This window comes from Cavia porcellus, unplaced genomic scaffold (genome assembly GCF_034190915.1).
Source record: "Cavia porcellus strain 051 isolate PalLab524CR breed Dunkin Hartley unplaced genomic scaffold, mCavPor4.1 scaffold_29, whole genome shotgun sequence".
In the NCBI taxonomy this organism is placed as follows: Eukaryota; Metazoa; Chordata; class Mammalia; order Rodentia; family Caviidae; genus Cavia; species Cavia porcellus.
Genome location: NW_026947512.1, coordinates 22,193,988 through 22,260,969, shown reverse-complemented (window position 1 = coordinate 22,260,969; position 66,982 = coordinate 22,193,988). Strand labels below are relative to the sequence as shown.

Here is a 66,982-nt window from a genome sequence, read left to right as displayed (position 1 = left end):
AGAAAAGAAAGTACTAATACGGTAATTTTAAAATTCTAAGGTATGTGAAAAAGTAAGTACAAGAATGATGATTTTTTAAAAATAGCTTAGTTGTACTGCAGTCAAGATTTGTACGATGTAGGCCGGGGATATAGCTCAGCAGCACAAGCACCTGCCTGGCCAGCACAAGGTCTTGAGTTTGATTCTTAGTACAAAGAAAAATTCTCTTTTGAGTAATAAAAACAATGTTTGCAACTGAAAAAAAAAAGATTTTTGTATTATGAATATGTAAAGTAAAATGAGACTTTGGTTATCAACATTTGCTTTTGGGAAAATATCTTAATATCTTTAGGCCTCAGATTTTTCATCTGCAGAGCAAGGAGTGTAGAGATATGAAAGGTATTTGAGGGATTCTGTCTTCTGTATTTTCCTCAAATCTGTGCACTGTACATTGTACGAATCCTACTGAAGGTAATCTGGAAATTTATATTATTGATGATAAAGAGGAGGACTTTAATTCTACCTTAAATCATTTAATATGATATGAAATAATCTGAAACTTTTGCTACATGAAGCTGGAATTGTACTGCTAGAGGTAGGTTCAACTTCATTGAAATGTGTTTTTTTTTTTACTTTGTTAAAATAGTGAGTTTATTTCAGAAATATGTATATATATATATATATATATATATATATATATATTTTTTTTTTTTTTTTTTTTTTTTTTTTTTGGTACCAGAGATCAAACTACCACCGTCCTGCCGCTCCGGTGTTACAGTTTTAATACAGTTATTGGATCTCAAGATCTGTTTGGGTTAAACAGTAGTGTCTGATGAAAAAATTCCAGTTGATTTGTCTAATAAAATGAAGATAACAGTGAAAGGGTTTTGGCCCATCCAGGACACTGTAGCCAGAAAAGCCTCAACCGGAAGCAGGAAGCCCCTATCTCCTCTGCCCCTAGGAAGTTACCTGTGACGCCATCTTCCCACCCCTGGAAATTTACATATGGCGCCAAACCTAGGACCAGTGGGCTACCTGTGCATCTCTAATGCCCGCCTTAGGTTCCACCCCAAATGGAGGGTATTTACATACCTCCAACCGACACGTGTCCTCCGGAGAGATTGAAGGTGGCCAGTGGTGGGGAGTGCGGGTCATCTCTCTCTGTGTTCTCAGAATAAAGGCTGCTTTTTATTTTATACTTATCATCTTTTGGAAATAATCCTAGCAAACAGAATTTTAGAATTTACCCTCGGAGAGTTGTTCTTCTTTCTTTCTTTCTTTCTTTCTTTTTTTTTTTTTTTGGTACGGGGATCAAACTCAAGACCTCGAGCTTGCAAGGCAGGCGCTTATGCCGCTGAGCTAAATCCTCGGCTCTTCTTTTTTTAACTTAATAAAGTCTGACAATACATTTTTGTTTTAAGCCATTCAGCTTTTTTACAACAGTCCTAGGAAGCTAATGCAAGGGCCTACCAAACCTGGCTCTGGCCCCTGCTCTAACGCATGCTTTCTGGTTGTAGAACTCCCGTGTCCCATGTTCTCTGAGCCAGGAGAGTTGCTCTTTTCAAATATTATTTCAGTTATTCTTCGTGACGTCTATCGCCTTCCAAAAAGTCTTTAGTCCGCTGGTAAACAAGCGCAGGCCAACAGCAGGAGTCTGTCGGCCAGCACTCACAGACAAGCCAAAGACCAGCGTGGACCGCGGCACTGTAGCGCTCCACGCTCATGAAGACATATAAAATAAAATAAAATAAAATAAAATATGTCATATGCACACCATCATAAGGCTGCTGAATGTTGTGTGTTCACAGTGGTAAATACTTGTTTTTCTCTTTGCATTAACTCCTGTTTTCTAGCTTTATCTGAAGTTTTATCGTAAGGAAACTTTTAACTTTCTTTGTGTTGAAAATTACCTGGTGAGTCAAAGTTTTAATGATTCACGTCTTTGGACTTCACTAAATTATAACTACCAGGTCTGAATAAAGATAGGATTCTGAATTATATCAAATCTAATCAAGGCTGGGGATTTAGCTCAGCTGCATAAGTGCCTGCCTTGCAAGCATGCAGTCATGAGTTTGATCCCTGGTACTGATAAAAAAAAAATCTAATCAAGGGATATGTAATTAAGTAGGTGTCCTTTAAGCACAATTTTAGTGAGCTACACAACTATCTCAATAATACAACAGCAAAAAGAATTTATGCTTCCCTTTAGGGGCAGTGTCACACTCTTTCAGTGTGTTCAATGATAGTAGACGTGCTTTTGAGAGTAAGATTTTTTTTGAGACAGGATCTTTTTTTTTTTTTTTTTTAATCGGTACTAGGAATCGATCTCAGGACTGCAAATGCAAGGCAGGCGCTTATGCCGCTGAGCTAAACCCCCAGTCCCTTGAGACAGGATCTTGCTATGCAGTTCAGGCTGGCCTTAAACTCACTTTGTAGCCCAGGCTGGTCTTGAACTCGCTATGATCCTCCTGCCTCAGCCTCCTGAGTCGCAGGCCTGTGACACGAAAGTGAGTATAATTTTTCAAACAAATGCTCTACAAATCAAAGTTGAATATTAATGTTACTAATTAGGTTAGAGTATATACTATTTGGTGATCAAACATTAGATACAACTAAAATTTGTAAGATCCTTTAGATTTTCTTTCATTCACCTCCCATATATGAGTCATAAAATTATTCTAGTGATGGTTTTATCACTAGAATAAATTTAAATCCTCCTAACATAACAACTCTAAGGGGTGGTTTTATTTGAATAGATTCATCCTAGTACATTTGCTAAAATTAGTAAATGATAAAGTAAGTTGCTTAGTTTGTTCATGGTTACTTTATGTTCTAGTTATTTTCATAGCTAAGACTTCATGAATTCTTTAAATTAAAAATTACACTTGAAGACCTAAAAAGCCTTCAACATCCTGTTATGGTTAGATTAGTTCCATAATGTTCAGTATGTATTCAATATATGTGGAGATGGGGACAACTATTTGGAAGAAAACTAGAGACAATATGATAGACAGTGAAGATCTCCAGTGGACTTGCTTTGAAATCCGTGTTTCTTAAAATTATTTCCTTATGATCTGTTCTGTTCTGTTTTGTTATGTTTAATTTTACCCTTTTTAAAATAAAAAAATTAAAAATTATAATGTGCTAAGTAAATTAGCAGCCATTTAGATAGTTCCTATAACTTCCTCCAAAAAAGACTCTAATTTTTAATGATTTTCTTTGGATTAATGAATTCATTTTCTACTAGTATTGCTAATACCAGAAATTATTATGGACCAACTGAAGATCTATGTTAGGCATTGTGGTAGATGCACATTTTGCTTATGAAGTGATTGGTCCAACTGGTAAATAATTATTAACAGTTGCCCAATGAATATTAGGTACATAATAAATGAAATGAATAAGAAGAGATGAAAATAGTTTATACACATGGAGTTTTATTCCAGACTGCAGCAAAATTGCCCACCCAAATTTACTGACTTAAGTCACTTATGCTGTTCATGGATCAGTAATTCCAGCAGGATTCAATGGGAAACGCTCATCTGTGCCCCACACGGTGTCATCAGGGCTGACTTGAAATCCAGGGGAAACTGGAAAGCCAGAGTCTGGAGTCACCTGATGTAGGTGGGAGTGGCAGCTGATTGGTGTTAGATTTTTTTCTAAAGCCTTTATTTGCAGATGCGAGAGAGCTGCAAAAGACTGCAAGATCCTTCTGAGGCAGGCAAAGAAGCCCGGAGCTTTTAAGTTTGACAGTGGGTCTAGTTTGAAGGGGCGGGCAGAATGACGTATTGACAGCTGATTGGGGGAATGTTGGCGCGCGCGAAAAGCAGTAAATTCAATTTCGGTTTGCAAGAAAAACATGGAAGTCAGCATTGGAAGATCACGCTGTCGCTCCAGGGTCCAGCGTTGGGCAGGCACCACACATGGCACATGGGTGGAACCCATTAGTTGGGTCCTGGAGCATAACCTGGAAACTGCTCTGACTGCTTAGAGCAAGGTATTTGCATTCAAGCAGGCAGAGCCAAATCTGTGGCCGTTTTAGGACTGGTTCCTGCTGTGTTCTGTAGGTGGGAGCAGTCTCAAAACCTTTCAAAGGGAGGAATTTAGAAGCCAGAGATGAAAGGAAATCTGAGTAATGTGAAGGACATGTGGGGTTGAATATACTCGAGTGGCCAGTCTGAGAAGGCGCAAAGTCTCATAATTTCCTGTATATTAATAAAGATTTTTATTTATAAACTGCACTTTATTCACTAACTTTAGAAAACAGTTTTCAAATAAAATTCTTTCTACTAAGAGATTCTGTTTAATCCAGTAACCATTTATTTTTTTTTTTTTATTTTATTTTTTTTGCCTTTTTCGTTTTTATCGGTACCGGGGATCAAACTCACGACTGCCTGCTTGCAAGGCAGGTGCTTATGCCGCTGAGCTAAATCCCCAGCCCCCAGTAACCATTTATTATTCAGTTTCTGAAAAATAGTTTAATATGAAGTAAATTAAGAAAGTAACTGTGTAGTTTGTTTGTCTTACATGGAATAATTTGGAAATCAATATTTCACCAGGGATTTAGCTCAGCGGCATAAGCACCTGTCTGGCAAGCCCAAGGCTGTGAGTTCGATTCCCAATACAAAAACATTATTTTAATTAAATAAGCATTTATTTATTTATTTTTTGAGTTAGGATCTCACTATGCAGTTCAGGCTGGTCTTGAACTCACATTCTAGCCCAGGCTGGCCTCCTGAGTGCTGGGATTACAGTCATGCACCACCACACCTGGCTTAGAAATAAGCTTTTAAAATAGGGAGAAAAATGTCTTCTGTGTACTCAACCTTAATTCCAACTTAGATGAAAATCTAAATTGTATTTGTCATTTTTTTATCTATCCCTATCTTTAAAAATTGAGTTAATCAAATAAATATATGAAAATATGTTCAACATCACTGGTCACTCAAAAGATGCAAATTAAAACAATGCTGAGATTCATCTCATTTCAGAAAGAATGACTATTATCAAGAAATCTACTTATAACAAATACTGGAGGAGTTGTGGGGGAAAATGAACCCTTCTCCACTGTTGGTGGGAGTGTAGACTGGTGCAACCACTGTGGAAATAAATATGGAGATTCTTCAAAAACATTCGGACTAGAGGTTCCATTTGAGTTGGCTATACCTCTTTTTGGTATACTCCCAAAAGAATGAGAAACGAATATCACAACAATATATGCACACCCACATTTATAGCAGTACAGTTTGTAATAGCTAAATCTTGGAAACAGCCCAAATTTCTATCACCCAATGAATGGATAAAGAATATATGGGTTTTAAAAAAATATAATAGACTACTACTCAGCCATAAAGAGGGATAAGTCTGAGACATTTCTAAGTAAATGGATGCACTTTGAGACCATACTCTTTGAGTGAAAAAAAATCAAACACCCAATGTATAAATGTATAAATATCACATTGTATCTCTGGTGCGAGAAACCAAAAGTTTAAGTAAGGACAAGAATGTACACTAGACATCAAATCAGAAGAAAATGCTCAACTGGGAAGGGGAACTCTCAAAGGGGAAGGAGGGATAGAAAAGAAGGGAAAAAGAAAAAACTGATGAGAAAAGAAGGAAAAAATGGAAACAAAGCTTTTGTAAGTAAGGAGGGGAAGAGGACTTGAAGGGAAGGTAGGGGAATAGAGAAAAAACAGGAATTAAGATATGTCATATACAGGCAAAGTCCCTATGATAAATGTGTTAATTGTCTATACTTTAAATATGCCAGTAAATTTAATTAATAAAAATACTGAGGGCTCAGGGTTTAGCTCAGCAGTATAAGTGCCTGTCTGTCAAGCTTGAGGTCATGAGTTCAATCCCTGGTACAAAAAAAAAAAAATGAGTTGTTCTATGAAAAATAGTGAAATTTATTGTAATTTTATTAGACCTATTCACCTTAAAATAATGTATTGAGCTCAACATCAAAACAAATAGATACATAATACATACAGATGCACATATTACCTTTGTGTATATGGTAGTATCCTATTTTTATGGGATGGGGGTACCAGGGATTGAACTCACAACCTCATGCTTGCCAGGCATATGTTGTGCCATTGAGCTATGTCCCTGGCCCCAGGAGTATCATTTTTTTTTTTTTTCCTTTTTGGGACATAGATCTCTCTATGCAGTTTGGACAGGCCTTGAGCTCACTTTGTAACTTAGGCTGGTCTGAAACTCGCAATGATCCTCCTGCGTCAGCCGCCCGAGTGTTGGAATTACAAGCGTGAGCCACCACGCCCTGCTCAGTAGTATCATTTTAGAAAAGAAAAAACAATAAGAATAATGTTAGAGATAGTTTTATTTAGGTAGCACAAATTCTTAAAGAGATCTAGCCATATTCTCTCTTTCAATCCTAGAAGCTGGAGGGAGCTGGCCACATCACCTCGGAGTCCGAGGTGACATGCATGGGTTTGTTATACACATTTATGAATGTTGCTGGATCTAAGAATTCTTCACATTTACAGAGATACTTTACGGTTTGTTCTTGGGGGAGCAGGTCAGGTACAACTTGGAGCAAGTTATCACCCTGTCCTTTAATGCCCACTTTAACGGTACTAAAAAAGTAGAGCGCCAGTTTGTGAGTCTGAATGAAAAAATCTGTGATGACCTCTTCCAAGGTCTGGGACTGTGTCACATCATCCAGATACAAAACTGGCACTTTCACTACTGAAACATACCACTGCGTGAAGAGTCTTGTTGGGATGTTATGAGAAATGACTATAATTTTCATTTTGCGAACCCAAAATTCTGATTCGTTCTTTTCCTGGTTAAAATAATCTAAAAGGATTTGGTGAAGCGTCCCGTCGGAAGATTCGAGGATATGCAGCATGGAAGTGGGGTAAATGAGAAGTAACCCTGTCACCACTTCTGCTGGGTGATGCTTCAAGATTGACTGAAACATTTGGTCGTAGTACTCAGCGATTTCTTTTTTCTCCATGTTTGCTTGTATGTTGGCCACCAGAAACATCCTGTGAAGGAGGAATTTCTTGAGCTGCAGTCTTTGTTTCTCTTCCAGAACGTGCAGGTAATTGCCACGGGGCACCTGTGGCACGCGAAAGGTTTCCACGGGCAAAGGCCTCTTGTTGCTCCTCCGGCCATGGGCCATGAAGGAAAAACCGTCTCCTTTATTCTCTAGGTGATTCTACTTTTTAGCAATCACAACAATTACATTCTATCAGGATAGTTCCTGAGTGATGAATTCTCATCTTTATTCCTCCTGCCAAAAAAGAGTAGATAACAGTCAGGTGTTACTGAATAGCAAAACCCTTGCCCAGTACTATCAATAAATAGTGTCCTTGAAAGGACTGTTACAAGACAAACTAGAGAGTGTTTTCACGTTAACAATAAAATTACTTTCATATCCTAAGAAAAACTCTCCATTTGTAATGTGGTGATTACAGATGGTCTTTGTCACATTTCTGAAAAATATTTCCTGAGAATTCTTCCAATTTCTTTCATGGATTGAATTGGTATATATTGAAAACATCCGGGCACTCTAAGCCTGATTAGCATATTTAAACCTTGATTGGGACGCTCAGCGTAGGTAGTGTTGTGTCACAGTAAACTCCTTAGAAAGTTTTCATCCTTTTTCCCCTCTTATCAACATACCTCTTCTTATGGTTTTCTAAGGTTTAAAAAAAAACATTCTACCACTTTGATGTAAGTTTCTTATAATAAATCCCCCCCTCCGGAGCCCTGGCCAGTCTAACATCTCCCTCTTTCTTCAGGTGCTGTGCCCTGTGGGTACCTGAGGTCCTGCTTGATCGTCCTCCATGTCACTTTCAACTGCCAGTGCTGGGCCTTCCGGTTCGCCTGGGGAGAAAGAGTCCGATGGCCATGGCGTTAAAGGGCCGGCAAAGCCCTGGCAACTGCCGTCTCTTCATGCGATGCAGGCATCTGAACCACTGCCTCACACTACGGCAGAGGGAGGACATGAAGCCTTCTTTTTCTTTTTTCTTCCTTTTTTTTTTTTGTATTTTTCCTTTTTATCGGTACTGGGGATGAACTCAGGACTGCCGGCTTGCAAGGCAGGCGCTTATGCAGCTGAGCTAAACCTCCAGCCCCCTTCTTTTTTTCTTTTAAAGAGGGGGGGGGGGAACAGAAAAGAAAAACAAGAGATATACAAACAACTACAAGAACAACAAAAACCCCCAAAACAATAACAGCATAGGCTTTCAAAACAAAATGATAGGAATTTAGCAATGGTTATACTATTGCCTATTGCTACCTTCAAAAGAGTTGATTGAATTACCAGATACAAACATGCAAAATTTGTCTAATCGTGTGGGTGTTAACTGTTCTTTTCCAAGAACTAATAGAATTAGTAGTATAATCATATTAGTTGTTTTATGCATATGTAAATAAATTTGTATCTTTTTCTTTTTCTCTTCTTTCTTTTCTCCTTTTCCCTATCCCAGTTATTTTTCCCTTTTGAACAGTTTTGGATCTTGTTTACTCTTTCAGTTTCATAGACTATAGAGACAATATGGCTTTTACACGAGTCTGATTTATTTCACTTATGGTCTCAAGTCTCATCCATTTACCTATAAAAGCCTCAATGTGATCCTGCTTTATAGCTGAGTAGTACTCCCTTATATAAAAATACCATATCTTTTTACCCTCCCTTGTTCTTATAATATTCCTTGGTTGATGAGGAATTTGGGTTGTTTTCAAGATTTGGCTATTACAAATTGTGCTGCTATAAACACGGGTGCTCACACATTACTGTGAAGATTTCTTTTTGAGAATGGCTTTTTTCTATCTAGGGGCATTTGTTAGTCAAATGGCAACCTGGGCATCCTCTTTTTTAACTTTGGCAAATTACAAGTATGATGGTAGAGCTTATCTGCTGTACTTATGCCCTAGTTACCAACCACAGGAACACGTACCTGTATCTGTATGTAACTTCTCAGAAAGTTCTACAGTAGAATTTGAGTTACTTAATTTAATGTGAATTTAAATCAATTTTAGAAAATGGTAATATCATCTTGACATTACAATCTTGTAAGTGCTAAACATTAATTTTTCCAGGCATGGTGGCATATACCTGTAATTCCAGCACTCAGGGAGCTGAGGCAGGAGGATTGCCACAAATTCAAGGCCACCTTGAACTAAAAATAAAAATAAAAAAAATTTTAAAAAGAGTAAAATATAAAAAGCAAACTACAGGGACTGGAGGTTTAGCTCAGCGATATAAGCACCTGCCTTGCAATCAGGCAGTCATGAGTTCGATCCCTGGTACCGATAAAAAGGAAAAAAAAAAAAAGCAAACTACAAAAAACACTTAAAACAAGAATTTTAAAGCAATGAGGCTGAAAAACACTCTTATTTAATTAAAAACTTAAAATTTAGAGTACTTTTTCCTCCTAAATGTTGATATTCAAACTAATGATCTGATTTTAATAACATACAGTGATAAATTGTCCCATAAAGTGGAGGTTGAGGGGTAGTTTAATAACTCCTTAATAGTATGATACATAAAACAACTATAGTTCCTCACTGTGGTTCGTATTATCATTTCCTGAAACACCAAACTCTGCCCCAAAGCGTTACCCTCATAACCTTGTCGTCACCCTCACTGCAGCTCTCCCCTCCTCTGTTCCTGTCTATTGCACTTTGCTGCATTTCTTTCCAGGTCTGTATTTGTAGTATAGGTCCTGTTCTCACCGGGCTCTGAGCAATCCTGGGGACCCACACAGGACACCCACACTCCCTTGCGCTGTAGCTTGGAGCCCTCTGAGATTCTCACCCTGGGAAGAGACCACTGGCCCTTGACACGGTCTCATCTCTGGAAAGCAGGACTGGCACTGCTGATCATCCTAGACCTTCCTGACTGAGATCAGTTGCAATTTGGGAATCTTCCTCCACCTAAATGTTCGCAGCAGATACAACACGTTGGTAGGGGTTGACAAAGAAGGACCATCTGAGCCCAGGGTGGAATGTTTTCTCCTGTGAATATCTCTCCTAAATATTTAGCTCCAGTCACTAATTTACAACACTTCTTTCCTTACATGTGGCTCTATCTTTTTAAGGTTTAAAGTGAGTACTTTATTATATTCCTTATCATACATATTTCCTTTACAAATATGCAACTTTCTCATGTTTCGTAAACATCATCCATCAGCTCCATTGCATTACTTTCTCTTTATACTCACTTTGAAATGCATTTGGATTCTGAATTTCTATCAGTTCCTTCCTAGTCCTGCCTTTTGAATTTGGATTTGGATGATAGCCAGTCTTTTTTTTTTTTTTTTTTTTTTCAGGCAGAATCTCACTATGTTGTTCAGGCTGATCTTGAACTCACTATACAGCTCAGGCTGGCCTCATACTCCTGGTGATCTTCCTGCCTCAGCCTCCCAATACTGGGATTACGGGCATGTGCCATCATGCTTGGCATAGTAAGTCTTCTACTGTCAGTATTTCTCTACCTAAAACTTCAATTCTGAGTATAAAACAATAAGGCTTTATGATATATCTGCTGAAAAAGATTCTAATTTTACATTTTCGCTGCTACATTCCCTCCACAGGGTACCAGGAAATGGATAGTTTGTTACCTAATGACGGTCTTGACCAAAGTGGGGAGTTTTTACAGATCATGGTTATCAAAGAGCCCTTTTGTGTGCTAAATTCACATGAACCTTTTATTGATAAGCAGAGAGACTTCCTTTTCATGAAACTATTCTTAACCTGCAGTACAATTTCCTTCCAAAGTCAGCAAAGGACTATCTTGTAAGACAAGAATAACTTTTCTTTTTTGGTACTGGATATCAAACTCTTAAAAATAACTTCTGAATGTACCTTCTTGGCTTAATTTTTGTTGACTTCTTTCATATATATATTTTCTGATTACAATTATATTTCTTAAAAGACCAAATAAGAGTGGATCACATACAGTAGAGTTCTGAGCAAGACTTGTTTGTTTTGAGACAGTCTTGCTATATAACCCAGGCAGGCCTCAAACTCACAGCAATCCTTCTGCCTCAGCCTCCCAAGTGCTGGAATTACAGGTGTGCACCACCACACCCGACCTGAGAAAGATTTTTTTTAACTCATCTATTAAATTCCCATTAGGTTCTTGGGTGCCCTAACTCTTGGGGTATGGAAAACTGTTTCACGGTTCCTGTCTTCTCCCCTGTCTTTCTTGCTATCTCTCGTCCAGGTTTGGCTAACCTGCACTGTTTCTTCCAAATAATTTAAAGATTTCTATTTCTCCCGGTGTTACAACTTTGACTCCTCCCTCTTCTAAATCAGATCTTCTCTCTTCAATTGGTGTTTTTCATGTAACATCTCCTTGATGATTACATGTCTCTCTAAATTTTTCCTCCTGTAAAAAGGAAGGAATAATGACCTTTCTTCTCATATATGCTTTTTGTTTCCCTTTTCATTCATAGATCTTGTTTTCTCCAAAATTATCCCGATTAGAGAATGAGTTTCATCACTGTAAATATATAAGCTACCTAAAACATCAACTAAGCTAGTCTTTTTTCAAAAGAATAATAACCGCTTAACAAAGCCTAATTGGCATTAGTTTGAAAAACATGAGTTGTCATTTCAATAAATAAAATGGGGGAGCATGCCTGTTATGCCAGCACTTGGGAGGCTGAGACAGGAGGATTGGTGCAAATTCAAAGCCACCTACACAGGCAATTCAAGGCCAGGCTGAACTCCATAGTGAGGGCCTGTTCTGACTTACCGGGATGCACCCTCTCTGGCATTAGGTCTCAATCAGTCTTTTTATCAGAGCCCTCTTATCAGGCACTGAGGATACTTTGGGCTTCCCTGGCCTCTACCCTCTGCAAGGTTCCCTCTAGTTGTGACAAGATAAACTATCTCCAGGCATCATCTCTGTCCAATCCTGAAGGAGACCTCTCCATGGAATAATTTAGAAGGGAAACAATGAAGGAAAGAGAGAAAGATTTGGGGCTCTTTCCTGTTGTCAGATGCCCTACCTTCCAGTGGCTTTCCTTCCCCATGAGACTGCTGAACTCTTCCCTGACCTTAGCATGTAACAGAGATGCATCTGACCAGTCAAGACCCTTCAACAAGTCAGCCCCGGCCTCATGAGTTATGAAAATAGTTGTGTTTTTCCTTTTCCTCAATTTAAAGAATTTTAGTGGGGACCATGCCTGTAATCACATCACTAGGGAGCCTGAGGCGCAAGGATCACCATGAGTTCGAGGGTAGCCTCTGCTACATAGTGAGTTCCTGTCTAAAAAAAAAAAAATGTATAATTCTTCAAGACTTGAAGTGCTTTCATTATCATAGATGCTCATAAAGCTGACCTCAAGAGGAGGTGCCACCTCTACGTATAGACTCTGAAGGTGACTTTTCAGGATCAGCCCACCCGAAACACTAGAACTGACCTCACACTCAACTCCGCCTGACTCCAGAGCTCAGCTCCTAATTGCTGCTGAGGAAAAAAAGCTTTTCTGCTTTAAAAGCCTTTATGATCAGGAGGTGTCTCGTGCCCATCCCGGTGCTGTGGTTCATTACTGTGCTTCAGGAATCTGCCCCAAGAAGCCGTGTGCACCCTTGGTGGCCAGTGCACTGTGGAGCAGCTGGGAAGGTTTCCTGGACCCTGAAATTCTGGCGAGGTCCTGATGTCCCCAGGACTGTCAGAGACCTCGGGCCTCAGCGAGCCATGCGAGTGAATTGAGAACAGGTGTGGACACACACACACACACCCCACATGCGCACACACACACAAGATCATGCAGACAGGACCCAATTCAGGCCTGGTGAGGACATTAGGCCCTACATCATGCAATGTGCTCCAGAGCCATATGAGCAGGGAGGCCAGCGCAATCTATGCCTAGGTGCAGGACAACTGCCCCCGGGGCAGGAAGAAGACAAAGGGAGCCTTCTGCTCTCTGCCTCTCCCCTCCAATCGTGCAACAGCCACCCAGGCTTGGGCTATGTCCCTGGTAGCACAGCACCTGGCTCCACTATGGAGAGTAAGAGGAACGAGGGAGCCTGGTGGAGTCTGCACATCTGGGCGTCAGGAAGAGAAGGCGGGGCTGCTGAGCAAACCCCAAGATCCAAGGGGCAGAGGTAGAGAAGAGTCATGATGAGAGTTGCGATTTCTCGATTCCATAATAAATGTAGATTGAGATGTTTACAGATGCTTTTTATAAAAAGCATCCCTAAAGTAGTGCTATTTCAGTAGTAAACGGTCTCGCATTGTGAGGTGAGTAGGAGTAGAGAATTGGACAAAAATAGATTCTGTAATCTGCATCATGACATCTAGATCCCTGATGTAGTCACACTATAAGGGGAAAGTTTATGCTTAAAACAACAACAACAAAAAGGAAGTACTAGATATATATGATGAGATTTCTCACCAAGTTCTATGACACAGGGAGTCCATTTTTGTCAATCTGATGAAGCATTCAAAGAAACCATATGGCTCTTTTCAAGATGAATTTGAAGATTATATAGAAGTGCAGAACACCAGAGATTTAGAGGCAAAAATTTGTTTCAGAGAAATGGGGCTGGGTGTGGGGGCACACTCCTGTAATCCCAGCACTCAGGAGGCTGAGGCAGGAAGATCATTGTTAATTTGACATCAAACTGGACTACAAAGTGAGCTCAAAGCCAGCCTGAATTGCACAGCAAGACCTTGTCTCAAAAAAAAAAAAAAAAAAAAAAAAGAAAGAAAGAAAAGAAAAGAAAAGAAAAAGAAAAAAGACAAATAAATAAATAAATAAAGGAAGGAAGGAAGATGAGAAAGGTTTGGAAACCTGTGGGAGTATGGAAGAAGTTGATTCCAGGCTCATAGGTTGAATGTTTGATCAAAGACTTCATCCAGAACCATCCAGACCTACACAAGATATTTCACAGAAAAGCATTTAACCTCAGAGGTTCCCAGTGTTGAAGCAGACCAAGACCAGAGTCAAAACTATTGTTGGCTTCCCAGGGAGCATTTCTCGGAAAAACCAGCAACCTAACCGCAGTCAGCAAGAATGTAATCATGGTTTAACTGGTGTGGAGGTCCCTGGCACCTCTCCTAGGGGAACATTTCCCATCCAGCCGGTCATCAGAACAGAAGGCATCCAGGGAAAAGCAGAGAGAATCCAAATAGGAACATCCCAAGTATAAAGGGAAAAGTTCTGAGAACGAGAGAGCATCCAAAGGGAAAAAACAGAGGTACAAACAGGAACTTCACATTCAGCACAGAACAGTTCAAGTGTCAAAAAGGAGGGAAGAAGGCGGGCATAGTGGTGCACACTTGTAGTCTCAGCACTCAGGAGGCTGAGGCAGGGCGATCATCGTGAGTTTGAAGCCAACCTGGCCTATGTAGTAAGTTCAAGGTTGTCTGAACTGTATAGTGAGACCCTGTCTCAAAAAAAAAAAAAGTGTAGGGAGGAAGCCTAGATATAGACTGTCTCAAAGAGGACAATAAATGCAGAAAAGAGACAGGAACAGGAAGGAAAAAAGACAGAGGAAAACCTGCTTTTGGGCCTAGTCTATCTGAATTTTGAAGCTCTTTAGTTGGTTGCCTTGAGGTTAGAGTACATACCTCTTTCGGGGTGTCCTTGTGGGAATGACATCATCTTTAAACCCTGTGTGGCAATCCCTGATGCACCACCATAATGTCCAGGGAAGATGGGGTGACTTGGAAATCCAACTACTTCCTTAAGATCATTCAACTTTTGGATGATTATCCAAATGCTTCCTTGTGAGAGCTGACACCATGGGCTCCCATGCTGCTGATGGGCAAGAGCACCATGATGCCCAAGGCCATCCCAGGACACCCAGAAAACAACCCAGCTCTGGAGAAACTGCTGCCTCATATCAGGGAAATGTGGGCTCTGTGCTCACTGAGGAGGACCTCACTGAGGTCAGGGATACGCTGCTGGCTAGTAAGGTGCCAGCTGCTGGTGCTATTGTACCATGTGACATCACTGTCCCAGCCCACAACACTGACCTAGGGCCTGAGAAGACCTTTTTCCAGGTTCTGGGAATCACTCCTAAAATCTACACAGGCACCACTGAAATCCTGAGTCATGTACAGCTGATTAAGACTGGAGACATGTTAAATAGCTGACTATATCAATGTTTTTGGATCATTGAACACAGATGTTTGCAGTCTCCCTGTTTGAATGTCCACCTTGCATTCTTTGATACTGTGATTTGAGCAACTATTTTCAAGATGATAATATGTAATCTACTAACAGGTGATTTCTTACTGTTGTGTTTTTTTTTTTTGTAGTTCTGTATTACGTGTACCCTTAAACCGCTTTGTTTTATTTTGTGTTTTTCTCTTTTCCCTCTTAAATATAAAAAAAAAAAAAAAGAAAAAAAAAGACTGGAGACAAACCAGGCATGATAGAACACTCCTGTAATACTAACACTCTAGAGGCCGAGGCAGGAGGATAGTTGCAAGTTTAAGACCAGCTTGGACTACAAAGTGAGCTCAAGACCTGCCCAAACTGCATAGTGAGACCCTGCCTCAAAAAGACAAAACAAAACAAAACAGAAAACCTGGAGACAAAGTAGGAGCCAGTGAGCCACCCTCCTGGACATGTTGAACATTTCCCCCTTCTCCTTTGGGCTGATCATTCAGCCAGTGTTTGACAATGGCAGTAAGTACAAACTCCAGAGTGTTTGACATCACAGAGGAAACTGCATTCTCATTCCTGGAGGGTCTCTGCCATGTGTTTGTCTGCAGATTGGTTTCCCAATGTTACATGAGTGCCCCGTTCTATCATCGATGGGTACAGGTGGGTCCTGGCTTTGCCTGTGGATACTGATCACACCCTCACACTTGGTGCAAAGGTTTTGCTGTTGCAGCTGCCCCAGCCAAGGAAGAGTTGGAGGAGTCGGACAAGGATATGGGGTCTGGGATCTCAGACTGATCACCAAAGAGCAAACTGCTTAGCATGCTTGCTTGGCAAAACAAGGAATAAAGGCATAATTCTCAAAACAAAAACAAAACCCCCAAATGAGAACATAGCTGAAGAGCATGGCTGGAGAACAGGGCATGGTGGGTCACAATCTGGCCTGTGCAGGATCAGACTGTGACATGGCTGGGATGCTGGTAGTCAGGAATGTGACTTTAGGAGCATCCCACACTGTCTGTTCAGATGACTCCCTGGCCTTGCAGTACCCTGGTGTGGCACAGTGACATCAACAAGTTGCTGGCTGTGCTGAACATGAGCAACACACTCGGAGAAGGTACAAGGTCTGGTAGTAGCTTGGGGCAGGAGTGGGTGACAGGTGCATGGGCTGGGATCTGGGGACCACAGAGCTGACCCTTGAGCGCAGCTACCAGTGGGAGGGCCTGATGCTGTCTACCCTGCACCTGTGGGTCTGGAAGGCATAGGGCCCCCTGGGTAGCCTTGGAGTGAGACCCTTCCAGCTCTAAGGGTGGGGGCCCGGACCCCATCCTGTCCCAGCAGACACGGCCTTTGCCTGGAGAACTGTCCCCGGGAGTAGCTGTGGAGAACAGAGCTGAGGTATGACCTCGGCTCCTCCCAGAGAGCTGTGAAGGGCCACGCCTTCTACATGCCCCAGATCATAAAGAAACTGTAGTCCATACTTGCTCAGCGGACAGCTGGAGTCTGGCTTCCCCATGAACCAGGCTGAGGGGCTGAGCCCGGTGGTTCACAATGAGGTGGATCTGAACCAGAACATGGCCACTGTCCCTGCCATGCTATTAGTGACCTAACGGTGATGGTGGCAGGTGACAGCTGACAGCGGCTGCATCCTCCTGGGCAGTATCTGGGAGTCACCTGGCATCTGGCAGAGGTCAAGATAAAAACCAAGAATTAAAGGCCTCCTGAGCCCACTCCCTGGTCACCAGGCAGCCTGACATCCCTGTCCCCAGCCACTCATCACAAAACTACTATGACATCCTCATCCTGTGTCTGAGGGCACTGTTCAGGTTCCACTCCATGCAGACAGTTGCAAGATGAGACCCTGTGTGAGGGCCAGTGACCTGGACCTGCACCATGTACAGGAAATCAGCAACGAGTGGGGGCTCTGGGACCCTAAATTGATTGTCCCCTTTCCTGCGCCAGGGCAACCAGGGCCGATCTTCTTGTATCTTCATCCCCGGGTGGCTCTTCTGGACTTTGGGGCCACACAGAAGTATGAAAGATCCTTCTCTGGCCCCTACATCCAGGTGAGGTCGGAGGAGCCTTCCCTTGACCCACAGTTTTCCAAGGCTGGGACCAGGAGATGGTGGGGACTCAGAGAGAGGGAGAGTGAGAGAGCTGATGGTCCCGGGTCAGGTGACCACTGTCCATCAGGCCCCTAGCCGTGGCTGTGGCTCCCTCTCCAAGGCCATGTGGAGTGAGAGGAAGAGGGTGAGATAGGTGAGACTGGTGATTTCAGAAGTGTCATTCTGTGCCTCTGCCCAGATTTTCAGGGCTGCTGCTGACTGGTCTAGGAGATGGTGCAGTGGAAGGCCATCAAGATGAAGTTCCTCCCTAGCTACGAAGCCAAGATGAGCTACGAGCCCTGGCCTGCATGGCTACTGCTGGTAGGAGAGTGGGTTGCAACTGCTGCTTCCTCTGAGAACTTCAGGGGAACCTCAGTGTGTAAAGGGATGAAGCCTGGGGACTGTCACCTTGCAGGACCTACATGAGCTGAGACCTGTCAGTGGGGCAGTCAAGGCACCGGGGATGTACCACAAGGCTGTCATGTCTGCCACCTGCACTCCGGACCGAGGCCATGGCTAGCACAGGAGCAAGGCCCCAGCCTGTAAAAAGGGAACATAGCCGAGCCTGTCATCCAGGAGTTACCCAAGGAGCAGCACTTTCCCCTGCTTGGCACTGGGGTTGGTGGTACTCATCAGGTCCAGTCCTGGGTCCCCATCTGGTCAGAGCAAGGCTTCAGGAAGTGCCATTGTGCCTCACTTCACATCTGTTCAGCAGAAGCAGCCATGTGGTCTCACAGCCTTGGGGGCCAGCAACTCCTGTTTCCTGCTGCAGCCTAGCTGTGTCCCCAGAGGGGAATCCCACACCTTGGACTGTCTGCCCTCACGGTCTGCCCCTATCCTGTTCTCTGTTGATATTGGTTACTTCTCTTGTGCTGGTGTGTCTGTTCTTTTTGGCCAGAGCAGTGTTTTGTAAAAGTTGAAGGTGAACTTTTTCATCTTGCATCAAGTCATTGTGGCTGGCATTTACTCCTGGTTACCCTCACCAGATGAGGGTCGCCTCAGCTCCTCCCAGGTCTCTTAAGAGCACTGGATGAGGGACTCCTGAGTCTGTTACCATTTTCCTGCTCTCCTCCAGCCCAAGCAACGTGTCCACTTCCACGCCACCCTCCTGTCCCTAATAGTGCTTGATTTCAGTACCCAGAGTGCCCCAGAGAAGTCCCACCCTGCCTCAGCCCCACTATCCAAGGAGATCTAGTCCACACCTGGAAGATGGGGCTCCCTCCTCTGCTCCAAGCCAGAGGCCCACTTGTCCTACAAGGGAAGTTGTGGTGATAACTGTGGTGATGCTCACAGCGTTGTACATGATTTTTGTGCTGGGGGTAGAGGGTACAAAGAGAAGGGCAAGGAGGAAAGGGAACCCCACTATTCTGTCAGAATCTGCCACTTGTCTGTTTATCCTCAGAGATCTGGAAAGGAAGACAGTTTTATCTTGGTCTCTTTCTCCTGATGTGAATGTCAGCCAGAATCCAAGGAGCGTTTCCTTTGGGTCTCTGCTGCAGGAGCCCCCTCTGGGTGCTGCCTATGAGGCTGGAGTCTGTACGGTGAGCTTTCACTTCCTGCCTCTCCTACTCCACCTGTGGTCTGGAGTTTGGGAGCACAGTGCCAAAGAACCCTGTCACCCATGCAGGTTGGCTAAGATAGAGGAGCAATACCATGTTTGTGTGTGTATGCGTGATGCACACACATGTGTGTGTGACTGTGGTGATGTGACTGGTGAGCTGTGGCAGGCCTCAACCAGCGCTGGGAGCTGGGTGTGAGACATGGAGTTGGTACTTCACTGCAAATTCTGGTGATGTGCTGGAGTCCGTGGGCACCTCCTGACATGCCATCCCTGCCCCCTGGGTGCAGGACGCCCCTCCTGCCCTGAGGGAAGAGGTCGTGCTGGGCTCTGGCCCCTTCCATCGTGTGTGCACTGTGCAGAGTGGGTGCCAACCTGGAATACACACTGAGGATCCGGGTAAGTGGCAGAAGCCAGTGGGCAGGGTTTTGGCCATCGAAAGAGAGGGGAGTAGGCAGAGGAGAGGAGTGGGTCCAGGCCAGCAGCTGACTGACACTTGCCCCTGCCTCCAAGCATTCCAGAAACCCAGAGGTTGTCATGTATCCCAGCAGGTGGCAAGAGCTCAGCCTTGTCACCCGCTGTTGGCTGTAGGAGCGGGGGGGGGGGGGGGGGGCAGGGTGGAAAGTGTGACCAGGCGGCAGTGTGGCCGAGGAGGACAGCTCAGCGAGGACCTGAGAGTGGTACCGGGGGCCTTCGGCCTGTGGATGGTGCCCAGCAGGAAGAGCTCCAAAGCTGGCACTGAGTGGAGCATGTGAACTGCCACTTTGGCTGGGAGAAGCCAGGGATCAGTCCCCAGGGCCACCCCCTAACCCAATTTCCCAGATGGCATGTGGGCATTGGGCACCCTTGGCTCCATCATCCTGATCTAGGACCCTTCTCCTGTGAGGCTGATTCATTAGAACCCAAGAGTGCAGGAAACTATTGGTCCTCATCCCAAACACTGCAGTGGTTCCTGGCTAATGTTTGTTGAATCTGCTGTTTTGTTTGTTTGTTTGCTTGCTTTTTGGTCTTTTGGAGACAGGGTCTCACTATATGTGTTGAGTCCATTTGAAAGAATGGAACATTTTGGAAACCTTTCTTCCCTCACACTCATTTCTGAGCATGAATTTGAGAACTATCAAATGCAATGTTAATAATGCAAGGAGGGTGAATCTCTAGCTGGAGTGTTTGGGACTTAAGGGCCAAGAGGTGGCATCTCATGGCATGTTACCCACTCACTCCCTGTCCTGCCCATGAAGATCTCCTTGGGTGTCACACGGCAGGGACCGTGATTAAGGGTGATGCGCCAGTGTGTGTCAAGGACGGCATAAGGGACCCAAGCCTCCTCCCCTGCTGTACTGTCTGACCTCAGCCCTGATGTCCTCAACGACAGAAAGCCCTTTGGTTCCCTACCCGCACCCTAGATGTCTCACGCAGGAGCAGGATGGGCTACCGTCATGCCTGCTCCTGAGGGGACAGGTCACATGGCACCTTGGGTTTCCTTTGGCCACTGAGCTCCTCACTGGTGTCTTAGACAAGCCATTTCATCTAGTTCTTCCTGGCTGGTATTAGGTGAAAGTTTGAGAATTAGTCTTTCCTAAAACTCCATGTTAATTTACAAAGATGTTTACCTAAATCAGGGACAGGGAGCCATTCAGAGCTTTCCATGATACAAAAGCCTGCTGGGTGTGTACCATAGGTTACCACCACAGACCTAAATCTATACGTTCAAAAGAAGATGACCTGGAGAGAGAACAAGGCCACAGCAGGAAGCAAGCCCAGTCTGGGTACCTTGCGCTTTGGCCACTGCCAGACTGGGAACAGCCAGATCCTAGCTCCTTCCAGCTGGCAAACAAGAAGTGTCAATTCCCTCCCCACCCGCCCTGTAAGCAACTGGCTTTTCCAGAGAAACACAGGCTGTGATAATAGTTATAGAGGTGAAATGCAATTGGATGCCTGTGGTGCTTTGGTGTTTCACTAACATCGCAGGTCTAGGGCCAGTGGTCTGAACATAGGTTCAGAGGACAGCAGTATACAGTGTGGCATCTAGGGGGGGATCTCCTGCGGATTGCAGCCATTGGTGATTGCCTATGGTCTTGTTTTGAAGTCCTATATCATTTCCATTGTTTTGTTGGGTTGGGTTTTATTCTCTTTTGTTTTGTGTGATTATATTAAACCCGATGGCAGGAGCAGCCATTTCAAAGATAGCAAGATATATTATGGTAACCATTTTGGATTTGCTATTGGCTTGTTTTGAAGTCTTTTATGGCATTCATTGTTTTGCTTTTATTGTTTTTATTCTATTCTGTTCTGTTTGATTTTTACTGTGTTCAAAGTTATTTGCAGCTATTTTGAAGACATCAAGGGGCATTATGGTAACTACTGTTTCATAATGTTTTGAAGTCCTATATCTGTTATACTGGCTTGTTTTGATTGGTTTTATTCTGTTTCATCCTCTTTAAAATAATAATAATAAAAAGAAGTTGACTCAGTGCAATTTTCCTATCATTAAGTCATAGTTTACAAAGAAAAAGAGAAACTGCAATATTTGAACTTAATACTCTCTACCTCTGTCTCTCCTCTGATATTAACCTGAGGCTTCCCCTAGCTACATGGGTCTATAGAAAGCAAGTGACAATGAATGACAGACTTGTGGGGGCCAGGGCAGAGCCAAAAGAAGACTGATTAGTAGAATGCAGAAAGCTCCAAAGAAAACTTTCCAACAGAACAAAGGGTGTACACAGGCATTTGACTAGAGAAAATTGCAAAGAAATGCAATAAATATGGTATAGAGAGGTTCTCTTTTGGTTGTGATTATTTGGGGTTCTATATGTCTCACTTATCTGTATATTTTTTCCCTATGCTTGGCTACGTAGCAAGACTCTGTCTCAAAAAAAAGAATAGCTTATTTCAGGATCTGCAGTCTTGATTTTTCTTTGTTTGTTTGTTTGTTTTTGGTTTTTGAGACAGGGTCTCACTATGCAGTTCAAGCTAGTCCTGAACCCACTATATAGTCCAGGCTGGCCTCGAACTCACAACAATCCTCCCACCTCAGCCTCCTGAGTGCTGGGATTAGAGGTGTGCACCATCACTCCTGGCCAGGATCTGCAGTCTTGAAATCTAACAAGTCACTGTTTTCTCCTTCTTGCTTTATGGTCTGTGGGTTGCTGATACACCCCACTCTGCTCCCAAGGTCCCTCTGTCCACGCACTCCAGACTATGGCAACCATGCATGTCTGTGCTCACGTTGGTAGGTGTGGAAAGCAACCATATCACTGGTTTCTGGAGGTGATGTAGGCACTAGGGTGAGGATTCCAGCAGACTGCTGGACTTAATGCCAGCATTTTCAGACCCAGCCACCTCTGAAGCCACACATACCAGGCCTGGCTTCTCACCATGGAGTGCAGAATCCAATGTCATTCTTGGCCTGAGCCTAAACTTCTCAGGGGGACTATGTCTAGCCTGCACCCCACCACGATTGTGTCTTGTGACTGTCTCTTGTCCAGCCACTGTGGTGGATAACACTGGAAACCTGGGAGCTGTTCTGCAGTCCTCTGGCTCAGTCTGAAACAGCCCCTTCCCCAAATCGTTCCTGATTAAACCTTCTCAAACATGATCGATGCTGCCCTAGCCTGCCATATGGAAGGCATCACTTTTGAAGAAAAAAAAAAAAACATTTTTGCAGTTTGAAACAGCCACAGGCTTTTCTTGGAGCGGTGCTGCTGGCCTGGTCCATGGTGACTCACTGGAGCTGCTGACCCTCCGGCCTCACTTGCTCTCCCCAGTCACTGGCCTCATTCTTGATCAGCGCATCTTCTGCACCACGCTGAAGAGAAATGAGGTGCACAGGGGTCTTGGAGTTGACTGCAAACATGGCTAAGACACGGAACCTACAGGGCTGGAGTTGGCAGGGGGCAAATGTGGCTCTGGTGAGTTTCAGCTCTGGATTCCTAGGTCACTTCCTTTGTGGCTGAGGTTTCCTGCAGACATGGGTGATTCACTCCCTTTCCATCGTTATGCTTTCCTGATGTATCCCCAGACCTTTTTAAAATTTCATTTTAAAAGACTGGGCATAGGGCTGGGGATTTAGCTCAGTGGCGTAAGTGCCTGCCTGGCAAGCATGAGGTTGTGAGTTCAATCCCTGGTACTGCAAAAAAAAAAAAAAAAAAAAAAAGACTGGGCATAGTGGCACATGCCTATAGTCCTAGTACTTGGGAGGCTGAGGCAGGAGGATTGCAGTCAGTACTTTTTTTTTTTTTGAGATGAGGAAGACCTTGCTAAACTTAGCAAACTGCCCGGGCTGGGCTCAAACTTGGACTCCTCTTTCTCAGTATCCCAAAGTGTTGTGATTACAGGTGTGCCACCAACAATCATTCTTTTATAGGTTATAGATAATCTTTTTCTAAGCCACTTTTTTTTTTCTTGATAACAGGGATTGAACTCAGGACTTGCACTTGCTAAGCAGACACTGTGCCATTAAGCTATATCGCTGGCCCTTAAACCACCCTTACCATCTTTACATCTTAGCCTTCCTTGCTTTAACTAAACATGTCTATACATAGTTTTTATTTTGCTTGGACTTTATTGTGATTTTACATTTATAGAATTATGCTTTTCTGGAATTTTTCGACCATTATTTTGAAATGTCCAAGATGTGTAGCATTCTAATTATTTACAAGGAAACAAATACTGAAAGCCCCCTGGAGGAGAAGCTGGCTTCTGCCCCAAATGTTTCCTTGCTGGTCTCCCGAAGATCTGTGCCCTGCATTGTTCTGGTACCATCTAGATCCCACATCTGAGGCCAATCACCTGCAGTGGGGAAATGAGCGTCCCATATTTCCAGCAAGAAGCTATGGATAACAGCACCAGGTGGCACAGAGCAGGCTGGCCATGTGGATGGCAAAGAGAATTTATCAGTAGTCAAGAGATATGGGAAAGACAATAGGTTTCTTGATCACTGAGTATACTATCAAGAAGGGCAGTGAGAAGTATCCAAGAGAAGAATCACACAGCCCTGGTGAAAGATTAGGACTTTTTTTTTTTTAAGGAAATGAAGATGTGGGAAACAGTCTGAGTTGGCAGATGTAGATATCTTAGAAACAGAATTTCTAGGGCATCCTGTCCTTTGTTCCTCCTTCAAGGACACCTATGTTGTAACTAAAGTGGAACATCAAAGTTGCAAGGTATCAAGGCCTGGGACTTGGGCCTTGCAAAGGCTCTTCAGACTTACAAAAGGAGGTCTGTGTGTTTCAACCTTTCTGGGAAAGATAAAGCATCTGCTCAGGGAAGGAAAGTATGATCTTTGTATTTACTTTTATATTGTGGGCTGTTTTTAGTCCTCATTAGTGCCGAGCTTCATGACTGACCAGTTCACGATGGGAAGATTTATGTTACAAGAGAACTTTAACCCTTTTGTCACAGCAAAAAGAAGCATCTAACCCCAAAACTGTTTTTACCATACAGCCATGGGCAACATTCACTTCCTCCAGCAATAACTGATGGGAAGACAAGCCTGTCCCTCCCTCTTCTCTTCTCCCAGAACACCTTTCCAGATCCCACACAGCACATGGCATGGGCATGGCCAGTCTTCTCGGGTGTGCCAGACTGTGAACACCTCAACATCTCCGCCAGGCTCATTCCGGTTGTATTCCTAGCACTCTGCCTAACTGCTGATGTACAGTAGTTACTTAGCCTAAGTGCAGCCCATCAGAGAGCAGACTTTAAGGTATGTGTACTTAGCATTATATAGAAACCTGAACTGGGCCTGGAGGCCAACAATTCCATCACTTTGGGATGGATGCTAAGGCAGGAGGATTGCAAGTTTGAGTCCAGCTTGGACAACATAATAACTTAGCAAGATCCTGTCTCAAAAAGAAAAAATTCTGGGGCCTATACCTCAATGGAAAGGCCTTGGTTCAATCCCCAGTACTATAGACACATAGAAGTGTGTGCTGAGAAAAAAGCCAAAAAAGGTAACATTTATATGAAATTTTAAAAATCATTCAACACAATCATTTCGTAAAATGTTTCAACACTATAAAACCAACAAAGGATGCATATAATAGGATATTGTTTCTGTTCGTGAAAAAAAACCCATTGTTATTTTTTTAAAATTTGATTTTCTAACTGCTCGGTAAAAACAACTGCTTGGCCCCTGTTCACAGAAATGCTGTTAATGTCTACTGGTATAGAAGAGAAAGAGTGTAGTGATGTTGCTGGCTCAGTAGTCTGTACCCTAGTGCAGGGGCGACAGAAGCGACTGCGATGAACAGCCAACTTCAAGGCTGACTCCGCATCTTTCCCGCGGGAATGGGAAGCCCAACGTCCTGAAGTTCCTGAAGAGGAGCCTGAGTCTACTAAGGAAGCCCTTGCAGCTCTAGAGGGTTTTGCTATTGACCAAGTGTGCCAGACACTGTTGGATATGATTCTCACAGTTACCAAGCGAGATAGGGAGGCATTAGGACTCCTATTCCACAGAAAGAGGCTCGGAAAGAGTCATGTTTCTTGGACAATTTGCCCGAGATGACATCCATAAGCCTAACAATTGGCCCAGTGCAGTGAGGCTTTGAACTTCCAATCCGGAGATCAGGTACCCATATCCGGCTGTCTGTCTGGAAGCGCAGAAATCAGGAGAGGTCAGCAGAGAGGAGATTCCCGCGGGGACTTTGGTAACAACTCAGTAAGATACATCGCACCGGTGGGCAAAGTACTGAGCTACCCTCGTGAGGGTAAAAGAGCCGGGCTGTAGGGCAGCGGGGACGGGACTGGGGGGGGCGGGGCCTTGACCTCGTGTCCTTAGCGGCTGGGCGGGGCTTCTTTGGGGGCGGGGCTTCTTTGGGGGCGGGGCTTCCGCCCCAGGCTAAGCCCGGCAAGCAGTCCCGGCGATCCGGAGAGCTGGGCCATGGCCGGCTGCGGGCCTCCGACCGGCGGCTTTAGCGCAACGCGGCGACCGTTGCACTCGGCGCAGGCGGTGGACGTGGCCTCGGCCTCCAGCTTCCGGGCATTCGAGATACTCCACTTGCACCTAGACCTGCGGATCGAGTTCGGGCCGCCGGGACCCGGCCCAGGGAGCCGGGGGCTGAGCGGCAAGGCGGTGCTGGAGCTGCGCTGTCTGCTGCCTGAGGGCGCCGCCGAGCTGCGGCTCGACTCGCACCCGTGCCTCGAGGTGAAGGCGGCCACTCTGCGGCGGGAGCGACCCGACGCGGAGGAGCCGTCCGAAGAGCCTGTGGCCTTCCACACGCGGCCATTCTCACACTATGGCGAGGTCCTGTGCGTGGCCCTCCCGCAGCTCTGCCGCGCCGCCGAGCGCTTCCAGCTGGAGCTCAGCTACCGTGTCGGGGAGGGACCCGGGGTGAGTGCGCCTGGCCCTGGCCGCCGCTTCCTGCCCGCCCTTCCGGCCCCAGCCTCGCTCACCCTGCCCCGGGGTTAAGGGCCTCCACCCTTTCCCAGAGTCCCTTTAACTCCCCCAGGCCACTCAGCTCCCCCGCAGCGCCCCCTGAACTGCAGCCTGGGCTCCCTCCAGGCCCCATCCCTACTGCCCGGGCATCTACCCCGCTCTCCTTTCTGGTCTGGGTCCCCCACCTTGCCCTGGCTCGCACCCCTCTACTCGGTCCCGCGCAGCTTTCTGGATGAGGAATTGTCCCACGCTCGACTTAAGGCAGCCGCGGAACTTTGGAGAGCAGGGCCCCGATGAGCAGTTACTTTGATCTGCTTTATGGGTCCTGGACAGTGTTGGCTGACTACCTAGGTGCTGACTCGGTCCTTTATTCTGTATGCTCTTACAGTTCCGCAGACTGACCCTGAGGCCCGGGTCAGTACTTTCGTTTTCTCTTAGGAAGTCTTGGATTTGATTAGAATTTGAGTAAGAGTAGACAAGTAAAATCAAAGTATTCTAGGCTTTGTAATACCTTGGCCTCCTCACTGTTGGCTAACTCTTAAATGTTTGTTTTGGTTTGGTTTTTTGACTTTTTTTTAGACAGGGTCTCCCCTGTCTAGTTCTGGCTGGTCTCCAACTCACGGTGATCCTCCTGCCTCAGCCTCCCCAGACGTGGAATTACAGACATGTGCACCAATATTTCACTGTTAAATTTTTTTCTTTTTTCGAGACGAGAGTCTAGCTATAAAGTAGAGGCTTGAACTTACTTATGTAGCCCAGATCACCCTTGAACTGACAGTGATCCTCGTGGGTGTTGGGATCCCAGATGTGTGTGTCACTACGTCTGTCAGAACCAGAAACATTTAAAAATAAGTGATCCAAAGAGCAGTTCCCTTTTCCATCTTCAGCTGTGGGAGGAATAAGCAATCTTGTGATGGAACTTGTTAGAAAAATGAAAATAGAACTTGTTTGAAAAATCAAAGTCTATATAAAGCATATGATGCAGACCAGCCTCCGAGGCCAGCAGAAAATATCTGTAAATGTCTTAGTTGCTATATTATTGGTGCCCACTTTTTTGACAGGAACTAGAAATTAAACAGAATGAATAGAGAAATTAAACCCTCCCTAAATTTGCCTGCTGAAAGTGGCACCTCCACTCGAACAGCAGTAGTTCTTGTGTGTGAGTTGGTGGCAGGTGTCGGGGCATGTGCTCCTCCCACTGTCACTGCCACCTCTCTAATGAAAGGTCTTAGTCACTACTGCCTTTCTCTATAGAGCATGTATTGTCTTTCTGCATTAAAATTAAAAGCAATGGGAACTCAGACAAGGATGATGATAAGGAATTTTGATGGAGGGATTCATGCTTGATTTTTTTTTTTGAGACAGGGTCTCACTATGCAGTTGAGGCTGGCCTTAAACTCACTGTGTAAGCCAGGTTGGCTTCAAACTCTGTGATTCTCCGGCCTCAGCCTCCCAAGTGCTAGGAATATAGGCCTACACCACCACACCTAGCTGTCAGTATGATATCTGTCTATAGGTATTGACCTCAGTCACTGTGCTGTAGTTTGGCAGGTTTCTCTATTGCAAAGTTGCCGTTCCCCTAATACTATACTGTCTTTGTTGAAAGCAACTGATTCTTTTTTATACACAAAAAGTCAAGCAAAGAATGATCCAATTGCTGGGCATGGTGTCACATGCCTGTAATCCTAGCACTTGGTAGCTGAGACAGAAGGATTGCTGGAGTTTGCGGCCTGACTGGGCTCTACAGCCTGAACTGTATAGTGAGATCCTGTCACAAGACAAAACAAAAAGACCCAAAATCCCAGTGTAGCTTCCTTATACATCAAAATAGGTCTTAGGGGCAAGCCATTTAGGACACTCCTGTTTCTCAGGAGCTCTTCCTAGTCCCCATTCCCCTACTCCTATTCCTTATCATTTTTCTCCAATATATTTTCCTATTTAAAAAAAAAAAAAGCCTCTATATTCAGAAGCCCTCATTATAACCTGCCCAGGCCTGCCCCCACTGCACTGTTTCTAGAACCTGTCAAGCATTTCCATGCTTGCATCCCCTGAGGCCCTCACTCCAGTGGCTGCCTGCTCCTTAGGAATGGCTTTTTCTAGCGATTCATTCCTGTAATTCAGTGCTAGAGAAGCTGAGGCAGGAAGATTACTGCAAATTCAAGCCAGCCCATGATACATAGTGAAATTTTCTTTTTCTTTATTTTGTATCAGGGATTGAACTCATGACCAGGCAGATACTGTGCCACTGAGTTGGCTATATCCCTGGCCCTATGTAGTGAATTTAAGGCCAGCCTGTCTCAAATAAACTGAAAAAAGAGAAAAAATGTCTTTTCCCTTTTTAATCTGACACTGCTCACCTTGGATGACCCAACCAGAAAGGTTTTTTTGCTTCACCTGTGACACTTTCCTGGAATGATCTAGTCTATTTCTAAATTCTAAATGGTATTTGGTGCTGACCCTCCTCCCATCCCAGTGTTATAAGTCATCTCCTTTTGCTGTGAGTAAAACTAAGTTTATTATAATCCTTCAGATTTTTCCCTTGGCTTAAGAGTTCATGGAAAGCTGGGCATGGTGGCTCATGCCTGTAATCCCAGCACCCGGGAGGCTGAGGCAGGAGGATAGCATGACTTGGAGGCCAATCTGGAGACCTTGCCTCAAAAAGAACTCTCCCCTCCCCCAAAAAAAGAGAGAATCCTCTGAAAATTTCCCATGCCAGCCCAGCTCCCAATCCCACTGGCCCAAACTCACATGGGGATGGCAGTTCTGAGTTCTGTGCTGTTTCTACAGGTTTGCTGGTTGGCTCCTGAGCAGACAGCGGGGAAAGAGAAGCCCTTTGTCTACACCCAGGGTCAAGCTGTTCTGAACCGGGCCTTCTTCCCTTGCTTTGACACTCCTGCCGTGAAATACAGATACTCTGCGCTTATTGAGGTGAGGAAGCTAGGGATGGGCACCTGCCCTTGGGATGGGAGTATAATTCCATCCAGGGACAGTGGCATATGTACATAGAACCCTGGCCACTGGGGGAGGCTGGGGCAGGGAGAATGAGCCCCACTTGGACAACATAGTAAGACCCCCATCTAAACAAAGCAAAGCAACTGCATATATACATGTATATACTTTTATAGATGGTATTTGTATAAATATATGTCTCAATGAGATTATGTCCTTCCAGTGATACCTCTATAAGATTTTCTTTTAAATTCTTCTACTTCTGGAAATTTTATGTAGCCTTCCAAATCCTATCTGTTTGGTACAGGTTTCGTTCCTGGATTATTTTTTTCTTTCTTTTTTTAAGGTCTCACTATGTCATTCAGGCTGGCCTTAAACTCACTGTGTAGCCCAGGTTGGTCCTGAACTTCCTGTAATCCTCCTGCCTCAGCCTCTCAGGTGTTGGGATTATAGCCCTGCAGCACCACACCCAGCTAGTACAGGTGTAGTTTCTCAAAGCCTTTGTGCACGGCAAGACAGACACTCAGGTGTGACCTTTCACGAGCAGGCTGCTGGCTGTGCTTTCCCTTGGGCTGGTCCTTGGGGGCCTCTTGGGGAAACCTAAGCTTTCTTTATTGCCAGGTCCCAGACGGCTTCACAGCTGTGATGAGCGCAAGCACTTGGGAGCAGAGAGGGCCAAACAAATTCTTCTTCCAGATGTGCCAGCCTGTCCCTTCCTATCTGATAGCCTTGGCTGTTGGAGATCTGGTTTCGGCAGAAGTTGGACCCAGGTAGGAAACAAAAGGGCCCAGAGGCAAAGGACTGAGGAGGAGTAGGAGGTGGGAAATGAGTTTGAATTCTGCCTCTGGGCTTGAGCTCATTGGTCCTGCTGGCAGTGACCCTCCCCTGGGCCACCTTGCTGAATTACTTTGGGGGTTTAGGTGACAGTTTTAGAAGACTGAGCTTGATAAGTATCTTTTGAGTTCTAACAGCCCTTTTAGCAGCTATATTTACTTTTTTGAAAACTTTATATACCAGCTGGTTGTGGCGGCTCATGCCTGTAATCCCAGCACTCCGGAGGCTGAGGCAAGAGGATCGCTGCGAGTTCAAGGACCAGCCTGGGCTACAAAGTGAGCTCAAGGCCATCCTGAACTGCATAGCGAGACCCGGTCTCAAAAAGACAAACAATAAAAAAGAGAACTTTATACCAAATCTCATTTTTTTCTAGTGCTTAATTCCTGGAAATTCACAGCTTTACCCTGTAAAAAGGAAAGAGACTCCTTTTGTCTGCTCCAGATGTAGGAATCTAAACTTACAGGGAGAGGGTACCTCTCTGAAACCACTGGATGGATTTAGTTGCAGCCACCGCTAGAGGGCCAGGGCCAGGTGGAGCCCTGTCTCCAGATGGGGGAAAAGGAGCTGCTCAGCCAGGGTAGCACATTTATTTCTATACCAGAGAGGAAGATGTCAATTTCAACCCCACTGTATAGCTTCTTGTTTGCCTGACTGGCAGGGGCCCCTTGCCTTCTTGGTGCTGGAGCAGCTTGTTTACCTGGCTTGTTTGGAGCTCTCTGAGTTTTCAGGACTGGGCTTGCTTTATCCCCCTATGTGATCAGTCTCCAGCTTCAACAGCTCATTACATTGAGTGATGAAAAAGAGACTTCCTGTGGTTTCCGAGACAAGAACTTTGACTAGGACAGGATTTCTTTGGCTGTCACATAATCTGCCACTGCGTTTAGTCCTGTTGCAAAGTGGCCAAAGGTTGGAGCGCAGAGCTAAGACCCTTTTCGTGGCCCTGTTTTGGTCCCTGCTCAGCTCCTGAAGAGGGGGTGTCCTGTCCAAGGTCATCACAAGCCTGAGACTTGGTCGCTGTGCCAGTAACACTGCTGGTATTTCGAACCTTGTTCCCATGTATCAGATAGCGAAATAGATGGGACTCCACTGGCATGATCTGCTTACAACACGCATTGTTTCTTTTAAAAAATAAAAAATTACTCCACAGTGCCAATCATGAAACATGAAAAACAAGGTGTAGCTGGGTATGGTGGCCCAGACCTGTTATCCCAGCACTTGGGAGGCTGAGGCAGGAGGATTGTGAAGTCAAGGCCTGCCTGGACTACACATCTCAAAAGAAAAAAAGATAGACTGGGCGGTATCCCTTTCTTAATAGGCCTGAGCATAGGTAACCTAAAGAATGTCATCGTTCCAATAGACAAGAAAATAGGTAAGTAAAGGAATGTTCTTTTTTTTTGAAACAAGGTGGTCACTATATAGCTCAGGCTGGCCTCAAACTCCTAGCGGTCTTCCTGACTCAGCCTCCCTAAGTGCTGGGTTTACAGGTGTGGGCCACCATGCCCAGAATAATTATGAAAATTTCAGATGTGTACATTAAACATCTCTGTACCATTTTGTTATACGAGTTTTGTCAATATGGGACTTTGTATTTGTTTTAGATCATTTAGAAGTAATACAACCTTCTCCCGTTATTGCACTAAAGTCAGTTAGCAGTTTGCCGTTAACATAATCGTTAGGTTTGCCTTTCATGGTTCCTTTCAGTTCCAGCGATTGTGTTGTTAGCCTTTTTCATCTGTCTGTACCTAGGAAGGAGGGGACATTGACTATGCATTGCCGTGTTGAGGCCTTCAGATGCTGCCTTGTTTAACCCTAACCCCCCCAGACACACCTTGGGCTGGGTGGGGGAGTGGAGGCCACTCTCAGAAGCTGCCACTCAGCACTGCACTGTGGGCTGGGTGCTCTGCAGGTTTACATCCTGTTGTCCAGATGAGGCTGTTGTCTCCAGGAGCAGGGTCCCTGGGGTCCCTGTCTCCCCGTGCAGTGAGCAGTCCCAGGGACCCGTGTGGGGCTTGGTCCCGCGGCTTTGGTCTCCGTGGCTGCCTAGAGGTGCTGTCTGGCTCCAGTCACTGGTAGTCTTCACGTCCCACTGCCTTCCCTGTGCCCTTGGCCTTAGGAGCCGCGTGTGGGCGGAGCCCTGCGTGATTGAGGCCGCCAGGGAGGAGTACAGCGGGGTGATAGAAGAATTCTTGGCCACAGGAGAAAAGCTTTTTGGACCTTACGTCTGGGGAAGGTATGGTATCACATTCACTGATGTTTGTTTTTTGTTTTTTTGAGACAGGGTCTTGTATAGTACTGGCTGGCCTTGAACTCCCTGTGTGTCCCGAGCTGGCCTCAGACTCCCTGAAATCCTCTTGCCTTAGCTTCCCAAGTGGTAGGATTACAGTTGAGTGCCACCACGCCCAGCAGCTGATATGTTTTGCTAAGTCAAGGCCCTGCTTCCCACTCTACTTGCTCTTCCTCCTGTCTCCTACAGCACAATTTCCCTGACCCTGCAAAATAAAGGAGAGAAGGAAGAGGAGGAGAGGGGCCAGGCCACTATTGCCCACTGCCCGGGGATGGTGGCAGAGAGGGTTCTTGAGGATAAAAGTGAGCTGCCCAGTATATTTGGAGCTGGGGAACACTCAGGCCTCTCCTCCCAGCTGGGCCTTCCTGCATATTCTGTTCCATCCTTTGTCACCTTCAGACTCGCTGGTCTTTGAACCTGCAGTGCACAGAGTGACTGATTGTGTCCCTGTGAGGGAGGAGGACAGCAGTGGGGACTTGAGCCTGAGGGAGTGGCCCCTTACAGGGCAGGGAGGGCAGCCCCAAAGAGGAGGAGGACTCGGTATGGGGCAGGATCACCACCTCCTCATCTCAGGACTTGGGGTGCTCTGCAGCAGGAGTCGGGACCTCTCCGTGACCCCCATTTCCCGGCAGGTATGACTTACTCTTCATGCCACCGTCCTTCCCATTTGGAGGAATGGAGAACCCTTGTCTGACCTTTGTCACCCCCTGCCTGCTCGCTGGGGACCGGTCCTTGGCCGACGTCATCATCCACGAGATCTCCCACAGCTGGTTTGGGAACTTGGTCACCAATGCTAACTGGGGCGAGTTCTGGCTCAACGAGGGCTTCACCATGTACGCCCAGAGGAGGATCTCCACTGTGCTCTTTGGTAAGCTCCACTTGGGCCGCCAGCACCCTGCGCAGCCGGGCCGGTGTCTCCCTCTGGGGTTGCAGGGCGCAGGTGGGTGTCCAGGTGGAAGCCGAGAAAGGTCAGGTCTAGACCTGCGCTGTTCTTAAGTAGGCAGTTCCCCCTCTGTTGCCTGCCAGTAGAATCACAGGTGCTTGTAGCTCCTGAATGGTCTCACAGGTGAGCTCACAGAGGAAGCACCACACCCTGTTCCCTCTCCCAGAGCAGCCAGACCTCCAGGTTGTTCACCCACATGGCTGGTGGGTTTGTTTATTTGTTCATTCATTCATCTATTAGGTTTATTTGAGACAGGGGCTTCCTCTGTAATTTAGGCTCATCTTGAACACATTATGTAGCCTTGTCTGGCCTCGAACTCATGGCAGTCCTCCTCTCTCAGCCTCCTGAGAGCTGGAATCACAGGTATGTGCCATCACACTACAGCCTACGATGGTGATGATCTTATGACTGATTCATAATTAGCCAGCCAGTTGCGTGTGGTGGTGCATGCCTGTGATTGCAGCACTTGGAAGGCTGAATTCCCTAGAGTTCAAGGCCAGCCTGCACTCGTAGTGAGACCCTATTTTAGGAGAAAAAAAAAAACCATAAAAAATGAAAATAAAATTTAATCTGACATAGCTCCCTAAATTGCCTATCCTCGCCTTAAATTTACGATTTTCCTGCCGTAGCTTCCCAAAGCCCCATGTCTGGTTCCCAGTGAGCTTTTAAAAAAAAAGTTCCTGCCGAGCGTGATGGTACATGCCTATAATATCAGCCTAGGGAGGCTGAGGCAGGAGGCTCCCCATGGAATTCAAGGCCTGTGTGGGCTACATAGTGAGTTCAAGACCAGCCTAACCTGTGTAGTATGACCCTGCCTCAAAAAACAAACAAAAAAAGTAAACTTTGGTGTCTCATTAATGAGAACCCATTGTGTGTCAGATATTTTTAAAAATATAACATTTAATGCGTTCATTGTTTTACCTGATTGAGATCTATTTGACTTCAAGTTCCTCTCTTGTATTAGTACACGTTTGTGGTATAGAATGAAATGCTCACTGTGGGGAGTTGGTACACATACATGGGGCACAATCTTGTTTATTCCCTTCCCCTTCTCTATATCTTACTCCCTTCCTGTTTGTTAAAAGTCTGTCTCCCTGGCTTTTATCTTTTATTTCACTCTATATTTGGGGTTCTCATGAAAGAGAAACCATGCGATATTTAAACTCCTGGCTCTGATTTACTTCATTATAATGGCAAAATGCACCATTTTCTTCCAAATGACTCAGATGCATCTTTTATGGCTAAGAGGGACTGCACTGTATGAAGGCCAGTTTCTTTATCCATTCAACTTAAAGATATTTGGGATTTTTTGGTTCGGGGATTGTCTTTTTGAGACAGGGTCTCAGTATGTAGTTCAGGCTGACCTTGAACTCACGTTGTAGCCCAGACTGGTCTTAAACTTGCGGCAATTCTCCTGCCTTAGTCTCCTGAGTGCTGGGATTATAGATGTATGCCACCACACCTGTAATTTAAAGTTTAAAAGAGTGTTAAAACTTTTTTTTTTTTTTGGACACAGGGTCTTGCTATGTAGTATAGGCCTTGAACTCTCTGTAGTCCAAGCTGGCCTGGAACTCATAGCAGTTCCCCTATCTCGGCCTCCTGAGTGCTGGGACTACAGGTATACACCACCACACTCAGCTTAACTTTTTCTTGAATCATTAAATTATTTTCCAGGGGGCAGGCCCATAGTTCAGTGATGGAGTGATCCCTTAGCTTCATAAGGCCTTACATTTGATCCCCAGCAGTGTCCCCTAAAAATTTTTTTCTGGGTACGTAGTATGTTTCATGATTTATTTAATCCATCTCCAATCATCAGATTGTTCCCGATGTTCCATTGAAGTATTTTGACAAACTGGTCTACGTATCTATTCTGTGAATCTCAGATGATTTCAGTAAGAATACAATCTTTGAAACAATTTCTGGGTCTCCCATTTTAAAGGCTTTTTAGTCCTTACTGACCCTTCCCTCCCAGAGAATTTGTACAACTGTGTCCTCCAGTTCCCAGTATGTAGTGTCCTTGCAGGCTGTAAGATACCAAAGCAGATGTTGGGCCCCTTGTGCAGGTGCAGAAACCCAGCTCAGAGTTGACTGGCTCACCATCCTCCGTTTAAAGACTTGCATGCCTTTAAAATTTGTGAAAGTGCCAGCTTCTCTTGCTTGACAAAAATAGGCAAATAAAAACTAGTTTAGAGGACACTTCTACTGCAAACGATGGAAAAGCTACTTCCGGTGTCTGTGGCCAAGACATGGGCCGGTGGGCCTCGCCCCTTTGCCCCCAGAGTGGAGATATTGGGCCCAGTTGTTCAGCCATGGAAGGCTGCTGTAGCACGCTCGGCCTACTAGAGGGCAACAGGATCAAGGCCCTGTGCAACGCTGACCAACTGCCTGGTGCAGCCTGAGGACCGCCAAGATGCTATTTGCACGGTACTAGTGTACAAAGTGCCAAAGAACTGCCGAGGCTTAAACATGTGCACTGAGAAGTCATATTTAAGTTCACCTCTTGCTACTGAAAAACACAGTCTTACTCAGCATGCAAAAGATTACTGGAAAAAGTTAGGAAAGCTCAAACTGAAGGAACTATCAGACCCACTTACAAAGCAAGAAGACTTCCCGCTCTTTCAAGAGGAAAAAGTAGCTGAAAAAGTTGACTTTTATCACTTCTGAGAGTTGTCACTGGTTCTTGGAACTTCTCAGTTCTCAGGACCCTTTAATGAGACTACCTCAGATGAGTAGGGCCACAGCACTTGTGGCATGATATCAAGCGTAGGGTTTATTACCGCCCATCAGAAGGAATGCGACAGATCACCACGGAGCAGACGCTGTGAGCCTCCGCTTGTCGCTGCTAGTGAAAGAAGAATTTCTTTTTTTTCTTTTTCTTTTTTTTTTTTTTTTGAGATGGGGTCTCTCTATGCAGTTCAGGCTGGCCTTGAGCTCCCTTTGTAGCCCAGGCTGGTCTCGAACTTGCAATGATCCTCCCACCTCAGCCTCCCGATGCTGGGATTACAGGCATGCACCACCACACCTGGCTCGAAAGAAGAATTTCTTTTTCTTAGCCCCAGCTTAGATTCTCATGGACTAAAGCGTTTCTTCTCATAGATTATGGTTGGAGTCACAGGGCCTGTCCACCAAAAGAACACTTATTTGGGCATTTTTGAACAAATATTTGGACTTAACCTACCGCCCTTTTGTGGAAAATCAGGTTTATCAACCTGCAAATTATTAGAGAAAGTTCCCTTGCTCCTGGAACGGTTCTGAAACCTGCTGTTATATTTGAACAGAGTGACCTGCAGGCCTTTTATAATATGGTCGCTTCACATGGTAACTGAAGAAAGACTTATTGTGAAGCAGGCATTGGACAGTGGCACTGGACACTAGGCTTTATGAAGTAGAAATGAGGCATTGTTAAACAAAACACAGTGTGTCTACCTTCTGAGCCACTGACACTGTGTATCATCCTAAAAGAATCTTCGTGCAGAAGTTCTTCCCAATACATCAGTAATTATTATTATTGTTATTTTTGGTACTGGGAATCGAACTTATACATTAGTAATTTCTAAGTGGAAAAATGAAATAAAATTAGTTTCTAGAGCAGTGACAACACTAGCAGGAAACAGGAATCAAAAATATATGTGTTGGGGCTGGGGATTTAGCTCAGCGGCGTGAACACCTGCCTCAAGTTTGAGGTCATGGGTTTGATACCCAGTACCAAAAAAAAAAAAATATATATATATATAAAACAATTCATCATGGGCAAGGACTCATTTGCAACCTGGGGAAGTTTTACCTGACAGTAAAGCTGACATATAGTATGAAAAACCTATTAGCTTAAAAACAGATAAAATCTGAAAGTAACTTGAGATATAAGTGAATGTTTTATAAACCTAGAGGGTCCCTCCTTCCTTACTGGCAAGATCAAACAGGACAGCAAACAGTAAATAAGAGCATTAATTTTGCTAGTATTTTTCTCTACAGAATAAGTACAGGTGGGGCAGAGAGCACTTTGTGCAGTGATTAACAATGACATATTCAAGAAAATCTTATTTATAGGAGCTCTGCCCTGCTTTTTGTAATGACATGGTCCATTTGGAATGATTTTCCTAAAAAAAAAATTCAAGCAGAATAAAAAGTTTTACTTGGAGTTTTAAAAATAGAGGCTGTTTTCACTCTGCCCATCATCTCCTTTCCCGTGGTTCTTGGGACCCTGAAACTTGAAGCAGCACAGAGGCTGCAGCCGCCTGCCACAGGACGCTGGAGCAGTGCCTGACCGCTCACACGAGTGTGGGCTTCATCTTTCCTGGATGAAGGATGCAGAACGCAGGCACATTTGTACTTCTGTTTGACCATGTGTTTGGTTTGCTGCCAAAGAGAAGAAAACTTGAACTTCGTCTGAAGCATCATTTGATGTGGACATGATCAGATCGGGGGCAGCAAAGTGGGTCCTGTGTGGTTTTGTGAGTGACCTTACTTCATGAGTAATTACGGTGGTCTTCTGTGCCGGACACTGGTTTAGGTCCCGGGCCTTGCAAGATGTACTAACACCTACAGAGCTGCCAAGAGCTTGTCAGGCTGCTTTAGCATCCTGCTCCTCAGGGCCCTCATCTTAAAGCTTGAGTTCAGGCTTCTTGGGAAAAAGAAGGCAAGATTTTATTACACAAATACAATGAAATTTACAGGTTTTTTTTTTTTTTTAAATATCCTGACCAATCTATAGCAAGATTCTTCACATTGCTGCTGTGACATTTTTCAAGTGTTAAGGGGAAGGTAAATGTGGAAGGTGACCAGTTTGCCACAGCAGAAGACAATAGCGCTGCCTTAACCTATCTTGTTCGGTGTTTCCATGATGCAGTAGGATCTTTAGAATCCATTCAAGAAGTTTTAAAAAACTGAGAGCAGTAGTAAGTCCTGGAAGAGTGAAGTGGAAGTTGAAATTTTTGTATTATTTTGTTTAAAAATATTGTTATGTTTTGCAGATACAAGGTGTGTAGACTACATATAAACAGAAATAAACAGGTGTGCTTAAAAAACTGATTTTATGGCAGATCAAATTTATGTAAAAGTAAAAATCCATTGATAAAGAAAGGTGACTGTCAGTAGTTAGCAGCCTTCCGCAGAGGGACCAGCAAGTGTGAACCAAATCCAGAATCACAGGGAGGGACCCGGCGTCTCAGCCCCGCCCAGCCCCAGAACCGAAGTGTTGTGGAGCTTGAGGCCACCAGGGGGCAGCACGGCGTCTTCTGACGGGGAAAAAAAAAAAACACGCTTGCCCCTGGTGGCTCACTCTGGGCATGCATGATGTGATTCTGGCCCAGGGGCTTCTTACACCTGTTTGGAGGCCGCCACCGGGAGGGCCCTCTTGCGGCAGCACATGGACATCACCGGAGAAGACCACCCACTCAACAAGCTGCGAGTGAAGATCGAGCCAGGTGAGCTACCCTCTGCCTTCTGCCTCACGCCTCACTAGGCAACCCTGGAGCCCCAGGTCAGCCTGACCTGGACTTGACCGGTGGGAGGAGCCTGCCAGGGCTCTTTGTAGCTGTTCCTGCCTGCAGGCTGCCCAAACCCAAGCATGACAGCCAGACAGGAACCCTGGTTAGTTGTACATACTTCTTAAGGACGTGACCGTGGCTTTGTGTTTGTCCAAGTCCCTATCGCTTTACAAGGTGCTTTCCCACCCCTTTTTATCACCAAGTCAGTGGGTTCTGTTGAGTGTCAGCCTGATTTTCCGCAGGTAGGACTGAGTGCTGGATGACTTTAGAACTTGTCCCAGGTCATGTGCCTAGTCAGTTCCTAGCTGAGAGCTTTTCACTTTTCCAGCAACTTTTGTTGTTGCCAGGTGTGATGATGCACAACTATCATCCCTGCACTTGGGAGGCCGAAGCAGGAGGATCTCCTCAAGTTTGAGGCTATCCTGAGCTGCATAGTGAGTTCAAGGCCAGCCTGAGCTTTACAGCACGAGCCGGTCTCCAAAAAAAAAAAAAGGCAAAAGAATTTTAACATTTTTTGTTAATTCCATGTATGACTAATATGCAAGCTTTTTGTATAGTGGAAGCTCTTGCCCCTTGGTGCCACAGACTGTAAAAATGAGCTTCTTGTACACTGGTAATCAGTGCTCATCTAGTATACTTGTGAAAATAACATGTTTTGGGAGGGGAGTTGGGGTAAGTAGGCGATGACCAACAGGGGCTGGAAAAGACTGAGTCCCACACTCAGTCTTGGATTGAAGGAGACAGATGTGGTGGCACACACCCTTAATTGCAGCTACTTAAGAGGCTGAGACCAGGAAATTACAGATTCAAGTCCAGCCTGGGCAATTCAGCCAGACCCTGTCTCCAAAATAAAATAAATAAAATGGGGCTGAGGGTGTAGCTGAGTGTTAGAGGACTTGTCTAACATGTCCAAAACCCTGGGTTCCTTCCCCAGTAGCACCCCAAAGACTTGATGGGTCCTACCCAAGCAAAGTCTAGCCCGAGAGTAAATAAGGGGTCAGTTCCTCTGGGGAATTGCTTTCTTGGACCTCTTCTTAGGCCCACAGTTACTCTAAGATTTCCTTAGACCTGCTCTGGAGAGGTCAGGATGGCTCTAGAAACCTTGGCCTGGCTGCCCCCAGAGTCTGGAGTTACTCTACATCTGACACTGGAGAAGAACAGCGCAGATGATTGGGTACAACTGCGCACTGAGTCCTGTCTGTCTGCCTTCCCTTCCGCCAGGTGTTGACCCAGATGATACTTACAATGAGACCCCCTACGAGAAAGGGTTCTGCTTTGTGTCCTACCTGGCCCACTTGGTGGGTGACCAAGACCAGTTTGACAAGTTTCTCAAGGTACAGCCAGCCACCTCTCCGTGAAGGGAGAAGGACAAGGAGCAGATAAAGCATCTGGGCCAGAGTGCCAGGGTGGAGGCAGGGGGCACAAGAGGTGAGGGGTCGAAGAGACCTGTGACTTGGGGGGGCCTGCCTGCTCACAGGGACACCCAGCGAGGCTGAAGAGCCCCTCCCTCCCCACAGGCCTATGTGGATGAGTTTAAATTCCAGAGTATCTTAGCTGATGACTTTCTGGAATTCTACTTGGAATATTTCCCTGAGCTGAAGGAAAGGAAAGTGGATTCCATTCCAGGTAAGCAAGGAGTGACCCACAGGCTTCTAGGCGAACGTGGAGAGCTGGGTCTCACCACACTGGGAAAGACCAAGGCGGGTTGGAAGGTGTGGGTCCTGTGGGGAGCAAACCCAGATCCCCAGGCCTGGCCTACAAAGATGGCTTCTTTGGGGTCTCGGGCTGTAACCTACCCGGCGCTTCTAGGATCAGTCTGCGGTGCCAGTATTGGTGCTAGTCATGAGAATGAGATTTCTCCTGATCCGGCTCTGCCTCATTTTCTCCTGTTTTACTTCCTGATTGCTGCTGCCAAACTAAGACTCCTAAGGTAGTGAAGGGTAGCAGCTGCTGCTTTCGGATCTCAGTGTGACCTGCTGTGGTCCTGTGTCAGCTCTAGAGGCACTGCTTCCTCAGGGAGAGGAGAGAATGTCCTGTTGTGGCGGGGCACGCCCTGCGCAGTGCCTTGCACCCTGAGTCACTCACTGGGTTTGGTGAAATTAAGCTCCTCTGCAGCTGGGATTGGTCAGGCCCTGGTGGGAAGCCTTCGTTTCAAGGTCGTGACCCCTTGTAGCTAAGGATAGTTAATAATCACTGAGTGCTTACTATGCAGCAAGCAAAATTTCAATGTGTATTTGCTCATTTAATCTTCACAACTGTCAACCAAGGCAGGGCCTCCATTTTACAGAGAAACGGAGGTGCTGAGAGACAGTCACATGACCCTGGTCTCCCAGCTGCGTCATGGCAGAGCTAGGGTGGGAACCCGGCCAGCCTTCCTTGGGGTGCACAGGGGTGCATAACACTAAGCACAGTGCTGTTGTGGTGATGGAGAGACCATGAACTTGATTCCAGCTGAGAAAGCCTCCATCAGCGTGGCTCTGATGACATAATGTCTATTTACAGGCAAAAACACTTTCATAGTAGAAATGAGTGCAGTTTAGGCTTCTTGCTACAGTCTTAGGTACACCCTAACAGGACCCTGTGGGTGACACTGGGTGCTGAAGAAAGTTTGGGGTGGAGAGAGGAAGAGGTTTGAGGTTTCTTGCGCAAGTGGACCTTGACCCAGCTGGAAAACACTGACAGCATCTTCTGCCTGCCAGGCTTTGAGTTTGATCGCTGGCTGAATACCCCTGGCTGGCCCCCCTTCCTGCCTGATCTTTCCCCTGGGGACTCACTGATGAAGCCAGCTGAAGAGCTGGCCCAGCTGTGGGTGACCAAGGAGCTGGACATGCAGGCCATTGAAGCGGTGGACATCTCTGCGTGGAAGACCTACCAGCTGATCTACTTCCTAGATAAGATCCTCCAGAAATCCCCTCTCCCGCCTGGTAGGAAAAATTGTGTTATTGCTTAGACCATTGAGTGAAACACCTTGTATACAGGGCTTCATGTCAAAAGCCAGAGGGAGGCTCAAAAACAGTTGTGAATCCTGCCTGGAGGTGACACCAGGCTGGCACTTTGCACAGAATGTGTCATCAAAAGGAATTAGATGTACAAGTGCCACAGGGGACAAAGTAACAAACCTTGGCATTGCTCAGTCCTCTGGCTCTGCAGGCCATTTGTAAACTCTGTGCATCCCTTAGGTTGGTTAATCCTGTAACTACTCCACATAGGTGGGACTGGTTTTAGTCTCCAGGTAACAAAATGAACTACAGGCACAAATAGGTCACCCAGCCTAATAGTTGGGCTGGAATTTGAACCCAGTCATCCGAAGCGCTTAACCATTAATGCTTTGTTGCTGCTCAGTCAGAAATAATGTTCACCCAGGGGTGAAAAAAGTTAAAGCACAGGTGAATGTAGCAAGTTTCGCGGTCAGAGAAAAAGTGGGGAATATTTTTAAAAACGAATATTAGAAAGAGTGGAAGCAAGGCATGGCAGTGTACACCTGGAATCCCAGCTACTCGGAAGCCAAGGCAGGAAGATAAAAAGTTCCGGGCCAACCTGGGCAACTCAGTGAGACCATGTCTCCAAAAACAGTGAAGCAGGGTGTAGCTTGGTGGTAAAGCACCTCCCTGGCGTGTGTCAGGCCCTGTGTTCAATCCCCAGCATCACCCAAAAATCAAAGATACAAAGGAAGGAAGAGGAGTGAACATTTGAGGGAAATGTGTGTGTTTTACTCCGGGAAGGAAAATAGGACAAGAGCAGAAAGTCTGTGGCGTGGCGAGAGTAAGAGATGTTTGACACCTCAGCCTACCTTGCTGATGACCTAAAAAGAGCAGAATGGGTGTGGCCGGGATCTCTGAATTCCCTTCCCCTATCTTTAGAAAGGCCTAAGAATGGGGTTTTAAGCTCCTCCTCCTCTTGCTCTTTCACAGTTTTCCTCTTTTCCAGGCAATGTGAAGAAACTCGGAGAGACATACCCCGTCATCTCCAGCGCCCGGAATGCAGAGCTCCGGCTGCGATGGGGCCAGATTGTCCTTAAGAATGACCATCAGGAGGACTTCTGGAAAGTGCAGGAGTTCCTGCAGAGCCAGGTGGGCCACTCCCCCTGCCCAGCCCAACATCAGCTGGGCCTCCCGCAGCCGCCAAGAACTGGCCTCACTGGAAGTCATCCCTCAGGCAGAGCCCCGTTGCAGCCTCCTGCAGGCCAGGCCGGGTGACCTCTAGAGTACCCAGCTGATCGCTGCGGTATTAGCTTGGCTCCTGGGGGCCTTGTCCTGAGGAAAAACGGAAGCCTGCAGGCTGCAGGCTGCAGGGAGCTTTGTGCAGATCAGCTGGTGAGGCCCGAGGGACAGAGGCTGGTCAGAGCTAACTCAAAACTGGGAGGGGGTAAGACTCATACGGGGTCCAGTCATGGGGAAAACGCACGTGGGCAGAGGACAGGCATGAGGAGTGAAGGCAGAGAGGCCGGAGCTTAGGTCCCTGCCCTCGGGGAAACTCCAGGGCTGGGGAGCAGCTCTGACACCAGCTGTGCTCAAGTGGCCCCACTGGGCAGGGACAGCTTCGGCTTGAGGTGAGTAAGTGGATATGGGGCAGATTCCAGAGCAGGGAGTGGCAGGCTAGATGAGAGCTCACCCTTCTCCAGGGGAGCTGCGTGTCTTAGTGTTCCAAGCCCTCTGACTCCTTTGCCGGGCTTCTGGAGTTTGGGAACCTGTGACGGTGCTGCTTAGTTACGTGAATTTGACCTGTGAATTTTCAGTTGCCCAGCTGCAGTTGGACCGTCCATGGCCCTGGGCTTTATGTGCGGCAGCCACCACCAGCTTCCCAGAGCTGCCATCTCATTGTGTCAGCCCTCACATCTGTTTTGTGGGTCAAGATGCCCCTATGTTAGCACGGATTGGATCCTTTTCTAGCATCTGAGAAGATGCCAGATTCACAGCACCTGTCAGGGAGCCTTCTGGCAGTTATGACCCTCAAGTCCCTTCCAATGCCTGACCGTGGCCACTCAGACCCTCGTGCCCAGCAAGTGAACTGCTGAGGACCAGTGCATGCTTGTGTTTCTTGCAGGGGAAGCAGAAGTACACACTGCCACTGTACCACGCCATGATGGGTGGCAGCAAGACGGCCCAGACCCTCGCCAAGGAGACCTTTGCCTCCACCGCCGCCCAGCTCCACAGCAACGTCGTCAACTATGTCCAGCAGATCCTGGAGCCCAAGGGCAGCTAGGGCTCACACGCACAGCCTCTGTCTCTTTAGACTCCACACGGTTTCAGGGTCATTGCTCCCAGCTTCCAGTTCTCCAGTCAGCACCCAGACGTGTCTGTCCCCACAGGACTTGCTGCTTTCTGGGGTCCAGTATGTGAGATCCGGGGCCTCTGCTCTAGTGAGCACTTCTGTCCCACCAAGTCCCAAGACTGGAAGTCCTTCCTGCAGCTCCCCTCGTGGTGGTGTCGGGGACAGTTGGTCTTCCTCTTTCTACTTTTAGATCTCTGGAGAGATACAGAGATGGATCTTTCTTTTCTTCTTTAATAAATGTTTTTAAGCAAAAACTAGGTAAGTTGTAGTTACAGATTGAGTGACTGTTAAATTTTTCTGTCAGGGCTCCTGGATCTGTGTGAGGGTTCAGAGAAGAGGGAGGTAACTCAGTTGACAGTGTTCCATTGCCCTTTGGGAACTGGCAGATTGGACTTGTACTTGGTGGCACATGCTTGTAATCGCAGCACTCTGAGAGGCTGAGGTACCAGTATTGCAAGTTTGAGCGCAGTTTGGGCAACTCAGTGACTCGGTTGAGACTCTGTCTCAAAATTTTATTTTTTTGGTTTTGGAGACAAGATTTTGCTATATATTTCAGGCTGGCCTTGAACTCACTATGGACCCCAGGCTGGCCTAGAAGTCGCAGCAATTCTGCCTCAGCCTCCTGAGTGGTGGCATTTCAGGCGTGTACCCCCATGCTGAGCTCAGAATTTTAAAAGGGCTGGCTGTAACTCAGTGCAGAGACCCCAACATCTGTCCCCAGTACTGGGAGGAAAGGAACTGTCAGGCTGAAGGAGATGGGCACCGCACATGAAAGAGTACATGGCTGTGTCAGGGCACTTCAGGGAAAAGCTACGGATGACTAGCAGGCCGTCTTCCACATTGGCACATGAACACAGGGTTTCTTAAGGCCCTCTCGCCCACCGTGCCTTACTTCTTTTTCTGTGATACTGGGGATTGATCCCAGGGCTTTCATACTGACTGTATCCTGGCCTTCCCTCTTATTGAGACAAGGGTTTTGCTAAGTCACTCAATTGCACAGCTGGGTTAGAATTTGGGATCCTCCTTTTTTTTTTTTAATTGGTACCAGGGATTGAACTCACGACTGCCTGCTTGCAAGGCAGGCGCTTATGCCGCTGAGGTAAATCCCCAGCCCCAGGGATCCTCCTCCTTTCAGTGCCCACAGTACTGGTATTACAGATGTACACTATCATGCCCAGCTAATATACCTAATAGTGTGGTAATTGGTAGAGTCTGTTTAAAGCTTGGCTCTAACTTCTGATTTCCTGGCTCCAACATGAGGCTCATAAGCATTTAGCACCTTAGGGTTAAGAGTGACCTGGACTACAAAAGGACTTCAAGCTGGGCATGGTGGTGCACACCTGTAATCTCAACACTTGGAGGCTGAGGCAGGAGGATTATTGCAAATGCAAGACCAGCCTAAGTTTCAAAGTAAGGTCAAGGCCGGCCTGAACTGCTAGCAAGACCCTGCCTCAAAAAAGACCAAAAAAAAAAAAAAAAGAGCGGGGTTGGGGGTTGGCAGAAATACTGAAGCATATTTATATATATTGACTTTTTTTGAGACAAGGTTTCACTGTGCAGTTCAGGCTGCCCAGGAAGCCTGCTCGAACTCCCAGGAAGCCTGCCTCAGCATACTTGAATGCTGGGATTACAGGGCTGTACCACAATGCCCGGTTTAAATGGACTTTTTAAAATACAGGCCAGGGACCCGAGATCACTCTCCACTGTAGCTCTGGCCATGGCTCTGGGATGTGGGTCCTGCCTTCCCCGGACCTGTGTGGGGTTGGGAAGGATTGAAGTCCACTAGCTGTGAGCGTTTCCACACTGGCCTCACACCAACAGGGGAGAGAGTTACAGAGTGGAGAGCTGCCCAGAGCTGGGGCATTTTGAAAGCAAATTGCTTCCCAAACTCATTCAGGGTTGTTCTGCAACGTCACGGTGTCACAGCAAGGACTATTCAAGGACAGTGCTAGGGCTGTCCACGCCCTCACACCTCGGTGGCTGGCGCTGGCAGGCCGCGCAGACGCACCCGCTCTACCACGGCTGCCTGGCCCGCCGCGCCCAGCGCCTCTGCTCCTCCTGGGTGGCCTGTCCTCGCCCCTAGTGCTGGGCAGGGCCTGGGCTCTGCCATGCACCAGTCCCGAGGAGAAGGCTGCGCCACGCCAGCAGGGAGCCTAGGCGCCCTCGCCGCCTGGAGGCCGCTCCGTGCCCCTCGACCACCTCCCCTCCGCGGCTCCTGGCGGCGGGGGCGGGCCTGGAGGGTGAGGAAGCCCCAAGAAGGCAGCCGGACCGCGGTCCCGCTCCGTGCAGCCTCCGGGCCTCGGGCGGCCTGCTGTTCCGCGGGGCAGGGAGCACGTGAACAGCCCGGGGCGGAGCTGGTTACCCTGCATTCCAGGGCGAGTGACTGGGTGGAGGGTGTGCCTGCCTCGGGCTCCGGGAGGGCCCCTGCAGGGCTGGGGAAAAAGTGTGCCCTGGGCCATGGCCCTCCCGCCACGCCAGCCCTGCAGAGGGACTCTGCCTGTCGCTAACTCCTCTCCCAGGCACCCAGGGGCTCGTAGGAGCAAGAGGAGGCTTTCCAGTTAGAGAAGGCTCCCGAAGGTGAGGTCACCTTTTGAGTGACCTGTGAACCTACCAGGGGACTGTGATGTTAATGAAGGGCCGAGGGGATTGGGAGGGGAGAGACGGCAAATCTTCCCTCTCAGAATCATAAAAGGATTAGCTTGGGGCTGGGGGTGTAACCTAATGGTAGAGCACTTGGCGCCTCGGCCCGCCCTACCCTGGATCCTCAACATTGCAAACAAACCAGACACCAATACCAAGCAAAAATGAGCTAAAAGAGACTTGAGTAATCATTAAGTCCAAACTACCTTTTTTTCCCTTCCTGAACAAGGGGTTGAACTCAGGATCTTACACGTGAGAGAAATTATTCGCAACTGAACTATAGCTCCCATCTTAGTTTATTTTGTTTGTTCTGTCTTGGCTTTTTTGTTATGTGTTATTCTTTTTTTTTTTTTCCTCTTTTTTTTTTTTTTTTTTTTTTTTTTTTGAGAAAGGGTCTTACTGTGTACTTCAAACTGGCCTTGAACTCACTGTGTAGCCCATGCCGGCCTCAAAGTGACTGCCATCCTCCTGCCTCAGCCTCCTGAGCCCTAGAATTACAGGCATGTGCAGATATCTAGTTTTATTTTAATCCAGGGCTTTGCTAAATTGCCCAGGCTGATCTCAAACTGGGCATCCATGCCCAGCTACAACCTCTTTCTTTTCTGAAACAGGGTCTCTCTATGTAGTGCAGCCTGGCCTTGAACTCCCAGTGATCCTCCTGCCTCAGCCTCCTGAGTGCTAGGATTACAAGTGTGCTCCAGTAGGCCCAGCTTCATTCTTACAGGATGTACAGAATCCACACATCTTGTCCATAGACAAGATGACACATAGACACAGACACTGGATTTGAATCTATCCTGTTAATCTTGCTGGGGGGTGAGGTGTGTGCGTAAGACCCAGTGCCTGGGATTCTGGGATCAGTTCATAGAACCACAAACACAGTAGGCAGGGTTTACGATGCTTGTAAAACAGGCCAGCACTCAGTCAGAGGCACAGGTCTAAGGTACCTGCCACTCTTATCTAACTCAGGGTAGCCTGAATCAACCATTGAGCCCCTCTGAACTGCAGTGTCTCATCTATAACATGAGGATACCTGTACATTGCTTGCCAGATTTTTGTGCCTGTGATGGTGGTGGTGGTGGATTTTTATGTTAAAAGCATTTGGTCACCAGGCATGGTAGCACAGACCTGTAATCCCAGCACTTGGAGGCTAAGGCAGGAGGACTAACAAATTTGAGGCCGGCCTGTGCTACATAATCAAGTTCAGGGCCAGTGTGCATTACATAGTGAAACCCTGTCTCAAAACAAAACCAGAATGAAACAAAGCGCTTGGACCACGCTAAAATGTACAGTACCACAAATTACCTTCTTCCAATGCCGTGATCTACTGGATTCTGACCACTAGAGGGCAGCAGCGGTTGCTAGCAAACTGGGGGAATCTGTTGAACTGGGGACTGAATTCCAGCACCTCCAGCAGGTTCTAGGCAAGAAAGGCAATCTAAAAGAACTTTCAAGGGAGGCCGGATCTCTCCAGAAGTGGTTGCAGCAACCTGACACTTGGGTGGGATCCAGACACAGTGCTAGGTGGCAACAATGGGACGCCAGTGAGTAGGCCCTATGCCGGGCACCATGGCAGGGCACCATGGAGCACAGGGAGGAGGCTGGCAACATGGCCACACCCACTGGCCCATGAATGTTACTCAGCCCGTATCCCATCTCCTGGAGCTGTAGAGAAAATACTTCAACTTCAGTAACCTCCCTCCCACGAGGCCCTTTGTTCCTGGACCTCCAGCAGACTTTCTGACCCGGCCAGCCAGGGCTGCAGGTCTCCCCACCAACACACACGCGTGCGTGCGTGCACACACACACACACCTGCCCTGCACCATGCTTACCTTTCTTCCTCCCCACCCCAACTCCGGCCTGACCCCAACCAGAAATTTCCTGAGTCAGAGGGCAGCCAAAAGCACAGGTGCCCACCCCAGTGATGTTCCCGCCACCTGCCCATCCCGCTGCCCTGGGCCCAACCCCAGAGGGTGCAGGATGACAGAGTCTGACAATCATTAAACCAGCCAGGCCAGATTTCCCAGCACCGCCTGCTAGGACCTGGGCCAAGTGGCACCTAATATGCAAATCACCTGGGGCCAGGAGCCCAGTCTGAAGGCCAGGAAATCCCCTCCATCCAATGAGCCACTAGCTCAGGTTACCACCGGACGCGCCGCGAAGGCCTGGTGCTGGGAGGAGCTCCCGCAAGGCCCTATTTAGGGCGGGTGGGGGCGCGCGCCGGCCAGACTCCGCGCTGCTCCCTGGCGGAGCTTACTGCTTGCTACCTAGCTTTCTCCCTCACCTGTGACTTCTGAAGCCACCCTGTCTGCCCGCCACATCTGCACAGGTAGGACTCCTACCTGTCGCATTTCCTGCCCTGGCCTTGGGAAAGGGGTCTCGTGGATGTGCAGTTCTGAAGGCGCCCACTCTAGTCTGGAGTATCTCAGGGGGGGGCCGAGGAGCAGGAACAGAGAGATCTCTCTAGGCGGGACGACGTGGACATGGCTTGTCCGCTGTGGCTAAAGGTTCAGGTAATAGGAGGAGGAGCCAGCAAAAGGGTACAGTGGCCCCACTTTGCTCAAGACTAGCCCCCTCCTTTTTTGAGTCAGGGGCTGGCCTAATAGTTCAGTCTGGCCTTGAATTTATAGTCTTCCTGCCTCAGCCTCCCGAGGGCTGGGATTATAGGCATGTGCTACCAGCCCTGGTTTAAATCCCCCTCTTGAGGAGAAGGCACTATTCCTGTCCTTGAGGACAGAGCAGAGTAGCCAGGGGTATACGGGAAGGACCCCCAACACCCTCACCGACCTTGTCCCCTCTCCCTAGGTAGCCTCATGGCTGCAACCTGTGAGATTAGCAACGTTTTTAGCAACTACTTCAGTGCTATGTACAGCTCGGAGGACCCCAGCCTGGCCTCTGTTCCCCCTGTTTCCACCTTTGGGGCTGATGACTTGGTGCTGTCCTTGGGCAACCCCCAGACATCGATGGAGGGCACTGGTGGGTGAAGTGAACTGGTACCTTCTGGGAGAAGGGAGAATCTGTTGAATGGGCGGAGGAGGGGGGGGGTTGAAGCTGCTGGGCAAGAGACTAGGACCAGAGCTTTGAGTCGTCCTGCCCCTGCTCCCCTGCAAGTGCTGTGAGAGAGAGTTGAGTGCTCAGAGAAGATCTCAAAGGGACACTGGAAATAGGGCTGTAAGTCTGGTGTGGCTATGGCTGACTCTGTTGCTGTGCCCGGCCCACAGAGAAGGCCAGCTGGTTGGGAGAGCAACCGCAATTCTGGTCAAAGGCCCAGGTTCTGGACTGGATCAGCTACCAAGTGGAGAAGAACAAGTACGATGCCAGCTCCATTGACTTCTCTCGGTGTGACATGGACGGGGCCACCCTGTGCAGTTGTGCCCTTGAGGAGCTGCGGCTGGTCTTTGGGCCTCTAGGGGACCAGCTTCATGCCCAGCTGCGTGATCTCAGTGAGTCTGGGCTTTGGGGCAGTGGTGGCCAAGTCCAGGGATAGTTGAGGGGCCTGGGGGCTAGAGGAGAGGTTGGCCCTGGGCTGGACCCCCAAGCCAGGGCTGGAGGGCACAGCTGGAGGGAGCCCCCAGGGGCGGTGAGGGAATGACTCCTCCCTCCTTATCAGCCTTCAGCTCTTCTGACGAACTCAGCTGGATCATTGAGCTGCTGGAGAAGGACAGTGGGGTGGCCTTCCAGGAGGCTGGCTCCTTTGGTGAGAACCTGTTTTCTTCTTCCCTCCCCATCCTTTCCTGTCCCATCCCAGACCAATCCTGACACTGCCTTCTCAGACTTCTTCCTCCTCAACTGAGGTCCCAACAGCCTGTCCTTGGACACCTAAGTAGCTTCCCACCTAACTCTGCTGGTCTCCTGAGCCTTTGCCAAGCATGATCCTCTTTCCAGACCAGGGAAGTCCCTTCACCCAGGAGCTGCCAGAGGTGACGGAGGACGGCTGGCAGGCCAGCCCCTACTACCCCACCAGCTACGGCACTGGAACCCCCTCCCCGGACTGCTCCGAGGTCTCCACTGCAGGTAAGAGACCTGGCTGGGCACCGCACCCTGCCTGCAATGCTGCTGAGCACCAGGGTCCCAGTCTCAGCCATGGTGCTCACTCTACTGCCTGCCAACCCAATCCTAGGGACCGGCACACCTCAGAGCTCCCATTCCTCAGACTGTGGTGGAAGTGACGTGGACTGGGATTCCACTGACAGCAAGCTCTTCCCTAGAGGTGAGGCCCTGGCTGCTGATGGTTACCCTGTTTGGTGCCTCTTCCCTGCTCCCCCTAAAGCACTCCCTCACTCCTGCTTGACCTCTCCCCTCTCAGCAGATGGGTTTCCTGACTGTAAGAAGGGAGAACCAAAGCACGGGAAGCGGAAACGAGGCCGGCCCAGGAAGCTGAGCAAAGAGTACTGGGAGTGTCTAGAGGGCAAGAAGAACAAGCACGGTGAGCCCAGGGGTGAGCTGAGGGGTGCAGATGGGCACAGTGCACCCCTGCTCTAATCCCAAGCAGGCCCCTCTGGCCTCTCAGTGGCCACCCTCCTGTCATGCTTCCATATGTGCGGGAGGGCCCAAGTACTGAGCTCATTGCAGAGCTCCTAGAGAGGAAGGGAAGCTAAGGCTTACTGACGAGGCCCATGCCCATGTACACCACGGGCTGTCTGCATTTGGCCATTGTCTCTTTGGAGTAAGGAGGCTGCTGACAGCTGCCCTGGAGCCTGCACATTGTATGTTCTGGCTGCAGTGTGCCCCTGGGAGGGTGCCCGAAACTCTTTCTGGCCTGTCTTGTCTCTCATACCCACACATGTGCACACAGGGCCCTGAGCTCTTCTTATCCTCGGGGGGTGGGGGGGGATATTTTTCCAGAAGCTGTCCCTGGACTGCTGACTGGGGCTGGTCATCTGTCCCCATGCTTGGCAAACTCTCATCAGCAGTTTGTGCCTTAGCTGTCACTGTGGCTCCCACAGACCTGGGAGCCCTGCGAGTCATGAGTGGTCTTGGTCACCGTCCACATCACAAAGCCAGACAGCTGAGCCACGTGATACAGCCAGTCTAAGGGGAGCCGAGGAGGGAGGCAGCCACTTTGGTGGGCACACGCTGTCCACTCCTCAGCAGTGTGCTGGAATGGGCCGGGCTGGTTGGTCACCGAGACCCTGGGAACCAGCTAAATGGGGCAATGCTCCTTGCAGCACCCAGAGGCACCCACCTGTGGGAGTTTATCCGGGACATCCTCATCCACCCAGAGCTCAATGAGGGCCTCATGAAATGGGAGAATCGGCACGAGGGTGTCTTCAAGTTCTTGCGCTCTGAGGCCGTGGCCCAACTTTGGGGCCAAAAGAAGAAGAACAGCAATATGACCTATGAGAAGCTGAGCCGGGCCATGAGGTGGGTGAGCTGCTGGCTGGGACAGTTTATGCTGCCCTGGCCTCCCCAGCCACCGCTGGGCTGCCATGGGATCAGTCTGTGTCCCGCAGGGTGAGGGCAAGGGCAGCCTGGTCCTGTTGGGTGGCTCCAGTGACAGCATAGAGAAAGCATTGGGTGGGCTGGCATGTGGTGAGCACGGCACACGCGGCCAGCAGCAGCGTTTCTGCGTATGGTCCACAGGGCTCATCCCAAGAAAGGCTCTAGAGCCACAAGGGCAGAGCAGGTCATCTATAGGGTCCCTTTCTCCTGCATTCCAGTGCTTTGATGAAAAGCTGCAGGACACAACCATAAGATACAACGCACAAGCGGGGGCACTCCGGGAGGCTGAGGTGGGAAGATTGGAAGTTTGAACCAAGCAAGAGTCTGTCTGAAAAACAGAATAAGGCTGGGGATGTAGCTCAGTGTGAAGAGCCTGGGTTCACTCTCCAGTGCTGGGGGGAAAGTGCAGAATAGGAGCCCTGGACATGATGCTAAGCCAGCATAGTGACAACAGGTGAGAAGGGAGTTGGAGTCAGGTGCAGGTACAAGCCAGAGGGGCAGGCAGTACAGTGAGGACTCTTGGGCTCCATGGGAGGTGGTGGCAGCAGTGTAGGGGTCCTGCTTGGCATCCCTGACCACCTTGTTCCCACCCAGGTATTACTACAAACGTGAGATCCTGGAGCGGGTGGATGGCCGGCGGCTTGTCTACAAGTTTGGCAAGAACTCCAGCGGCTGGAAGGAAGAAGAGGTTGTGCAGAGTCGGAAGTAAAGGTCTGAACCAGACCCAGGACCAAACCCACAGACTGGACTGCTGGTGGCCACCGCTTCCTAGAGGACCCGCGGGCCGGACACCCCTCCGTTTTGCGGATGTACTCCCTCTGCTGTGGCAGGAAACTGAAAGCTGACAAACCATGACAGGGCCTTGGACCTGGAGCCCGCGGCCTCTTCTTCTCCCTGCCATCTTGGAATACAAGTTCTGGGGTCTGAAGTGACTTGCTCATTACAGTCCCAACACTGACTGTGGACTGTGCCTTCCTCCTGCCTGGACTTGACCAAGGAAGCCAAGGCGGGCTGAAGGGGAGCTGTGGGGACAGACAGAAAGAACTATGGCCTGCAGCGCCTCTTCCAGGATTGGCTTCCACACCTCCCTGCTCAGTGCTTGGGCTCCACAGCGGGGGATCAGATCCCTAATTTATGTGCTATAAATATGTCAGATGTATATAGAGATCTATTTTTTCTAAAGCATTCCCTCCCTATCCCTTCCCTCCAAATGCTGGTGGCCAGACTATTCTATACCCCTGACTGGGCCAGCGCAAGGGGGGGGTGATCCCTGCCAGAATCCTCACATTGGGGTTTTGGTTCCTTTCTCCTGTGAATGGAGGTGGAGCCCTCCAATAAAGTGCCCTCTGGGCTTTTTCTAACCTGTGTCTTAGCTGTGTAGATTTTCCATGGCAGGAGGGTGGGCTGAGGATGGATTTCCCAGCACCTTGGTTGGGGACTGGGAGTGGACAGAGAATGAGCCAGACAGCGGCTGAGGACTCTTAAGACTTCACACGCGGGAGAGTACAGGAAGCTGAGAGCAGAGCTGCGCTGCCCCAGCACATGGGCGCTGTGACCTTGGCAGAGTCTGTCACTGAGGCTGCTTCCTCTTGTAAGACAGAGGTTTGGACCTGATGTTCTCTAAGAAGTCTAGGATTGCATGCCCAGCCTTGTGGAATAAATAGATGCTTTTGCATCCCAGCCAAGTTGGCTTCAAGCTGAAATCTGTAATATGAATCCTGGCTTTTGTGTCTGATGTGAAATCAAAGTTCTGATCTGGTAAAGGGGGAAAAAGAAAAAAAAAAGCAAAATGGAGATGAATACTTTGATAGAAAAAAAACCACGAGGGAGGGCACTGACAATTGTTGACAGCCAGTCTTCTGCCAAGCACTGTGTGACATGCCTTGCCACCTCCTCTCCTGGGGAGAGGGGTCTCACCAGGTCCACAGGTGCAGTTTGAGGCTTGGGAGATGTACTTTGGCTCTTTTAGCCCATCCCTGGGAGCACCTCTAACGTCACCGACTTGGAACTTCCTCTGCAGATTCCAGAACTGTTACTCTTCCAATGCACCGAGATAGTGAGTCTGGCTTTAGAGAGGACGTTTTACTGGAGGGACTGTCCATGAAGGGCTGATTAGGGAGAACAACTTTCAGGTGCTGGAAATAGTTTGCAGCTTCAAATGCTATAGGGCACACTCAGACATTTCAATTAAATTTGAAATACTACTCAATTGTCTTGGACATACCAGATTATTCGCTGTAGGGATATACATAATGCACATTTATTGGAGACAATGGCGGAATCCTGAAAGAATCTTGAATCTTCTGGTGTTGTTTTGGAAAGAGTCTCCCCTCTGAAGTGGAAGCAAGTTAGCCATCTTGGGCAGCGCCTAGGGTGGAGAGCGCCAGCCTGTTTTCTGCGCTGCCACCAGAGATTGAGAGTGACCTCACTTCCGAGAACCTGTGTGCTCCATACTGTGCTAGCTTCTCCGTCGTGTCATGTCCAGGGTCTTACACACCAAAGAGAGGTGACCCAGTGCTGCCTGACCGGAGATTGTCTGGCCAAGCATGGGTGATGGGCCTTTGGAACCCTAGACACGCTTGCCGAGCCTCCCCTGGTGCTGTTTCTTCAGCTCCAAGAAGATTCGAGCAGGCAGTTTCAGTGAGAGGGCATGTGGGGCAGGCGATGGCCTTAAGTGAGCTGGGGTGCCGGGCTGACCTTTGTCCTGCCGTTTCCAGTTTATGAGGCGCTTTCTTCATGCCATTGTCTCACTGGATCTGCCTCAGAGCCCTCAGAGGACCTTGAGTGTCCCCATTTTACTCATGAGGCTAAAGGCTGGTCCAAGGTCATGGGCCAGGTAAGAGAGGGAACCAGAATCTAGTACTCCCTTGGCCAGCCCCTGACAGAACCAGGAGGAGAGAAAACATTTCTCCCCAAAATCTCCTTATTCCTGCTCTCTACCTCCCCACGCTGTCCCCTCTGCCCCTCATGATGACTTGAAGACCATCAGAGACCTACAGGTCAGGCTTTCTCAGCCCCTCCCCTGAGCCTCTTTGTGGGGAGCCAGCCAATCTCACCCCAGTTCACAACAGGCCAGGGGCCTGGGAATGGGCCCCCACCCAGAGGAGGCCCCGGCTGTCACCTGCCTGGCCCTGGGGTGTGTTGGGGTGGGGTGGGGGTGGAGCTGGGCTGTTTATACCCTGCCCGGAGCTGCTGGTTGCCTCTTATCAGCTCCTATGGGGCTGGGTGTGTGGCTGTACAGGTGGGAGGGAGGTCACTCCTCCATGTTTGGGTGTGCCAAATCTGGGGGCTGGGTGGCCCTGGCCTCCTGGACCACTGGCTCCCAGAACCCCACAGCCCTGCCCTCTCACCAGTTCAGGGGAAATCTCCCTTCACAGGCCTTCTGTGAAGCAGGTGAAGAGGTGCAATATTATCGAGGGCTTTTTTCAGTCTGCTCCTTTATTCCAGTTATCTGTGTACACCTCCCTCCTTTATTGGGTTGGTTGAGAGGCCCTTGAGCAAATGCAGGGCTTACTCATCTCCGGGCCTCCATGGCACAGGCATGGGAAGGGAGGCAGCAAAGCGTCAGTGTTGGCCACACTGCCCGTGACTCCCTGCCCAGCCTCTCCTCTCCCCTCCTCTCTCTCTCTGTCCTGCATTCACATACCCATAGCACACAGACATACACTTGTACACACACTGCATGCACACACTCTTACACACTCATGCACATCTCTTACCACACACACGCACACACACACATACCCTGGCAGGCAGAAAGTGCAAAATGCATGCCTGAGGCCCTGGGTTCAATCTCCAGCAAATGAAAAAAAAAAAAAAAAAAAAGCAAGCCCACTCACAACCCCTCATCACATGCACTTGCATGTGTTGTAAACATTATACACTCATGAGCTCACACTCACTTAGGACATACATCTGCAATCCACATGCATGCACACACACCCCTCCTCTGGCATGGAGGTGTATGATTGCCTCACCCTCCTTACACTGCCCTGTAGGCATTCATTGCTGGTCCTGCTGCAGTGAAAAATGAAATCTCATGCCCTTTAAAAGTTACTTAAAGCTGGGCCATGGTGGCTCACGCCTGTAATCCCAGCACTCAGGAGGCTGAGATGGGAGGATCATTGCGAGTTCAAGATCAGCCTGGGCTACAAAGTGAGCTCAAGGCCAGCCTGAACTGCATAGTGAGACCCTGTCTCTAAAGAAGACAGAAAAAAATAAAGTTACTTAAAATGTCAAAATGGTGATAGCAGACAGTTAACACAATCCCTGAGCACAGTGCGGGCCACGGAGCCAGAAGCCAGTCTGTTCTGTGGGGGTCCCCTGGCTGTGGGGGCTCCAGGAACTACCCCACCTTCTACCACAGCTGCACTCACAGTGGGCTGCAGACCGGGGGCTGTGGCTGAAGCTGGACCACAGGGGAGCCCTGTGGTCCATCCCCAGCACTGAAAAACAAAAACCACCAGACAAGTCGCCAGCATTTTAGAATCAGGAAAGTTTGCATAGAAAGAGCCTTGAATTTTTGTCCGCTTTTTAAAAACTCAGATCTGGCCAAGTTGAAATAGTTCCATTAAAGTGCACTCTGTGCAAAGTGCAATCATGCTGGACCAGGTCAGTGGCATGTCTATGGATCCAGCAACTGTGGAGGCTGAGGCAGGAGGACTGCCTGAGCTCTGGAGCCCAGGGACAGCCTGGGCAAGGTAATGAGACACCTCCTGAAGTGGGGAGGGAGGAAGAAGGGAGAGGGAGAGAGGAGACAGCAGACAGAGAAAAGAGAGGGAAAGGAAAAGAAAAGGGGAAAGGAAGGAAGAGGAAGAGAAAGAAAGAAAGAATCATGCAGCCTTGCTGTGCAGTCCGTGTTCATCACCTTTGCCACCACAAAGCACCTGGGTGGCCCGAGGTATGTCCCTGCCCTCCACCTCCTGCTCCATTCTGAGAGCACATTTTTTTCCTGCCCTTCCTGCTCTACCTGGCAACATGGTGGTCTGTTGAAGATGTCAATAAATAAACCAGCGATGGGGTGGGAGTTTCAGGGCTGTCACACTCATGAGTGTAGAAACACAGCTGGTGCTGCCACTCTCAGGAAGGACCAACCACCACTGACAGTCACACACAAGCGATTTTGTTTTCACCTAACAGATGACTCTTAGCTCATCTTGGGACACGGCATAAAACAGGCCTTACAAGCCCTGGGGACTGCTGCACGACCTTCTGGGCTGGGCCACAGACATTGCCTCTGCCCAACAGTCTGCCACATCCTATCCCTCTTCACTTGCTGAGGGAGATTCGGCAAAACCTCATCTGTTCAAGCAAAGCTCTTTATATATCTGACCTGATTTGGCATGAGCACCTTAAATGCATGTCTGCATTATAACCGTTTACCAGTGATCTGTAGAACACAGCCTGAGATCCAGAAGGGTGACTCTCATTTTATAGATGAGGGAACCAAGGCTTGGGAGAGACAGGGACTGAGTGTGCTTATTAGAGCCGGCAAAGCACAGGGCGCGCTGGTCCAGAGCTACACTTCTTAAGGACACCTGGCTTCTGATGCGCACTGCTGTGTGTCAGGCAATGGGTTGTGCAATTGATCTCTGCACACCGTTCGTTCATTCTCCATTCTGTGTGTGCCAGCTTCCATGCACATGTGGGGAAGAAGCTAGCCAGAAAGAGGAGAGGGTCTGGACTGGAGCCTAAGGAATTTCAAACACTTCCACAAATCTCCGAACAAGGCTTGGAGATAGGGGACGAGTGCCTCATTTCACAGAAAAACTGAGGCTTTACAGAGGTGAAGAAACAGCTCACGCTCTTAGAGATAGGAAGGTTAAGAAACCAGGTGTTAGAACTTGGTTTTTTAACTGTCTTCTCAAACACATAAGTAACTGACTCTGCTTTAAGGGACACTAAGCAGCCCGAAATGTCTGCGTGTTGTGTGCTGCCTGGAATCGCACCACTGGGTGCAGTTTGAGAAGGGTCCTGTTGATCTACAACAGGGTGGAGTGGATTCAATTAGTGTTGCTTTCCAGGGATGCTTGATCCCACAGGAAGGATGGGAAATGAGCTTCAGCTCCTGAGAACTTCAGGGTGATCAGAACTCAAAAACGCTCCTCCTCAGTCTGGCCCGGTCCTCTTTCTGCTCCTCCTCCCCCTCCTCCTCCTCCTCTCTCTGCTCTTCTTCCCCCTCCTCCTCCAGCATTGCTGCTACGTGCAGGGCTGGGCTGGGGCAGCAGCAGCAATTAACCCAGTTCAGCCGCCCGTTACTGGAACCTGCATGTCAACTCTGGAGCAGCTCCAGGAAGCCACGCCCAGTGTCCCGCATGACTCATGCTCACCTGCTCACCTCCCAGCGGCCGGCCAGCCCCACTGAGCCAGGCCATAGTCACAGGGGAAAGTCCCAGCAGCCTTCAGTTGTCCTCGATCACCCCAGGTGTGTATGCATGGTGAGTTGGGATTCAGGGTTCTAGGGTCTCAGTTTGGTGCCCTGCCTGATTTATAGCCAAGCTCCAGACAGGACCGATGCTGGAGGCAGAGCTGGTCCTTCCACAGAGAACACAGGCCTCGATGCTCTGTCTCACCTGTTGTCGCTGGAGATCAGACCAGGGGAAGAGTTGCAAGATGCCACTTGTCCTACCAGATGCGCAAAGGATGCCCTTGCAGAAAGAGAGAGAGAGAGAGGAGCATGAAGAAAGTCAAACTTGATCAGCTGCTCCGGGGATGACCGGAGAGATACCTTCCAAAGATGATTTAACCAAATGGTTTAATATTTCACAAAGCAATTTTTCAAATTAATTTACTTATTTGTCTATTTTGAGACAGAGTCTGACACTACGGGTCTGGTTGATAGTCTGAACTCACTAGAGATCCCAAGTTGCCATCAAATTTGCAGCGATCCTCCTGACTCAGCCTCCCAAGTACTGGGATTACAGACGTGTACCACCACATCTGAAAACATAGCTATTTTATGTGTAAGCATTTTTTCCAAAGAAAATAACTGAATAAGTGCACAAAGATGTACAAGGCTGTTTATTGTGGTGTTGATGTATTTGCAGACAAGAGGTAACAAGCTGTGTCAATGGAAAGCTAGAAGTGGTTACACAGGGTTCCCAGGACTAAGGAGGCTGAGGCAAGAAGGCTCACTGGAAGTTTGAGGGCAGCCTGGACTACATAGTGAGACCCTGGCTCAAAACAAAACAAAACAAACAAACAAGAGGATGGGGTGCGGAGGATATTGCTCAATGACAGAGTGCAGAGTCTTGGGTTCTGTCTCTAACAACACACATACAGGCACACAGACAGACGGATTAGTGAAATAAACTGAAGTAGACACAGTTATCCAGACACTAGGCCACCACGAGAGTGATGTAGAGGTGCAGAGTTTTGTCCATGATATATATTAAGTGAAAAAAAAAATAGTTTTGTACTCATTTTGTGTAGAATAAGCCCACTTTACTGCTTATCTCTGCATGATACCATAGGAAATATTTTTATATTTTCTGAGGAAAATTAGAGTGGGTTATATTATTATACAAAATAAGCTATGGCACAGGCCTATAATCCCAGAACTCTAGGAAGCTGGGGCAGGAGAATTGCAGGTTCCTATCTGACCTACATAACTTAGACACCATCCAAAATAAATAAAAAGGATGCCATCCCTAGTATGGCAAAAATAAATAATTTTTTTTTAATGTAGAAGACTGGTGATGTAGCTCTGTTTTAAAGTAAGCCTGGTTCTATGTCAAGTACCCCCCAAAACAAAGGACAACAAAACACAGCATCTCATTAACATCACAATAATCATAAGTAGGAATTTCCATCCCCAGTTCCCAGATGAGTAGGTTGAGATGTGGTGAAGCTGAGTGCTGGGCAATAATTGTAGAAATACGAGGTGATGGAGCCAGGATCTGACCTGGTTCACACTGGAGATATGAGGCCTCAGGTTGTCTTAGCTAGGGCTGGAGCCGCTCCTGTGGGCTGTCTTACTGCCAGACATTTGTGCTCACTCATTCCCTGATCCCTTCATAAAATACTTAGTAAGCACCTCTGCTGTGATTATCTGTGTAGATACTGGCCTTCAGAGATGCTCGGATCTGCTCAACATTCTCTCCAAGAGAACAGTGACATAAATATTGTCCTGCTACCAAAGGTAACTAAGATAAAACAGAGCTTGGTGTGGTAGCACATGCTGTAATCCCGGCACTCAGAAGGCTGAGGCTGGAGAACTGCTGTGAGTTTGAGGCCAGCCTGGACTACAAAGTGAATTCAAGGCCAGCTGCATAGCAAAACCCTGTCTCAGACCAAAAAAAGAAAGAAAAAAAGAAAGAAAAAGATAGAGCAGGAACATTGGATACTGGCAAGGGTGTGGGCAACTTGGCTCTGTCCTCTGTGGCTAGCAGAAGCTAACATCGTACAATCTTCTTGGAGAAAAAGTAGGCCAGTGTTTAAAAATGTGCAAAGCATGCCAGGCCTAGTGGCACATACCTGTAATCCCAGCCTCGGGAGGCTGAGGCAGAAGGATTACTGTGGGTCTGTGGCCAGCCTGGGCTATATAAGTAAGTCTCAAATACAGAAACAAAAACAGAAAACTGTGCAAAGCCCTTTCATGAGGCTGAAGCAGGTGGAGCACCACAAGATAAAGACCAGCCTGGGCTTCATGGTGAGTTCAAAGTCCCCCTCAAGAACACAGTGAGACTTTCTCAGAACAATTAAAAACAACAACAACAACAATAAAAGTGCAAGGCCCTAACCCAACTGAAGGAGTCAACTTCAAGGAATTATTTTATTTTATTTTATTTTATTTTATTTTATCTGGTACTGAGGATCAAACTCATGACCTCACACTTACCAGGCAAGCACTTGAACTGCTGAACTAAATCCCCAGCCCTCAAGGAATATGTTTTAAACAATAGCAATAACAACAAAAGAATCAGAGAATTTTTCTGAGATCAGAGATACATGTCCCAAGCTGGGTGGGGCAGTGCATGGCTATATTCTCAGTACTCTGGAAGCTGAAGCAGAAGATTTCCATGAGTTCAAAGCCAGCTACAAAAGGAGACCCCATCTCAAAAAACAAAACAAAACAAAGCCCAAGATACACCTATCAGATTTGTGGTGTATTGGTAAGAACCAAAATGCCCAAACAGAAGGCATTGGTCAAATATGTTGTCATACCCAAACAAGGAACCATTATGCAATCATTACAAAGGTTGATATGTGAGTATTTAGGACATGGAATGCAGTTCATGACACAGCGTGAAGAAGGCTGGTTACAACACAGCATGCACTGAATATTTTAATTTTTGTTCAAAAAGACGGAGATAAGGCTCGGGGTATCGCTCAGCAGCAGAGCCCTTGCCTACATGCCAGAGACCCTTGCTAAAAGAAAAGAAGGAAAGAAATGTAGAGATGACTGTGGTTATTTATAAGCTTATAAATAACCACAGAAGAGTTTGGGAGGCTACATATCAGCTTGATAATAATGGGCATGTTTGAAGAGTGGATTATAAATGATTTTTACTTTGTGTGTGTAGGCTTTTTAGAGAAAGCAAGTACTCTCTATACTTCCAGCCCTAATGTTATTTCTCTTTCTTTTCCTTTTTTTGTTTGAGATAGGATGTCTCGCCAAATGAGTTCAGACTGGCCTTGAACTCACTTTATAGTCCAGGCTAGCCTCAAACTCCTAGTGATGCTCCTGTTTCATCCTCCCAAATGCTGGGATTACAGGTGTGCTCCACCATGCCCAGCTCCTTCAGGTTCTGGCTGTCTTTTCTATTCATTTATTTTAAGAAAAATTCACAAACTCACAGTGATCCTCCTGCCTCAACCCACCCCCAACCCCACCAACCCTGGGATTACAAGTGTGCACCACTACACCCAATTTTTGAGATATAATCTTTATTTTTGTTCCTTTTTTTTTAAACAACATTTTGCTGTGTAGTGCAGGCTGGGCTTGAATTTACTGTGTAGCCCAGGCTAGCCTCAAACTCACAGCCACCCTCCTGCCTCAGCTTACTCAATGCTGGGATTACAGACATGTACTACCATGCTCTGCGGTTCCTCTTGAAATTAAAAAAAATGCCAGGAGACATGGTATATACCTCAAATCCAAACTGCTCAGGAGACTGCGACAGGAGGATCCAAATTTTAAAAGTCTGGGAAATTTAATGAGACCCTATCTCAAAAATTTCTGTGTAAAGGGCTCCAGAGGCCGACACAAGAGGATTCCTATGGATTGGAGGCCATCTTGGTCTATACAGTGAGCGACCCTGCCTCAAAACAAAATAAAACAAAATACCTGGGGATGTAGCTCAGCACTGAATTCAATCTCCAGGGCTAAATAAACAAACATATACATAAGACAAAAATTCACTCTGTCCATTTTGCAAAAGAAACATTTTAATGCAAAACAGTGAAACAACTAGCATGTCTAATATTTGGAATAAACTAATATGTGACTCATCTGTTTACAACATAGAATACTATACATCCTTTGCAAATGATGATTCACTGAAGAGTACGTTCTCTGCCAGGCATCGATGATACAAGGAAGCCGAGGCAAGCGCTGTTTCGTGAAGTCATCTGAGCCCGCGGACGGTTGGCACACACTGGGGTGGAAGGTGATGAAAGTACACAGCTGTAGGTAAAGCGGTTCACACCTGTGTACTCGCCATCCCAGCTGTCAGGAGGCTGACGTAGAACTGCTTGAACCCAGGAGTTGCAGGTCAGCCTGGTCAACAAAGTAAGCTCTTTTCTCAAAAAAGAGCAAAACCAGTAAATAAAAAGTGGCATTGCCAGAATCATGCACGATGGTGCGCACCAGGACTCCCAGCACTCAGGAGCCTGAGGCAGGACTGTGAGCTCAAACCAGCCTGGCCCGCCTGGACTACAGTCTCCAAACACTAAGGAAACAACATAAAACAAACAACAACAATCCCCCCCCCCCCAGCCGGGCGTGGTGGTGCAGGCCTGTAATCCCAGCACTCCAGAGGCTGAGGCAGGAGGATCACTAGGAGTTCAAAACAAGCATGGGCTAAATAGTGAGCTCAAGGCCAGCCTGAATCACCTAGCCAGACCCTGTCTCCAAACAAGCAGACAACAGAACGAAAACTCAAACAAAAACCGCTACAGCCTTTCTAGCCCCCTTCCTAGAGGCTCCGCCCACTCCCCTGCTCCGCCCACAGCCCCGCCGGGATCTAGCTGCCTCTTGAGTGATGCCTGCTTCTCTGCTCACGTCTGCTGAAGTCCAGGGTAGCTCTCAGCAGCCCCAGTTCTGCCGTGGACATGTCTGCTCCGGGAACCTTCCCAGCCTGTGTGCACAGTGTTTCTGGGGCACCTGTGTGGGTCTCCGCATCCTTCACCCCACGGCTGCCTACAGAACCACGCAGGCGGCCGCTCCACCTCCACAGACAGCTCTAGCTGGAGCCTCCTCAGGGCCCCCCACCCAGCAAGGGAGAGCCCCTTCCTTCCAGCTGCTCAAGAGGAAACCTTGGAGTCATCCCAGATTCCTCCCTTTTCCCCACCTTCCACCTGGCAGCAAGTCCTGCTTATTTGACACTGAAGTACTTTAAGGAGCCGGGCATGGCGGCGCAGTCCTGTATTCCCAGAACTCAGTAGGCTGAGGCAAGAAGATCGCTGTTAGTTCAAGGCCAGCCTGGGCTACACGGTGACATAGTTCAAGGAGAGCCTGGAACACTTAGACCCTGTCTCAAAACACAAACAGACAAACAAACGAACAGACCTCATAATCACAATACATGGTGGTGTATTCCTGTACTCACAGCACTTGCGAGGCTGAAGCAAGAGGATCGCTGTGAGTTCGAGGTCAGCATTGGCCACATAGTTCAAGACCAGCCTGTACTACACAGTGAGGCAATTTTTTAAAAAAGTAAAACCAGACTGGGGATATATAGCTCAGCGGTACAGCGCCTGCTTGGCAAGTGCAAGATCATGAGTTGAATCCCCGGTACTAAAAAACAAAACCAGAAAATCCTCTAGAAAACAAACAAACAAACAAACAGCTAGCTAACTACACACACACACACACACACACACACACACACACACACACACACACACTGCAGTGGTAAAATACTTATCTAGTATGCATAAGGCCTTTCTGTCTCTAGAAAAGGGGAAATAAGTGGCTAGAAATAAATTTTTAAAAATATATCTATCTCATGCATCCCTGTATATTCGAATCCAGCCACTTCTCTGTGACCTCTACTGTCTCCCTGCCTGTAATCTAACACACAAGTGTTCATTGCTCTTCCTGGTCTTGTGATCCCTCACAGTCCCTGTTCAAGACCCTCCAAAGCTACAGTGCCTTTTAGAGAGGGAATGTGATTCAAAACCGAGCTCCTGCTCTACCTCCTGAATGCTGCCATTACAGGCATGTGCCACCCAGTCTTATTTTTTATTTTGAGATGAGGTTCTCTCAATTGCTAAATTTCCCAGGCAGGACTTGAACCTGCAGTCTTCCTGCCTCCGCCTCCCAGAATACCGAATTCCAGAAGTGTGCCATCATTCCCTGCTATTCTGTCCATTTTATTCACAGTGCCTATCCCAGAGAGGCATTCAATAAATAATTAATTGAATAAATAAATGTACCCACCTCAGACTTCACATTAATTATCACCTTTGAACCCCTAAGTGGTGACCTCTGGCAAGCCAAGGACCTTTCACTCTCATCAGTGGGTGAAAAGCTGGTCACTCTGGCATCAAGGGACTTTCCTTTCCTTTTGTTTTACGCTTGGACTGGATGGTGATGGCCCTCCAGAAACTGGCAAGGAATTGGATGGGGAAGGCTGGAGGGAGAGGGAAGGATGGAGTGGGATGCCAGCTTGGCGGGCAGGCCCGGGGAGGAGGCTGGAGGCCCAGGCCAGATGGCCCTGGGGTTCATCCTCAGTTGGGCCAGTGTGGATGTCCTCATCAGTCCTGCCCTAGGTCACCCTGGGACAGGTACTCACTGCTCCCTTCGCTAGAGAGGGCTTTCCAGGGCTAGAGTGGGGCTGATCCTCCATGCTCGCATCCCATGGGGTGGTTCTGGAGACTGAATGGGGCCGTCAGTGTATATTCAGTGTATACCTGCTGAGCACTCAAAGTGGGGTGGTATGCAGGGAGTTGAGTGGAGTGCTTGCCTGCTGCATTGGAGACCCTGGGTTCTACCCCAAGCTCTGCAAAAAAGAAAGAAAGAAAAAAAAGCACAAAAAAAGACAAAAGAAAGGAAGCAGAGGGAACAGGCCAAATAATGCACATTCTATCTTTTTTTAGGATGTGGGGTTATCTGCAGGGCATGGGATATGGCACCAGGGCCAGGACTAGCAGCCTGCAGACTCCAAATTTGGAGCCTTTCTCCTGGCTCCTTAGGTTCTCACCACCTACAGTTTCCTCCATGCCCAGCAGACTAGGCCAACCCACCCCTCAGTACCTCTGTCCTCACGCCTGCAGGTCTCCCTGGCATGTGCTCGCGGTTCCCACAGTGACCACCTGGGCTGGCTTCTAGGTGTGGTCAGGAATGCCTCCTCAGCTCAGAAAGCCCCCTGACCCAAGCTCCCCAGCAGTTTTCAACAGCTCTGCAGGGGGTTGGAGTGACATCAGGCCTTGCAGGCTGGGCTGGTTTCCCTGAAAGTCCTCGCCTCTCTGGAAGGAGACTGTGTGACCTCATCCAGGCACGGAGCGGGCACAGAGCGAATGGTTAACCAGGCTCCTCTTCAGCCTCAAAGGCCTGGCCTAGAACGAATACCCACAGGGCAGGAGCCTAGTGGACCCTGGCCAGGACTGGGTGTGCAGTGACCCTGTCCTTGGTCACTGCCTCATTATCTGCATCACTGCTTACAGTAGGTGGTAGAAAGTTGCCCAAACTATAAATAACTAACTATACAGAGGGCATGGAGGACATTTTTAAAAATGTTTATTTATTTATTCATTTTGTATTGGGGATCAAACTCTTGCTTGCCAAGCAGGTGCTTGCTTGCCAGGCAGGTGCTAAATCCCTGGCCCTTATTTATTTATTTTTGTACCAGGGATTGAACTCATAACCTTGCGCTTGCCAGGCAAGTACTTGTGCACTAAGCTAAATCCCTGGCCCTATTTGTTTTGTTTTTGGTTCTGAGAATCGAACTCACAACCTCATACTTGCCAGGCAGGCATTTACGCACTGAGCTAAATCCCGGCCATGGTACACTATACAGTCAGGCTGGCCTTGAACTCACTTGTGTAGCCCAGGCTGGCCTCAGACTCACAGCAATTCTCTTGCCTCAGCCTTCCGAGTGCTGGGATTACATTGCACCATACCTGACCGGAAGATTGTCCTTTTTTTTTTTCTTCAAATCCATTTTATTTCAAAGAGAAAAAAAATCTTTTAAAATACAATAATCAGGACAACAATGGTACATACATTGTGCATTGGCATCCCCAAATCATTCACCCAGAGCACAAGACATCTGCATTCAATTGTCTGAACAATACCAGCACAAATGTTTCAAGACTTTCTGATGGCAAACAGTGTCTTACATTCTACGCAAGCTTGGTGGTTTTTTATTCATCTAGCACTGATCAAATTTAAAATGTATATATTAAAACCACTTTTTAACAGGACATATAATCTCAGCTCCGTGAGAGAGCTGAGGAAGCCTGGGTGAGTTAGAGAGACCTTATCCTATAAAAAAAAAAAAAAGAATTTAAAAGGAATAGAGAGGTAGTTCTCAAGAATTTATACTCTTGAGATTAACAGATAACATCCAGTTAACTGCACAGTGGGGTGAGGCCTGGCTGCCAGATAGTGATTCTGAGTCAGAAACTAATTGATTGGTTTTCAGGGCTGGGCTACACAGAGGAGTCGAACGCACATGGCAAGTGGGGCCTGCTGTGTGCCCACCCAAATGCACACAATGTTCAGCACAAAGCAGTCAGAGTGCAAATGGTAATTCACTTTGAACAACTGATGCGCTCCTCGGAAGAAAGCGCAGGTGCTGACCCTTCTGTTCCCTGGCCCTAAGGACCCCTGAGCCCGGAAACCG

The 66,982-nt window shown here is 47.6% G+C and overlaps 3 protein-coding genes, 1 long non-coding RNA gene and 2 pseudogenes across 5 annotated transcripts; 4 read left to right on the top strand and 2 right to left on the bottom strand.

Moving 5' to 3' along the window:
* Positions 1-6,376: 6,376 nt before the first annotated feature.
* On the bottom strand, positions 6,377-7,187 carry LOC100725319 (testis-expressed protein 47-like). Its single transcript, XM_013157855.3, has one exon. It carries the CDS (start codon positions 7,127-7,129, stop codon positions 6,377-6,379), a length of 753 nt encoding a protein of 250 aa, XP_013013309.3. The 5' UTR covers positions 7,130-7,187.
* Positions 7,188-14,615: 7,428 nt separating this feature from the next.
* Positions 14,616-15,881, top strand: LOC100725049 (large ribosomal subunit protein uL10-like; annotated as a pseudogene).
* Positions 15,882-25,575: 9,694 nt separating this feature from the next.
* Positions 25,576-44,145, top strand: Rnpep (arginyl aminopeptidase). Its single transcript, XM_003474690.5, has 11 exons — positions 25,576-26,076; positions 28,909-29,049; positions 29,692-29,840; positions 32,018-32,134; positions 32,821-33,056; positions 38,441-38,554; positions 39,839-39,951; positions 40,135-40,243; positions 41,317-41,541; positions 42,545-42,687; positions 43,661-44,145. The coding sequence occupies exons 1-11, from the start codon at positions 25,627-25,629 to the stop codon at positions 43,817-43,819; spliced, it is 1,956 nt and encodes a 651-aa protein (XP_003474738.1). The 5' UTR covers positions 25,576-25,626; the 3' UTR covers positions 43,820-44,145.
* On the top strand, positions 33,063-38,159 carry LOC101788055 (uncharacterized protein C3orf38-like; annotated as a pseudogene).
* Positions 44,146-48,706: 4,561 nt separating the features above from the next.
* Positions 48,707-53,332, top strand: Elf3 (E74 like ETS transcription factor 3). 2 transcript variants are annotated; one of them, XM_003474689.4, is made up of 9 exons: positions 48,707-48,858; positions 49,335-49,505; positions 49,751-49,972; positions 50,140-50,226; positions 50,415-50,543; positions 50,650-50,739; positions 50,839-50,955; positions 51,698-51,893; positions 52,566-53,332. In XM_003474689.4, the coding sequence occupies exons 2-9, from the start codon at positions 49,343-49,345 to the stop codon at positions 52,678-52,680; spliced, it is 1,119 nt and encodes a 372-aa protein (XP_003474737.1). In that variant the 5' UTR covers positions 48,707-48,858; positions 49,335-49,342; the 3' UTR covers positions 52,681-53,332. The 2 variants fall into 2 exon arrangements, with proteins under 2 accessions (XP_003474737.1, XP_023422954.1); XM_023567186.2 differs by having other exon boundaries at positions 50,836-50,955.
* Positions 53,333-62,338: 9,006 nt separating this feature from the next.
* Positions 62,339-65,600, bottom strand: LOC134473923 (uncharacterized). The gene is made up of 3 exons (XR_010044411.1): positions 65,392-65,600; positions 63,485-65,137; positions 62,339-62,569 (listed from the first exon to the last, which is right to left on the bottom strand). It is a non-coding gene; the product is annotated as an uncharacterized LOC134473923 (long non-coding RNA).
* Between the last annotated feature and the right edge of the window lie 1,382 nt (positions 65,601-66,982).

Excerpts from the sequence above, each read along its gene's own strand:
- LOC100725319 (XM_013157855.3), bottom strand. The coding sequence starts at position 7,129 with ATGGCCCATGGCCGGAGGAGCAACAAGAGGCCTTTGCCCGTGGAAACC.
- Rnpep (XM_003474690.5), top strand. The coding sequence starts at position 25,627 with ATGGCCGGCTGCGGGCCTCCGACCGGCGGCTTTAGCGCAACGCGGCGA. Across the intron at positions 32,135-32,820 it reads GGACCTTACGTCTGGGGAAG|GTATGACTTACTCTTCATGC; the intron begins GTATGGTATCAC and ends ATTTCCCGGCAG. Across the intron at positions 33,057-38,440 it reads GATCTCCACTGTGCTCTTTG|GGGCTTCTTACACCTGTTTG; the intron begins GTAAGCTCCACT and ends ATTCTGGCCCAG.
- Elf3 (XM_023567186.2), top strand. The coding sequence starts at position 49,343 with ATGGCTGCAACCTGTGAGATTAGCAACGTTTTTAGCAACTACTTCAGT. Across the intron at positions 49,506-49,750 it reads GACATCGATGGAGGGCACTG|AGAAGGCCAGCTGGTTGGGA; the intron begins GTGGGTGAAGTG and ends CCCGGCCCACAG. Across the intron at positions 51,894-52,565 it reads AAGCTGAGCCGGGCCATGAG|GTATTACTACAAACGTGAGA; the intron begins GTGGGTGAGCTG and ends GTTCCCACCCAG.